The sequence below is a fragment of the Leptodactylus fuscus genome, chromosome 4 (genome assembly GCF_031893055.1).
Source record: "Leptodactylus fuscus isolate aLepFus1 chromosome 4, aLepFus1.hap2, whole genome shotgun sequence".
Taxonomy (NCBI): Eukaryota; Metazoa; Chordata; class Amphibia; order Anura; family Leptodactylidae; genus Leptodactylus; species Leptodactylus fuscus.
This window is the reverse complement of record NC_134268.1, coordinates 202,964,357-203,036,445: the sequence shown is the minus strand read 5'-3', so window position 1 is coordinate 203,036,445 and position 72,089 is coordinate 202,964,357. Positions and strand designations below refer to the sequence as shown.

At 45.2% G+C, this 72,089-nt stretch overlaps 1 protein-coding gene across 1 annotated transcript; it reads right to left on the bottom strand.

Annotated features, from left to right (window-relative positions):
* Positions 1-25,504: 25,504 nt before the first annotated feature.
* LOC142200950 (uncharacterized) lies at positions 25,505-47,472 on the bottom strand. The gene is made up of 5 exons (XM_075271705.1): positions 47,445-47,472; positions 46,606-47,155; positions 33,069-33,607; positions 30,610-30,676; positions 25,505-27,454 (listed from the first exon to the last, which is right to left on the bottom strand). Exons 2-5 carry the CDS (start codon positions 47,147-47,149, stop codon positions 25,935-25,937), a joined length of 2,670 nt encoding a protein of 889 aa, XP_075127806.1. The 5' UTR covers positions 47,150-47,155; positions 47,445-47,472; the 3' UTR covers positions 25,505-25,934.
* Between the last annotated feature and the right edge of the window lie 24,617 nt (positions 47,473-72,089).

The window sequence follows — 72,089 nt, the reverse complement described above, 5'->3', positions numbered from 1 at the left end:
CAAATACCCTCATTTCTTGCTACTGCCATATAGTGCCAGTGTCTGACTGGGAATTCAAAGAATATATTGGGAATACAAATACCCTCATTTCTTGCTACTGCCATATAGTGCCAGTTTCTGACTGGTAATTCAAAGAATATATTGGGGTTACGTGCACCCACAATTTTTACTACTGGTATACAGTGCCATTGTCTGACTGGGAATTCAAAGAATATATTGGGGTTATAAATACCCTCATTTCTTGCTACTGCCATATAGTGCCAGTTTCTGACTGGTAATTCAAAGAATATATTGGGGTTACGTGCACCCACAATTTTTACTACTGGTATACAGTGCCATTGTCTGACTGGGAATTCAAAGAATATATTGGGGTTACGTGCACCCACAATTTTTACTACTGGTATACAGTGCCATTGTCTGACTGGGAATTCAAAGAATATATTGGGAATACAAATACCCTCATTTCTTGCTACTGCCATATAGTGCCAGTGTCTGACTGGGAATTCAAAGAATATATTGGGGTTACGTGCACCCACAATTTTTACTACTGGTATACAGTGCCATTGTCTGACTGGGAATTCAAAGAATATATTGGGAATACAAATACCCTCATTTCTTGCTACTGCCATATAGTGCCATTGTCTGACTGGGAATTCAAAGAATATATTGGGGTTACGTGCACCCACAATTTTTACTACTGGTATACAGTGCCATTGTCTGACTGGGAATTCAAAGAATATATTGGGAATACAAATACCCTCATTTCTTGCTACTGCCATATAGTGCCAGTGTCTGACTGGGAATTCAAAGAATATATTGGGGTTACGTGCACCCACAATTTTTACTACTGGTATACAGTGCCATTGTCTGACTGGGAATTCAAAGAATATATTGGGAATACAAATACCCTCATTTCTTGCTACTGCCATATAGTGCCAGTGTCTGACTGGGAATTCAAAGAATATATTGGGGTTACGTGCACCCACAATTTTTACTACTGGTATACAGTGCCATTGTCTGACTGGGAATTCAAAGAATATATTGGGAATACAAATACCCTCATTTCTTGCTACTGCCATATAGTGCCAGTGTCTGACTGGGAATTCAAAGAATATATTGGGGTTACGTGCACCCACAATTTTTACTACTGGTATACAGTGCCATTGTCTGACTGGGAATTCAAAGAATATATTGGGGTTATAAATACCCTCATTTCTTGCTACTGCCATATAGTGCCAGTTTCTGACTGGTAATTCAAAGAATATATTGGGGTTACGTGCACCCACAATTTTTACTACTGGTATACAGTGCCATTGTCTGACTGGGAATTCAAAGAATATATTGGGAATACAAATACCCTCATTTCTTGCTACTGCCATATAGTGCCAGTGTCTGACTGGGAATTCAAAGAATATATTGGGGTTACGTGCACCCACAATTTTTACTACTGGTATACAGTGCCATTGTCTGACTGGGAATTCAAAGAATATATTGGGGTTATAAATACCCTCATTTCTTGCTACTGCCATATAGTGCCAGTTTCTGACTGGTAATTCAAAGAATGTATTGGGGTTACGTGCACCCACAATTTTTAATACTGGTATACAGTGCCATTGTCTGACTGGGAATTCAAAGAGTATATTGGGAATACAAATACCCTCATTTCTTGCTACTGCCATATAGTGCCAGTGTCTGACTGGGAATTCAAAGAATATATTGGGGTTACGTGCACCCACAATTTTTACTACTGGTATACAGTGCCAATTTCTAACTAGGAATTCAAAATGCGCAAGGCTCCCGGAAAGGGACGTGGACGAGGCCGTGGGCGAGGTCGGGGGAATGGTTCTGGGGAGCAAGGTAGCAGTGAAGCCACAGGATGTCCCGTGCCTACTCCTGTGGGGCAGCAAGCATTGCGCCACTCCACAGTGCCAGGGTTGCTTGCCACATTAACTAAACTGCAGGGTACAAACCTTAGTAGGCCCGAGAACCAGGAACAGGTCTTGCAATGGCTGTCAGAGAACGCTTACAGCACATTGTCCAGCAGCCAGTCAGACTCTGCCTCCTCTCCTCCTATTACCCAACAGTCTTGTCTTCCTTCCTCCCAAAATTCCGAAGCTTTACAGAACAATAACCCAAACTGTCCCTGCTCCCCAGAGCTGTTCTCCGCTCCTTTCATTGTCCCTCAACCTGCCTCTCCACGTCACGATTCCACGAACCTAACAGAGGAGCATCTGTGTCCAGATGCTCAAACACTAGAGTCTCCTCCATCTCCGTTCGATTTGGTGGTGGATGACCAGCAACCCACCCTCATCGACGATGATGTGACGCAGTTGCCGTCAGGGCATCCAGTTGACCGGCGCATTGTGCGGGAGGAGGAGATGAGACAGGAGTTGGAAGAGGAAGTGGTGGATGATGAGGACACTGACCCGACCTGGACAGGGGGGATGTCAAGCGGGGAAAGTAGTGTGGATGTTGAGGCAGGTGCAGCACCAAAAAGGGTAGCTAGAGGCAGAGGCAGAGGTCAGCAGCTTAGGCGAAGCCAGGCCACACCCGGAATCTCCCAAGATGTTCCAGTTCGTACCCAGCCCCGAAAAACTCCCACCTCGAGGGCACGTTTCTCGAAGGTGTGGAGTTTTTTCAAGGAATGCGCCGAGGACAGATATAGTGTTGTCTGCACAATTTGCCTCTCGAAATTGATTAGGGGCTCTGAGAAGAGCAACCTGTCCACCACTTCAATGCGCCGTCATTTGGAATCCAAGCACTGGAATCAGTGGCAGGCAGCAACGGCAGGACAAAGGCCGCCTGCCGTTCACGCCACTGCCACTGCCTCTGCCACTGCCTCTGCCTCTGCCACTGCCACTGCTGACTGTGCTGGCGATGCACTCCAGAGGACGAGCCAGGACACCACTTCATCTGCCTCCGCCACTTTGTTGACTTCTACCTCATCCTCCCCTGGTCCTGTCTTATCTCCTTCTCCTGCACCATCAAAGGCACCATCAGGCGTTTCTTTACAACAACCCACCATCTCTCAGACATTGGAGCGGCGGCAGAAATACACTGCTAACCACCCACACGCGCAAGCCTTGAACGCCAACATCGCTAAACTGCTGGCCCAGGAGATGTTGGCGTTCCGGCTTGTTGAAACTCCCGCCTTCCTGGACCTGATGGCAACTGCGGCACCTCGCTATGCCGTCCCTAGCCGTCACTACTTCTCCCGGTGTGCCGTCCCCGCCTTGCACCAGCACGTGTCACTCAACATCAGGCGGGCCCTTAGTTCCGCGCTTTGCACAAAGGTCCACTTGACCACCGACGCGTGGACAAGTGCATGCGGACAGGGACGCTACATTTCACTGACGGCACACTGGGTGAATGTAGTTGAGGCTGGGACTGCTTCCCAAACTGGCCCGGTGTACCTCGTCTCCCCGCCTAACATTCCTGGCAGGGACACGAGAAGAACACCCCCCTCCTCCTCCTCCTCTACCGCCTCCTCCTCCGCCACCGCCTCCTCCTCCGCTGTTAGATTGACCCCAGCTACGAGTTGGAAACGTTGCAGCACTGGCGTTGGTAGACGTCAGCAGGCTGTGCTGAAGCTGATCAGCTTGGGGGACAGACAGCACACTGCCTCCGAGGTGAGGGATGCCCTCCTCGATGAGACGGCAATATGGTTTGAGCCGCTGCACCTGGGCCCAGGCATGGTCGTTTGTGATAACGGCCGGAACCTGGTAGCAGCTCTGGAGCTTGCCGGACTCCAACATGTTCCATGCCTGGCCCACGTCTTCAACCTAGTGGTGCAACGTTTCCTAAAGAGCTACCCCAATGTTCCAGAGCTACTGGTGAAAGTGCGGCGCATGTGCGCCCACTTTCGCAAGTCGACAGTAGCCGCTGCTAGCTTAAAATCTCTCCAGCAACGCCTGCATGTGCCACAACACCGGCTTTTGTGCGACGTCCCCACACGCTGGAACTCAACGTTTCAGATGTTGAATAGAGTGGTTGAGCAGCAGAGACCTTTGATGGAATACCAGCTACAAAACCCTAGGGTGCCACAAAGTCAGCTGCCTCAGTTTCACATCCATGAGTGGCCATGGATGAGAGACCTTTGTGACATCCTACGGGTCTTTGAGGAGTCCACAAGGAGGGTGAGCTCTGAGGATGCGATGGTGAGCCTTACAATCCCGCTCTTGTGTGTTCTGAGAGAATCCCTGATTGACATCAGGGATAACTCAGATCACACAGAGGAGTTAGGGATAGCATCCGATCCGTCACAGCTGGAGAGTAGGTCCACACATCTGTCCGCTTCACTGCGTTTAATGGAGGAGGAGGAGGAGGAGGAGGAGGAAGAAGAGTTGTCCGATGATGTGATGGTGATACAGGAGGCTTCCAGGCAACTTCGAATCGTCCCATTGTGCAGCGCGGATGGGTAGACATGGAGGATGAGGAGGAAATGGAGATTGAACTTTCCGGTGGGGCCAGAGGAGTCATGCCAACTAACACTGTGGCAGACATGGCTGAGTTCATGTTGGGGTGCTTTACAACCGACAAGCGTATTGTCAAAATCATGGAGGACAACCAGTACTGGATCTTTGCTATCCTTGACCCCCGGTATAAAAACAACATCTCGTCTTTTATTCCGGTAGAGGGGAGGGCCAATCGCATCAATGCTTGCCACAGGCAATTGGTGCAGAATATGATGGAGATGTTTCCAGCATGTGACGTTGGCGGCAGGGAGGGCAGTTCCTCCAGTAGGCAACCAAGTTCTCACCGGTCCACACAAACGAGGGGCACACTGTCTAAGGTCTGGGACACCTTGATGGCACCCCCTCGCCAAAGTGCCGCCACGGAGGGTCCTAGTGTCACCAGGCGTGAGAAGTATAGGCGCATGTTGCGGGAATACCTTTCCGACCACAGCCCTGTCCTCTCCGACCCCTCTGCGCCCTACACGTATTGGGTGTCGAAGTTGGACCTGTGGCTTGAACTTGCCCTATATGCCTTGGAGGTGCTGTCCTGTCCTGCCGCCAGCGTCCTATCTGAGAGGGTGTTCAGTGCAGCCGGTGGCATCATCACTGACAAGCGCACCCGTCTGTCAGCTGAGAGTGCCGACCGGCTCACTTTGATAAAAATGAACCACCACTGGATAGAGCCTTCATTTTTGTGCCCACCTGTGTAAAGCACCCCAACATGAAACTCCATGTCTGTACTCAACCTCTCCAATTCCTCCGCATCCTCATACTCATCCACCATAAGCGTTGCACAATTCTGCTAATACTAGGCTCCCTCCAACATGATTTCCCCCAACTCTGCTGGTTAGAGGCTCCCTCCACCCTGATTTCCACCAACTCTGCTGGTTAGAGGCTCCCTCCACCCTGCTTTCCCACAACTCTGCTGGTTAGAGGCTCCCTCCACCATGAATTTGCCCAAACTGGGCTGTTTAGAGGCTCCCTCCACCATGAATTGGTCCAAACTGGGTTTTTTAGAGGCTCCCTCCACCATGAATTGGTCCAAACTGGGCTGTTTAGAGGCTCCCTCCACCATGAATTTGCCCAAACTGGGCTGTTTAGCGGCTCCCTCCACCATTAATTGGTCCAAACTGGGCTGGTTAGAGGCTCCCTCCACCATGAATTTGCCCAAACTGGGCTGTTTAGAGGCTCCCTCCACCATGAATTTGCCCAAACTGGGCTGGTTAGAGGCTCCCTCCACCATGAATTGGTCCAAACTGGGTTTTTTAGAGGCTCCCTCCACCATGAATTTGCCCAAACTGGGCTGCTTAGAGGCTCCCTCCACCATGAATTGGTCCAAACTGGGCTGTTTAGAGGCTCCCTCCACCATTAATTGGTCCAAACTGGGCTGGTTAGAGGCTCCCTCCACCATGAATTTCCCAAAACTTGGCTATTTAGAGGCTCCCTCCACCATTAATTGGTCCAAACTGGGCTGGTTAGAGGCTCCCTCCACCATGAATTTGCCCAAACTGGGCTGTTTAGAGGCTCCCTCCACCATGAATTGGTCCAAACTGGGTTTTTTAGAGGCTCCCTCCACCATGAATTGGTCCAAACTGGGCTGTTTAGCGGCTCCCTCCACCATTAATTGGTCCAAACTGGGCTGGTTAGAGGCTCCCTCCACCATGAATTTGCCCAAACTGGGCTGTTTAGAGGCTCCCTCCACCATGAATTGGTCCAAACTGGGTTTTTTAGAGGCTCCCTCCACCATGAATTGGTCCAAACTGGGCTGTTTAGAGGCTCCCTCCACCATGAATTTGCCCAAACTGGGCTGTTTAGCGGCTCCCTCCACCATTAATTGGTCCAAACTGGGCTGGTTAGAGGCTCCCTCCACCATGAATTTGCCCAAACTGGGCTGTTTAGAGGCTCCCTCCACCATTAATTGGTCCAAACTGGGCTGGTTAGAGGCTCCCTCCACCATGAATTGGTCCAAACTGGGCTGTTTAGAGGCTCCCTCCACCATGAATTTGCCCAAACTGGGCTGGTTAGAGGCTCCCTCCACCATGAATTGGTCCAAACTGGGGTTTTTAGAGGCTCCCTCCACCATGAATTGGTCCAAACTTGGCTGTTTAGAGGCTCCCTCCACCATGAATTGGTCCAAACTGGGGTGGTTAGAGGCTCCCTCCACCATTAATTGGTCCAAACTGGGCTGGTTAGAGGCTCCCTCCACCATTAATTGGTCCAAACTGGGCTGGTTAGAGGCTCCCTCCACCATTAATTGGTCCAAACTGGGCTGGTTAGAGGCTCCCTCCACCATTAATTGGTCCAAACTGGGCTGGTTAGAGGCTCCCTCCACCATGAATTGGTCCAAACTGGGCTGGTTAGAGGCTCCCTCCACCATGAATTGGTCCAAACTGGGCTGTTTAGAGGCTCCCTCCACCATGAATTTGCCCAAACTGGGCTGGTTAGAGGCTCCCTCCACCATGAATTGGTCCAAACTGGGGTTTTTAGAGGCTCCCTCCACCATGAATTGGTCCAAACTGGGTTTTTTAGAGGCTCCCTCCACCATGAATTGGTCCAAACTGGGCTGTTTAGAGGCTCCCTCCACCATGAATTTGCCCAAACTGGGCTGTTTAGCGGCTCCCTCCACCATTAATTGGTCCAAACTGGGCTGGTTAGAGGCTCCCTCCACCATGAATTTGCCCAAACTGGGCTGTTTAGAGGCTCCCTCCACCATTAATTGGTCCAAACTGGGCTGGTTAGAGGCTCCCTCCACCATGAATTGGTCCAAACTGGGCTGTTTAGAGGCTCCCTCCACCATGAATTTGCCCAAACTGGGCTGGTTAGAGGCTCCCTCCACCATGAATTGGTCCAAACTGGGGTTTTTAGAGGCTCCCTCCACCATGAATTGGTCCAAACTTGGCTGTTTAGAGGCTCCCTCCACCATGAATTGGTCCAAACTGGGGTGGTTAGAGGCTCCCTCCACCATTAATTGGTCCAAACTGGGCTGGTTAGAGGCTCCCTCCACCATTAATTGGTCCAAACTGGGCTGGTTAGAGGCTCCCTCCACCATTAATTGGTCCAAACTGGGCTGGTTAGAGGCTCCCTCCACCATTAATTGGTCCAAACTGGGCTGGTTAGAGGCTCCCTCCACCATTAATTGGTCCAAACTGGGCTGGTTAGAGGCTCCCTCCACCATGAATTGGTCCAAACTGGGCTGTTTAGAGGCTCCCTCCACCATGAATTTGCCCAAACTGGGCTGGTTAGAGGCTCCCTCCACCATGAATTGGTCCAAACTGGGGTTTTTAGAGGCTCCCTCCACCATGAATTGGTCCAAACTTGGCTGTTTAGAGGCTCCCTCCACCATGAATTGGTCCAAACTGGGGTGGTTAGAGGCTCCCTCCACCATTAATTGGTCCAAACTGGGCTGGTTAGAGGCTCCCTCCACCATTAATTGGTCCAAACTGGGCTGGTTAGAGGCTCCCTCCACCATTAATTGGTCCAAACTGGGCTGGTTAGAGGCTCCCTCCACCATTAATTGGTCCAAACTGGGCTGGTTAGAGGCTCCCTCCACCATGAATTTGCCCAAACTGGGCTGGTTAGAGGCTCCCTCCACCATGAATTGGTCCAAACTGGGGTTTTTAGAGGCTCCCTCCACCATGAATTTGCCCAAACTGGGGTGTTTAGAGGCTCCCTCCACCATGAATTTGCCCAAACTCTGCTGGTTAGAGGCTCAATCCACCCTGATTTTCAAAACAAATGTTGGTGCCAACCTCAACTTACTACAAGGGCCAAATTCACTGCTGGTGACAAGCTCTCCTCACTGCAAGTGCCAAATACACATGTTTCAAGGTGTTTTCCTACTGTCAGAGAGGTGGTATTGAGTGTGTAAAGTGTGTAGTTGTTAGGCTGTGATGTTGGGGTAATAGAGGGTCTTTGGTGTGTTAGATGCCCCCAGACATGCTTCCCCTGCTGTCCCAGTGTCATTCCAGAGGTGTTGGCATCATTTCCTGGGGTGTCATAGTGGACTTGGTGACCCTCCAGACACGGATTTGGGTTTCCCCCTTAACGAGTATCTGTTCCCCATAGACTATAATGGGGTTCGAAACCCGTTCGAACACACGAACATTGAGCGGCTGTTCGAATCGAATTTCGAACCTCGAACATTTTAGTGTTCGCTCATCTCTAATTGTAAACTAAGCCCGTCACATCTCCGAAAGGCATGTTTAGATTTAGGATTCCTTCCCACCTTGCAGGAAGGAGGATACCATAATGTCATTACATCTGTTTATTTTCCTAGTTTGCGTTCCAGTAACAAGTTCTTCAGTACCAGTAAAGCACTAAAAGTTACAATCTGTATTCCGGATCAGTTTCCTCTTCTTTGAGGTTCTCAATGGGAATGTGTTCTTCTCCTGTAATGGGAAGAGAATTTCTGTGGAACATTTCCATTCCAAAATCTAGTGTACCGAGTTGTATACTAAGCCCATACACCAGTGGTAGAGATGGGAGATCCGGATGGGGGAGGTTGCCCAGTTGATGGTGCTATGGGAGACCTGCAAACCACTCCTCTTTGGCTAAGATATTCCTTGGTCGCTACTATGACTTCCAGTAATCAGCTATAAACAGTGGCAGAATCTGGCAGCAAGTGTTTAATTCCCTGTACAGCGCCACCACAGGAATAATTAAGCATTACACAGTACCTGTTGAACTTTGTAGACAGTCCAGGTAATGGAGGGTAGAACAAGAGATATAGCCACTCTTCACTTTGGCTATTAGGTAGGGGATTAGAATTTTCTAAACCAGACGATTCCTGTAAATATAATTATGTTAGTTAATTGGTTTCTTATAATAGATAGAAATGATTGTAAATAAATATTGAGCCTTAAAGGGAATATACTAGAGATGAGCAAACCGGTTCATAATGAATCAGAATTATCATGAATTTTCCAAATTTTCCAAGATATTTAGAGTTTGCAAACTGCAAATCGTTATTATGATGTCGATGTGGCTCACATGACTGATGAGGCCCAATCACAGGCCTTAGCAGAGACCTGGTACTAGTGAGGAGGCCAGAAGACTATGGCTGGAAGACACTATGAGAGAGGACCAGACACCTCTTTGGATCCCTGGAAGAGTAAGGAAAGCAGATCATTAGGCCTCAGACCCCAGAGTACAATATTAGCACTTTGTTTCAGGCTGGACAAAGAACCCTGAACAGAGAACCCTGGGAAAATTCACAAAACGAATCTCGCAAGGTTCGCCCATCAATAGAATAGGCCATCAAAAAAATTATATTTTCTTTAAATGACAGTTTTTTTAAAAAAAAATAAACTCTTTTTACATTATTGGTTGTATTATTATTACATTATATATCACAGAGCTCAGCTTCTCTCCTCTATCATCTAACCCTATATATCACAGAGCTCAGCTTCTCTCCTCTGTAATATAACCCTATATATCACAGAGCTCAGCTTCTCTCCTCTATCATATAACCCTATATATCACAGAGCTCAGCTTCTCTCCTCTATCATATAACCCTATATATCACAGAGCTCAGCTTCTCTCCTCTATCATCTAACCCTATATATCACAGAGCTCAGCTTCTCTCCTCTATCATCTAACCCTATATATCACAGAGCTCAGCTTCTCTCCTCTGTAATATAACCCTATATATCACAGAGCTCAGCTTCTCTCCTCTATCATATAACCCTATATATCACAGAGCTCAGCTTCTCTCCTCTATCATATAATTCTATATATCACAGAGCTCAGCTTTTCTCCTCTATCATATAACTCTATATATCACAGAGCTCAGCTTCTCTCCTCTATCATATAACCCTATATATCACAGAGCTCAGCTTCTCTCCTCTATCATATAACCCTATATATCACAGAGCTCAGCTTCTCTCCTCTATCATATAACCCTATATATCACAGAGCTCAGCTTCTCTCCTCTATCATATACTACTCATATCCTACTCTCTATTAGGGCAGTATAGGTTCCCTTTAAATATAATTTCTTGAAGTTTTTTCTATCCAGAATTACTTTAAATCTTCAGCTTCCTTTACATTTCATCGCTGAATATAAAAAGTGCAGAACAACTTCACTAATTCCTTTCTGATTAATCTGCAGAATCAGTTTGTGGAGCTTTTCCTGTTTATGGATGTAAAATATGCAACGTTTCTAAGCGTGGGCTCTGAAGAACGGCTGGAGATTATTTCCTGCTGTGTAACTTTATCTAGTGCTGGAAAGTAATAATCGGCTTTTCCTCTATTGCAATTTAAGAAAAAAACAACTTCTATCGCCAACTCAAAGCCGTGTCTCATCCTTATCCAAAAGATTACGGATTGCATGTTTGTTTCTTATAATTGAGGCCAATTATAAAGAATCTTGATTATTGTAGATTCTATCAGACCAGGCAGCTGGCTACGCTCTAGTAATGTGTGTTATCCTTACTATGACTCACCTGAATCTCAATTTAGTGTAGGAAGACATTAGTTATATTGCCGCATTGATGGGATTATAAGCACCGCTGGATCTATCTCGACCTTAAAGGGAGTCTTTAAGGGGAGTCTGTCAGCAGTAAATTGGGTATAACCCTAATCCCAATACCTTGGAGAGGTGTTTCTATAGTTTCCAAATATACCTCTGCTATTTAGCTTTAGAGTCCCATTTTTATGCAAATTGACAATTAATTCACATGGAAATTAGGGCAAACCTAGCGCTGAAGCTAAAGCCCACACAAGCTAAGGAACGCCCCAGAGGACTTTTCCTCTTTTTGGCTGCAGCATTGTGATAAAGAAGTCCTTTCACCACCACCAATTCAAGTTCTTAGCATCTATAAACAGGTGCCACGTCACTGATTTTTGCAAAGTTGGAATTTTTTCTCTAGCTCCCACCATTCCTGAGCAACAAGAGCAGTTTTCATGCTATTAAAGCTCTGTAATGTCAGAAGGGCGGTGTCAGGCAGGGGGCGTGATTCAGAGCTCCAATCAAAGGCAGCCGTTGTCAGAGCTCAGAATCACATCTTGTCTGCTCCTGCGTGACACCGCCCTCCTGATGGTACAGAGACTATATAGTATATCAGGCACCAAAACTATCAGCAGTGATTGCTCAGGAATGATGGGGGCTAGAGAAAAAATTATAACTGTGACAGAATTAATGGAACGGTACCTATTAACACGTGATAAGAACTGAAGTTGTGCGGAGAGGTTGGTTGAAAGGTCCTTTTTAAATCACACCCCAAAAACAAGGTAATTATAGTCACACTTGGCAGCATTATTACTATGGTAGAACTGTTACTAATGGGCACAGTGGGGGAGCATTATTGGTATGGTCTACACCAGGGGTGCTCACACTTCTTCAGCATGTGAGCTACTTCCTAAACTGATTAAGGCAAAAGATCTACTACCCACTTCTTGTGGGCGGGGCCAGGCCGAGTCTGTGTGCGGGGGTGGGGTGTGTCTGTGGGCGGGGTCGGCACGGAGCGTGAATGCAGGAGACAGCAGCGTTCTGTGGCCGCCCGGGGATCCCCGCTGTCTGCTTTTTCACAGCGCAGGCTGAGAGTTATCTCTGTACACTGGCAGGCTGGGGCGCGGCAGCCCTGCCTGCCAGTGTCCGGATATGACTCTCAGCCTGCGCTGTGAAGAAGCAGCACCCCGGCTCCCTCCATCCCTAAGAGCGGGGAGCGCGTCATCCCCCGGAGCTGCTGCTGCTGCCCGGCCTGCAAGTGTCCGGAGAGCTTGTTCACAGCGCAGGATGAGAGTCGACTCTCAGCCTGCACTGTGAACAAGCAGACATCAGGGACATCGTGGATCCCTAGCTGCATCCCGTGATCGACCCATACATCCTTCGCGATCGACCGGTAGATCGCGATCACCGTATTGGGCACCCCTGGTCTACACTATTTGTTGGGCACAGTTATGTCCAGGGGCATTATGTATGTCACTAAGTACTGCAGGGGGCGTTATCTATGTGGGATTAGTGTTATCAGGGGGGTTCTCTGTATGGCACAATTACAGTATAGGGACAGTGGCACGATGACCATGTTAGGGCCCCAGGATGGAGGCAGAGCTGTCGGAAGTCAAAGCTGGATAGAGAAGATAAGAAATGAGAATGACTCAATCGGAAGAATGTTAGCTCTGAGTCATTGGATGTAATAGGTATGGATTTTTCAGGTGCCCCTGTGGCTACCCATGATGTGTACTGTTATTTTTGGTGTGGAGTGTTTGATATTGAGAAGGAATATTGAGGATTTTTTTTAACCCTTGCAACACCCCTTACCACAGGTTATACTACTGATGTCTTCTCATGTGACAGAGGGGCCCCATAGAGTTAAAGTTAGAACAAGTTACCTCCTATGCGAAGTATTTATAGTATATAACTTACTGATCATTGGGTGTCCCACGGCTGGAGAACCAAGATGTTCTGCATCCCAATTCTGACAAGGGCGCCTGATCATACAGCGTGTGCCACTAGATTAACTGGAATAGGGACGACCAAAGATATACAAGTAAGTCATGCCATACAATTCTTTGTGAAACCACAACTCCCAGCATGGTACATTCATTTCTATGGGAGTTCTGTCTAAATGTACATGCTGGGAGTTGTAGTTTCTCCATAGCTGAAGGTTGCAGAGCCCTGCACTACTCTAGTAGTAATAATAACCTTATGTAGACATATCGATATCCATCTACTCATTTCAACCCCCTATTACGTTTTATCTGTGCGACATTAAGAAAAATAAACTCCTGGCAACAAATATTTAGTGTAAAACAGACGTCCTTGTTGTATTTGGCGGCGGATACGTAACAGATTTGCATGCAGTCCACAGTCTGCTGAGCATATGCCTGGACTCCGAAGCCCGACTGATGTCTTCAATTATCTGCTAAAAATTGTTGGATCCATTGCAAAGACAAAGATGCAGCGAGAAACTCCTTGTGACATGTCGATGATCTCAGACCTTATAAATAATCGTTACAGACAGTCGATGTGAACGTGTCGGCCATTGCCGTAACTTCACCTTCACATTGTCTATTTATGTAGGATTATAGAGAGTCATTGCAGATACTAAACGTTGCAGCATGTTCCCGGCATGTCTTGTATCCGATATGTTATGTGGTCCGGATCACTACATTTATTATTACAGTAAGATGTCGTAGGGTCTGATAAGTCAGGATTGGGCTACTCAGAAGAAAACACAATAAGGTGCATATTTAATTATTACATTTACCTATACTTTGGTAAGGGAGATCTCTCCCCAAATCATTGACTGCTCCCTTGGTAATAATATGGGTAGGGCGGGGGCTCACATTCAATTAGAGGTGATATGGAGAGAGCTACCTTAATAAAGTATAGGTAGGGTAAAGGGGACCTCAGGGTCTCAGGGAGACTATTACTTTAATAGTGGCCTTATAGTGCTCCCCATGGATTATAGACCCCCTCCCCAATATACTGTTACAATGATTACATTATACTTACCTGGCTACTAATGCAGTTCCCAGGACCTTTTCTTGCACATAGGATGTCTGAATCTTCTATTCTGCTCCCTGGTCCCAGCAGCAATGTATCATAAGTTCTGAGTATAGAATAGAAGACGCACATGTCCTATGTGCAAGAACAGGTCCTGAGAGCTGCATTAGTAACCAGGTAAGTGGAAAGGGTCAAATTTGGGTCCTGTGGACACTTACCAAGTGTCAGACAATACTTGTAATACTTACATATTACACATAGAATAGGAGCAGCAGCCAACACCTAGTAGTCATCTGACCAGGCCAGCCCGATACCAAGTGATCCACTGGTCCATAGCCCTGTCATTGGGGGCCTAATCTTATTCACCCTTCTGACCTAGTTAGAGATGGGTGAACTAGTTTGCGACTCACTGGATTTGACCTGAATGTTTCAAATTGTTCAGTTTATAACTAAACCAAAAAAATTGAGAATATCAGAAGAACTGAAATGGCCACCATGGATGCCCATGTTACCACTGAAGCCCAATCACTGGCCTCAGCACACGGCGAAGTGCTGGACACTTCAAGGAGGCCCAAAAGAGATAACAGAAGGTGAAGATGATTATTATTTTTTTGCCACTTCCCCTGGGCCCCCACCTATTATACTCTGAGATCGGAGGAGATCCCAAAGAATACCGTAATAATTTCCCATCCGGTTCTTTTCTAACAAATTTGTTCCGAACTGGGGTTTGTTACATCTGAACACTGAATGAAATAAGTCTTCTTAGGTTCTTCCATCTTCAGACCTAACCCTGATATCTCCATTTTAGTCTAAGTCTATGGCAGTATACCCTCTGTGATGGGGACGACTGTGGGACATTATGCTATGTGGTGGGTACTATAGGACATTATATTATGTAGAGGGGTAACTGTGGGAAATTATGCTAAGTGGAGGGCACTTTGGTTCATTATACTGTTTGAAGGGGCCACAATGGGACATTATACTGTGTAGAGGGTTGCAATAGGGCATTATACTGTAGGGAGTAGAGACGGGCGAACCTTCCAAGATTCTTTTCAGGTTCAGCTCGCTTGAGTCCCTGATTTGTTTTGGCAGTGGCGTAGCTAGGAATGGCGGGACCCGTGGCGAACTTTTGACATGGGCCTCCCCCCCAAACCGACACCAACGTCGAGAACCTCGACCGACCCCCTCCTACGCATTTATGCGCGTTCTATTATCCCCCATAGTGGGCCCTGCACACAGTATTATCCCCAATAGTGGCCCCTGCACACAGTATTATCCCCCATAGTGGCCCCTACACACAGTATTATGCCCCATAGTGGCCCCTGCACACAGTATTATGCCCCATAGTGTCCCCTGCACACAGTATTATCCCCCATAGTGTCCCCTGCACACAGTATTATCCCCCATAGTGGCCCCTGCACACAGTATTATCCCCAATAGTGGCCCCTGCACACAGTATCATGTCCATTAGTGTCCCCTGCAAACAGTATTATCCCCCATAGTGTCCCCTGCACACAGTATTATCCCCCATAGTGTCCCCTGCACACAGTATTATCCCCCATAGTGGCCCCTGCACACAGTATTATCCCCAATAGTGGCCCCTGCACACAGTATCATGTCCATTAGTGTCCCCTGCACACAGTATTATCCCCCATAGTGGCCCCTTCACACAGTATTGTCCCCCATAGTTGCCCCTGCACACAGTATTATCCCCCATAGTGGCCCCTGCACACAGTATTATGTCCATTAGTTTCCCCTGCAAACAGTATTATCCCCCATAGTGTCCCCTGCACACAGTATTGTCCCCCATAGTGGCCCCTGCACACAGTATTATCCCCCATAGTGGCCCCTGCACATAGTATTATGTCCCATAGTGGCCCCTGCACACAGTATTATCCCCCATAGTGGCCCCTGCACATAGTATTATGTCCCATAGTGGCCCCTGCACATAGTATTATCCCCCATAGTAGTGGCGCAGGCCGGGTTCATGTGACGTCAGACAACAAGGAAGGAGGCCTGGCAGGATCGTGGAGAGGTAAGTAACATGTTTTTTATGTTTCTTACCTCTCCCGGGCCGCCAATCATTATACTCGGGGGTCCGAAAAGACCCCCGAGTATAATGATAGCAGCGATAGCGGCTGTCACCCTAATGTCCCGGGCCCTGTGGCAGCTGCCTCTGCTGCTATGGCGGTAGTTACGCCACTGTGTTTTGGGTCGAATAAGTTCGGATTGAACTGGAAGTGAATTTATTATACTTTGGGGTTTGTTTAGGTTACAGGTCAAGGGGAGATGTAAAAAAAATACAACAAACATATGCCTCACTTCATTTGGGCCTCCTTGCGGTGTCTGAGGTACACTCTCTGTTTCCATGATGATGTCATGTGTCTGGGGTCACATGAGCATCATGACATCAGGATGTTCAACATGCCCATGTGGCCACTTTGGCCCAATCACAAGCCACAGCGGCAATCTGGACACATGACATCACCATACCTCCCAACTTTTGAAGATTCGAAAGAGGGACAAAATGTGCGGCGTGCGGAAAATTTAGCCCCGCCCACTTTTGTGTTGACTCCGCCCACTCGTTAATTTTTCATGTGCCCGCACACAGTATAATCCTCCTACAGTCACCCGTAAATTATATGTCCCCCTCTATCTCTTCCCCAGTTTCATGTACACCCTTCATCTGCCCCCAGTTTCATGTCCCCCTTCCATCTCTGCCCCCAGATTCATGTCCCCTCCATCTCTGCCCCCAGATTCATGTCCCTTCCATCTCTGCCCCCAGATTCATGTCTCCACATCTCTGCCCCCAGATTCATGTCCTCTCCATCTCTGCCCCAGATTCATGTCCCCACATCTCTGGCCCAAGTGTCATGCCGTCCTCTCCATCTCTGCCCCCAGTGTCATGCCGTCCTCTCCTTCATCTGCCCTCAGTGTCATGCCGTCCTCTCCATTTCTGCCCCCAGTGTCATGCCGTCCTCTCCATCTCTGCCCCCAGTGTCATGCCGTCCTCTCCATCTCTGCCCCCAGTGTCATGCCGTCCTCTCCCCCAGTTTCACGTTCCACCTCCACATTAAACTTACCTTCTCCTCCGCTCCCTCGCCGCTCTCTGCGCGCCTCTCTCGCTGACACATGCGGCTGAAGTGAGAAGCTGACACAGGTCAGCTCTTCGCTTCGCCGCTGCGCGCCTCTCTCGCTGACACATATGCGGCTGAAGCGAGGAGCTGACCTGTGTCAGGTCCTCGCTTCGCCGCTGCCGCTGGCTACTGGCTTGTAGGCGCGATGTATCACATGACACATCACATGTGTCACATCGCGTCTACAAGCCAGGAGCCGGCGGCAGCGGCGAAGCGAGGAGCTGACACAGGTCAGCTCCTCGCTTCAGCCGCATATGTGTCAGCGAGAGAGGCGCGCAGCGGCGAAGCGAGGAGCTGACCTGTGTCAGCTCCTTGCTTCAGCCGCATATGTGTTCAACTCAGATCTGAGTTGAAATCGGGACATGCCTCCCTCCAACCGGGACCGCGGGACATGTCACCCAAATTGTGACTGTCCTGCGGAAATCGGGACGTTTGGGAGGTATGCATCACCAGTAGAATACCAGACACCACGAGGATCCCCAAAAGAGATGAGGACCTCGCCTGGACCTCCACGTACTATACTCTGGGGTCTGAAGAGAACGCACAGTATCATATTTAACCACAACAGAGTGGCCATTTGAGTTCATCCAAGACAAATCGCAATTGTTCGGTTTTCTTAGAACCCGAAAAATTGGGAATATTTGAGTCAAACTCAACTTGGAATGAATCGGTTGACCCTTCTCTAGTAGGGAGATAAGCTTAATATTTATTACAGCCGGTACTAACCCACCTATAAGGCAGTTTTCTTCTAAGTTTACTTTTACAATTAGCAGGAAAATCAAGGAAAGACAAACATCTTTATGGTATGATCTTACGTCTTACGGTTTTTTCATAGCTTGACTTTACATATGGTTTAAATGGCCGCTTTTGTGATGTTTGACTCAAAACATTCGCTCCGCTTCACAGAAAATACCTGGTTTGAATCTGTAAATTCTCTCTGCTGAGTCTGGCATTCTGAGCAAGTACGTGCGGGAACAATGAGAATCAGATGTGATTATCCACTCCTTTCACTCAACAGGTTGCCTTTGCTTTGATGCAATGCGATTTTCCCCTTTAATAAATCCCGGGCAGCCTGCATCTTCTTGTAATTGCAATTTATTAAAGAAAATAAGCAATATGACAAAGTCATTTACGATAGGACAGCCTGAAGCGCAGGAACAGCAGCCAGATGGTAACTACCAATATCAATTCTCCACTTCATGTTTCCCTATTAATGATTGAAAACACAAAATCCTCCTAAATTACGTTATAATTGTTGACAACCTTGAAGGAAATGACAGGATTCAGAAAATAACCTTTAATGATTTGTATATGCCGAGCTCTTATTGTATGCCGTCATTCGAAGTGCATGGATTTCTATGAATTTAAAGGAGGAGGACACTTATTTTGGAACGTCTTTGCTTGACGTTACAGGACCTCGGTGGAAACTAATTTTTGGTACCATCTGGCTGCCGTCCTATCATAAATGACTTTGTTGCATTGCTTGTTTACTCTAAAGCATAGCCATTACAACAAGGTGCAATGACAATGAGTAATAAGCCCCACGTTTCAGATGGTGAAGGGATATCGGTACAGAAACTAACAGCACCAATATCTCTGGCATATGGGAGCTAGTGGCCTCTAGGGATTCGGGGTGAATATCTCGGTCATACCCTAGATCTTGTGGGGCCTCTAGTTTTCGCCCTAGTAGGTTATCATCCAGTGGTGTAACTAAAGTCTTGTGGCCCCCGGTGCAATCTTCTCTCCAGGGCCCCCTACCTCATCCTTACAGCGAATTCTTGATAGTGATGGTTACGGGTGCTAAGGAGTTTAATCCACCTTAGTGTGGTTCGGGAAATCTGGGGGTCTCCTTGGCTTATGGGCCAGATGGAAGCTGCAATCTCAATACTGATGCCAATGCTTATGGGCCACCTAAGGCTCCTGGGCCCCGATGCGACTGCAGCCTCTGCACCCCTTCAAGTTAAGCCCCTGTATATACCGCTGGTGCCAGATGACATGAAAGGTCCCCTTTAAAGCTGGCTTGTTACTAGAGATCAGTGAACGTCACAAGATTCATCCTGCTGAGTATTCATGTTTCACACTCCTGTTTCGTTTCAGGCAGAAGTTGTTGCTTGTGTCTAAGTATCATTGCATTGGAACATCCCATGATGTGATTGGACCTCAGTGGTCCCTAACAGCCACTGACATCATTCAGGAGGCCGGAAGAGGCCTGAGGGTGCTACAGCCCAGGAGAGGTGAGTAAGTTTGTTTTGTTTACTCACCACCCCTGTGGCTCTGCTTTTTATACTTTGTGTTCTGAGGAGACTCCAGAGTATAAAAGTTGTTTGTGGGTTATGAACCCCAAAGCTTTTTGGAAAATTCATAACAAACTAGTTCACTCATTTCTATTTGCCACCTCACCTGACATGTTTGGTTCATTGAATACTCACATTTTCCATAAAACAGCCATTCTGGAGGAACTTTAAGCTGTGCCATTCCTCTCATAGGGAGCGTTCACACTACCGTCAGTGTCCGACAGCTAGTGTCCACTGCTAATGTCCGTTCAAAATCTTGTTTGGACATTAGCAGCGGGCACTAGCTGTGTCCGTAACATTTTGCATTGATTTAAATGGACATCGGGTGCGTTCCTTTACAGTCAGTGTCTGTCCTTAAGTGTCCGTTCCCAAAGATGTCCGACTTTTCAAGCGGACAGCAAAAACCTACATGTCGGGTTTTGCTGTCCGCTTGAAAAGTCGGCTTTCTAGGACCAGAAAAATAAAGTGAATAGGGCTATATAAGAGAATATTAATGTAAGATGAAGTTGCTCACTTCTCTATGTTCTCTTGCTGCCCTTAGGTTGCCTGGGTACCCACTAAAGGAAATGCCCATCGAATCACTGACTGAGGTAGGCCACTGCTCCAGTCATTGGATTGGCTGGATGGGCATCTCTCAGAACATTTTCCATGGTGTTGGGAGATAAAGTGGAACAATGGGTTATAATGAAAAAATAGGGACAGCGCTCCGTGTACTTCTCCGCATATAGGTACACATTATTATAGAAAGTCATATCACATATGGCAATTAAATACTTGTCCAATACAGATATTGCAATGTTTTGGGTAAAAACCCTTCTTCAGGCTTAATAACTTGTACCTCAATAGAACATGGATGTGATGTAACTAGAGATGAGCGAGTAGTACTCGATCGAGTAGGTATTCAATCGAATACTACGGTATTCGAAATACTCGTACTCGATCGAGTACCACTCGCTGTTCGAATGGAAAAGTTCGATGCAGAACCAGCATTGATTGGCCGAATGCTATACAGTCGGCCAATCAACGCTGGTTCTTCTCCTACCTTTAGAAGTCTTCTCCGTGCAGCTTCCCCGCGGCATCTTCCGTCTCTTCATTCACTCTGCCAGGCATCGGGCCTGGGCAGAGCCGACTGCGGATGTCCGCTTGTAGTGCAGGCATGCGCAGTCGGCTCTGCCCAGGCCCGATGCTGGCAGAGTGAATTCAGAGCCGGAAGACGCCGCGGGGACACTGCACGGAGAAGACTTCTTGGAGGATCCAGCCCGACCCTCACTCGTGGACTTGGTAAGTATAATTTGATCGAACGTTGCCTACCCCTGAAACGAGCATTTTCCCCCATAGACTATAATAGGGTTCGATATTCGATTCGAGTAGTCGAATATTGAGGGACTACTCGAAACGAATATCGAACCTCGAACATTTTACTGTTCGCTCATCTCTAGATATAACCCATCACATATCTAATGTTTCACTGGAGGTGTATCTGGGACAGGGAAAATAGGGATACCAGTCCTAAGACAGTGGGGACTAGGGTTGAGCCGATCTTGACTTTTCAGGATCAATTTTGAAATTCGATTTCCAATCATTTTTCATTTGAACCCAATCTCGATCCCAATTCCGATCCCAATGCAAGTCAATGGGATTTTTTTTACTAATCGGACATCGGATTTTAAAAACAATCCTATTCACTATACAGCATGGAATCTAACAATTGAACGCTTTAATTGTTAGAATCCACGCTGTGTGGTGATTTTTTTTTTAATCACTAAGTAGCCAGAGGATTTTTTTAAATCCTGTGACTACTTAGTCCCCCCTGGTGTCCACTTACCTGCAGAGATGGCTGGTCTGGTGACCGACGCTCTCGTTCTTCTTTGCCTCGCTGCCCCCGTCTCCCAGGTTAGGAGAGTGTGGGTGGGTACAGAGCGGGGAGACGTGAAATTTCCCCTCCCAGTACCCGCCCACACTCTCCTAAGCCACAAGCCCCGCCTTCTTCCTAGCTCTTTAACACTAACCTGGGAGGCGGGGGCAGCAAGGCGAAGAAGAACGTGAACACCGGGCACCGGACCAGCCATCTCTGCAGGTAAGTAGCTACTAGAGATGTTAGCTAGTCTCCCATTAGAATGAATGGACGCAGCCAGCACGCAGGGGTTTAAGGCTGTGTGCCGGCTGTTTCCATTCATTCCTATGGAACTGCAGCGAGCCTTCTCACTGAGTATACACTCCGCTCAGAATGAGCTGAGCGTATACTCAGTGTGAAGGCTAACATTGTTAGCTTTTCCCAAAATGTTTGGCCAGTAGTCTCGATCCCACCTAAAAAGATCATGTTTGGAATTCCGATCGCGATCGTGAAATTTTCTCGTTCGTCGAACGGAATCCGATCTTTTCCGAACACGATTGCACAACCCTAGTGGGGACCTATCGACCACTATTGGCACCATAGTACAGTTCCGTAAAACACGGCAGCCTTACGACATGAGTACATGAGTCTTTTGGATATATCCACATATGGTAGATTTGTGGCAATAGAATTTCATAGGAATCTGAAGCAGAGTTAGGACCCTCTGGTACCCCAGGCCAGTCTGGCCCTGGTCTATCCGAAAAGTATCCCAAGTTGTTTTTATGAAGCAGAGTCTACCAGCAATGATTCCAATTGTAAAGCACAGCTCAGTATGTATCTGCCGCCGAGAAAGAGCGGCCATTGAAAGGCTTTCTATATTTACAGAGCTAAGGAAATAGATGGAAGTAACTTGACATTTTCAAAAAATATAGTTTACTATTTCTGAGCGAAAAATATTGGATGAACGAGTAAGAAGCAAAAGCCAATGGCGGCAAAGACGTCTACACTGATGGAAAGGACAGAGGCATCACTTAGAGGTTAAAACCCTGCTTGTACAAAGTAATAAAACAGAAAGCTTATCATCTCGAGTGCTTACATAGTTCCCACTGAATAAAAAGGGCTGCCGTGCTCTTCCTTTTCATTTCACAGGCACAGCCCTATATATACAGTTGTGCAGCTCACTGTAATCTAGTCTGAGCTGCAGTACCAGTCACAGCCACAGCTGTATGGGGGGCTAAGCCATGGAACAAGCGCAAGGTTTGGGGAATCTTACCCAATATACTTGAACCATCCTCAGGAAAACCTCTTTAGATTGCGAACGGTGGAGACCCCTTGAGGTCACAATACAATTTGATTAGCATATATAATAAATAAGACAACGAATATTAATTTGTACAAATATGATTTAATTACCAATCTCAGATTTATTTCTCCAAAAAAAAGATTACATTGAATGGCACATCAAGCAAATTAATTAAAAATCACATTAAATATAGAGTTCCATATAATGTCATTGTAAATCATACACTGCATATACATTTAGGTGTTATCCACAGCATAACATTAAATATTTAAAAAAAATCATGTAAAAAAATTCCCTTAAAAGTGATCAAAGTGAGGACCAGCTAACTGTATACAATCCGTCACCCTATGGCTTTATGCACATGACGGTATAAAAATTGCACCATATAGCGCTCGGTACAAAAACTGCACCAAGAAATTTTGATATTTTACTTGATATTTTTGATTCTATGCTCTGTTCTTCCCATGTAGTTCTTGTATAAGGTCCAAATTATTCTTGTGACCAGCGCCGCACCTCCCATGAGGCGACTTGAAGCGACCGCTTCAGGCGGCGCTATGCCAGGGCCCCGGGGAGGGTGGCATTTTTGATTACCTAAGCCAGTCCAGGACAAGCTGTCCTGGACTGGCTTAGCACCGAGCGGTGGATTGGGGAGGCCGCTGAAGCAGCGCTGCTCCAGTGGCCTCCCCTCATGCTCAGGCAGAGAGCAGGTCCTCTCCCTGCCTGCTCTCTGCCTGCGAACAAGCGCTAAGACCCACCCCTTTGCTTCGCCCCGCCCCCTTCACTCCGCCACACCCCTCCGCACCGCCCCCTCCTCCCAAGGGAGGGGGGGGCGGCTTTCTGTCGTTCGCCTCGGGCGGCGAAAGGGGCAGGTTCACCCCTGCTTGTGACCCCATGTCATCCTTGCCAGCAATTTATCGTACTCATAGTGTACAAAAATCCACTTTTTTTTTAAGATGGCGGCACATCAAGTGTATACAAAAAACACTCCCCTACATAGATCAGCACATAGAAATACATAAACTGCCACAGATTGTCTCCATACCGCTAGAGACAACCTATAATATGGTCGTGTGCATGAGCCCCCAATCTATAGAATCCACCAAAAAAACTTATTAAAAACAGCATAAAATATAAATACATGTAAGCATTTACAAAAATAGACACGTGAAGGGTGAAACCATTTTGTGCCAGCAAAACAGGCCTGATTCCCCATAATATACTTCCTCTTACAAAAGTTTCTCAAGTCTTTTAGTTACTTCTTAGGTTTCTGATGGATATTCTAACCAGATGGTACATTATAAACTACTAGTATAACACGTCTACACATGGTAAGCACCTCCGTAATAAAAAACAGATATTTTATAAAAGCCAGCTTCATTTTGGTTATTAAATATATATCTTACTACTTATAGATCTGATTTTTGTTTAAAACGTCTTGGAGAACCCTACCCAAGACGTACTGATTTATTGTATTGGTAGTTTTCATGGTATATATTGGGTTCTTAGCTCAGTCATACCGCCATATAGTCCTCTGTTGGACATAATCTCTTAAAAAATAATCCCATTGCTATTTTATTTTACATTATGGGCTACATTATAGACACATTCAATATTCATGAGAAGAATACTGTGAGAATACAGTCATTCCTAGGGACTTTGTATACGGTCCCATAACACAATTTCACCCTATATAGGAGCTCTGAAAGTTTCCTCCCCCCTGTCCTATTCCTCGTATACAAATTACAGGGACTGACTACATAGTGTACAGAAAAGAGGTGGTTGCTAAGAATGTATGTGTATAACAACAGGGGCGGACCTGAATATTCGGAGTCTCCATGGATGCAAAAATGCTGAATAAGTTGCAGCTCCCCACAGATTTGTCCACCGTTACCTTCTCTTAAATCTGGTTATGGACTCCAGCTTCTTATGATATGGTCAGGATTTGAACCAGGGTCTTCTGGTTTTCTTGGTTGATTCTTTACCTCGAGACTATTTGCCTGCTTGTGTTTGGTCTCTGTCTATCTGTTGCATGTGCTTTTGATTGTTTGCTGGAGTTTGGAGGCCCCAGGTGTGTTCATTTGCATTATCCATTCAGGTGTTAGAAATTGTCATCAACCAATCGAGTAGTTCCAGGGTCTGTAAATGACTCACTGCTGCTACCCCTGTCCTGTGATACCCTTTCCTCACGACTCCACTGTTCCTCTCCTCAATCTCCTTTTGTATGTTTATGGTTGTGCTGCACCTGCTAGATCTCCAGCACGTCTCTTCCTAGTTGTTACTTTTTGCAGCTACCCCTATTCTTCGTTAGGGGTGACCGCCTTTAGCATCCCAGCCCCTAGCCTCTTTCAGCTATCACCCCACCTGTCTCTTAGGTCTCCGCGTTTAGAGAGCCAGAAGTTGTCGGGGCCGAGCTTAGCTTGGGTACAGCTGACCAACACCCTCAGGCAGGACCTGGTCAGCCATCATAGCGCCAGGGAAAGTTTTCCTATCCCTGTTCCATAGAGGTGCAAGCAGCATTCAGGATATGGTTGCTCGGGCATTGGCGCAACCGTGACAGATATCAATTCAATCCAATATCATGACATTCTAGAGACAACCTTGGGTGAAACTCACAAGATAACCACAGGGTGGCCACACATGGATACTATAGGGACAGAATATTGTGAAGAATGTTGTTTCTAAAAGCTGGTCATCTGGACATGTCTTGCTATGAGGAAAGGTAAGGAAGGGAACATCGATCTCTGTTTACCATAGGCGGTAGCTCTTACTTTTTGAGTCATCATACACCCTCAACAGTCCCCAACTTTCCCCATACACATGAATGTGTTAAGAATCAGAAGAGGGAAGTAAGTTGCTAGCAGATACCCCTGGTGGGAAAAAAAATAGACTGAGCATGTAAAATACAACATGCCTGATTCTTCTTTCTCCTACTGAGTGCACCTAAAGGAACAATATTCATAGAATTTTATGACTAGCGGCTCACTCCATTATTAGGTAAAATAAATCCGGGTGTAAACTTCCTACCTTGATTTCAAAATGTTGCGTCACCTCCATGACATCTGCTTATCTCAATTCTGGTAAGTACAAACTATGGAAATTAAAGGGGATTTCCTATATGAGCAAGTTATTCTCTATCCACAGTATAGGAGATAACTCGCAGATTGGTGTTCAGGGGATTTTTGGTTGGTACGCACCCACTCTGCTCCATTTATTTCAACGGGAGTCCCAGAGATAGGCAAAGTATGCTGCCCGACCACCACTCCAGTCAGAATGGAGGACAAAGATCCTCTGTTCTCCTGATAATTGGGGGACTAAGTAATTGGACCCTCACTGATCTGCAAGATATCTCCTAGGGGATAGAGGATAACATGCCCATATGAGAAAACCTCTTTACAGTTGACCATACAGTACATGGCAATATTTCTTCCAATATAGTGTCAGTTTTCAAACAACCTATGGCTGCTCTATGATGAAACCCATAGGATAGACAAATTGGTCCCTTTATCGTGAACAATCTGGTTGATTCTACCACGGACACAGTCAAGTGAAACAGATAACATTGTGCCATTTGGAACATGAAATGAAGACCGAAGAGCCACACTAGTCCATTGACTTCCTTCAGGCATCTGTCCACCAATTTGTTGGGCGACCACAGTTGGTTGGACTTGATCACTTATCCGCGTACTTACTGTTACTTTAACAACGTTGCACGAATGGATCAATTTCAGGTTGAAGGACACGCTGACGCCTCCACTTTCTGTAATCTTGAAATATTTGTGGGCAAACTGACCAGTGGAAATGAGTTGAATTATCTTATCACTGGCCAAATCCAGACTGAAGCTCAAGATCTTATTTCTCACTGCCCCTGTTGGTAATCCAGAACTGGATACCGAGGCCGTGATAGCGGTGGAGATTGCTGATGGAATCCAGAGTAGACTTAACATACTGATTCCAGAGTTCTCCCCGAAATATCTAACGTTGCATTGTGCTGGTGATAGAACCTCAAAATTTATTATGTCTCCAGAGTTAACCTTGGCTGCTCCAGATCCCGAGATGGACGTGTCTCTATAGTTGACTCCAGACTTAAAAACTTGCATTAGTTCCGAATTTGTGCCATTTCGATTAATGTAAAACACTAGAGTAAAACCTTCCCGCACGCAGGTTGGACCCATTGAATATAAGGCTTGTTGAAAGACGAATTTGACCACACCAGATTCGGTTAACTTAATACTTCTTCCGTCGTGAGACAGACTGACCATATATGGATCAGATACCGAAATGATCTTAAAGGTGGGCCGATAGTTTGTTTGGTAATGCATTGCTGTAGACATCTGAGCAGTCATGGCCACCGCTCCTGTGTCATGAGACAGCCAAAACAAACTAAGTGGAGTGTTCAGGTCATAGACGTACAAGTCTTTACTCTGGTTACAAAACTGATTGGGGCTTTTTAGAACCACAGACATAGTTTGGCTTGGCTCGACTTCTGCTGCACAACTTATACTTGTGCTCTGGAAGTATTTCCCCTCTGGCTGTTCTATTCGTGAACCACTTATCTCGTAACCTTCTTCGCTGTTGTTAAGTTTTAAAGACAGCTGAAGAAAATTCCTGCAGTTATGTTTTACTGCAAAATTCAGATCCGCCCATAACAAGCCATGTTGTTTGAAGACCACCTGATTTTCTTCCGGAGATAAGATTTCGCAATTCATCTTCTCTTTGATCTTTAAATTGAGTCCTGGGTAGATCTGTGAGTTAGACATCTTAGATATGGGCAGAGAAAGGCTAGCCGCCCACGACTCGGATAATTTGCTTTCACTGGTGACTGTGCAGACTGTATCGCTATCGGCTGTACACGAAAAGGCGACGACCCCTTCTTCACACTCGGAGCAGGCTTGGCACTCCTGAAGTTCCTTATTAAAGAAGTATTGGTCACCACAAATCCCTAAAGCTGCATCCTTCTCCGCAACCCCAAGACATCGGAAGCCACCTGGGGTAGAAAAAAAACATAATATGACATGTTTAATGGCACCATATTTCTTAGGAAGAAATTATTTTAAATTTGATTTTTATTGAGAAAGAAATTTTTCATTACAAAAGGATAATCATATCACAAAACATTGAATACAAGGGGAAGGTAACAATGCCCACAAACATTGGATCAAAGGTAATTGGCATGAAACAACCGTCTTAATGTCCATCACAAATCAGTAGGAAAAGGGAAAACCATGTGAGCAAAGGGTAGGGAGGAGGGGAATAAGGGAATAGGGACGCGGGACAGGGCACAAGGGAAAACCTTTGGTAGAAAAAACAAAAAATAATAACTGTAAGGGCAAAAGTAAAACAACAAAACTATAGCATAAAACATTTCCGCAGATCCTAGAGCAAACCGGCACATGTCCTACAGAGGTCACAAATCATATATAAGCAAGTGAGCGTAATGACTATCGGCCCCGACCCAAGTCAAGGGGTCGCGGCAGGAGGGGAAAAGGCCTGAGTGGGGGAGCCCGTTCTATTCTCCATGAAAGAAAACCACAATGCCCACCTAGAACGAAAACGGGGGAAGGTGTGATTCTTTGAAGCCAGCATCCGCTCCAGGGTGAATGCCAAATCAACATGACGAATTAGTTCTCCTATTGTCAGGCAGGGCGCAGATTTCCACTGTCTCACAATCATTAACCTGGCAGCTAAAATTATTTGTCCCAACACTACTTGCATATCTGAGGGAAAGGAGCCTGTATCCAAAAAACAAAGGGCAAGACTTGGGGAGGGTGGGATAGGAAGACCCGCCAGCATAGAAAGAAATTGAAACACAGCTACCCAGAAAGTCTGGATTGAAGGGCACTCCCACCACATGTGTAGGAGAGTTCCTATGCGACCGCATCCCCGCCAGCACAGTCTCGAATACGAAGGATTCATATGCGCCAACTGATTAAGTGTTCTATACCAACGCAACATAATCTTCTGCTCCGTTTCCCAATGGGTCGCACCCTTAGACACCCGTCTGACAAACCCGCAGGCCTCATGCCACTCCGTCAAAGATATGGTTCTTGCAAGGTCAGCTTCCCACCGAGAAAGTCAGAGGGGTTTGACCTGGCTAGAAGGAGTGGAGAGAAAAGAATAAAAGGCTGAAGTACCGCCTTTAGTAGACTCAGTCCGGTTCCACAGACGTAAAGCAAGTCTGGGGAAAACAAGACTAGAGGCTCCTTGGGTCTGCAGAAGATGTCTGATTTGCAGGTATTTAAAAAAATCTTTATGAGGGAGATCGAATTCCTCCTGTAGCATAGCAAAAGATTTGAAGCAGTCTCCAGCAAATAACTGTTTAATCTTATAGAGACCCTTAGCTATCCACCCCCTAACTGCCAACTGGGGAAGGAATGCAGTCACATATAGAAGAGGTAGTTTCCGTAGGGGGGCCAGGTCTTCCAGAGAGGTACGTGACAAAAAGTATTTCCATGCCCAGATTGAGGTCTGGATGCTCAGTAAGGGAGTTTGTAAGTAAAGGGGATCCAGAGAACCAGGACGAACGAGGCTCATAAGCGGGGATCTCAACATAGCCTCCTCAATCTCTGCCCACCTCCAAGCAGCAGAGTCACTCCAACTAACCCGGAGTTGATCTAAAACCATTGCCACATAATATTTCTTGATATCCGGGACTCCAGCCCCCCCCCCCCCCCCTTCCCGCAAGTCCAAGGCCTAGAGTCAACCTGGAAGCGGATCCTGGACTTTTTACCCTCCCATATAAAACAAGACAATATACGCTGAAGTTTGGTTAAATAAGAATCAGGAAGGGGAATAACTACCGTGCAAAATAAATACAGAATCAGAGGAAGAATCATCATTTTAACAATGGCAATTCTAGCCACCCAGGAAAGTAGCGGTTTGGAGTAGGAGGCCAAAAGAGATGACACCTTAGTTAACAGTGGGGAATAATTAGCAGAAAAGAGACCTGGATGCCATCAGGGAGATACCTAAATATGTGATGCTGTCATTTTTCCACTGGTAGGGAAAGCTACGACAGAGGTCAGCCCGCAGGGGAGGAGATACTGTAATGGCACCATATTTCTTAGGAAGAAATTATGCACCTACAGAGGTACAATTGGTCTCCATAAAAGTTTACTGGTGCCCTAGCCCCATACAACTAAAAGTTTGCAATTTGACTGTGAACAGCAGAAGCCTAAGATTGATACATCCCATACCAGTGGCGTAACTACCGCCATAGCAGCGGAGGCAGCTGCCACAGGGCCGGGACATTAGGGGCCCGGTGACAGCCGCTACCGCTGCTATCATTATACTCGGGGGTCTTTTCTGACCCGAGTATAATGATCGGTGGACCGGGAGAGGTAAGAAACATAAAAAACACTGTACTTACCTCTCCACGATCCTGTCAGGCCTCCTTCCTGACGTCCTTTCTGACGTCATATGTACCCGGCCTGCATCCCGGGTCATGTGACGTCCGACGTCATTGAACAAGGACAGCAGCGGAGAAGGCAGTGGAGAAGACCGCGTAGGAGCCGGGGGACAGGTAAGTAACAGTAGTTTTTTATGTTTTTATTCCCCCGGGTCTCCGATTATTATACTCTGGGGTCTGAAGAGACCCCAGAGTATAATAATTGTTTATGGGTGTCCACAGTGGGACATAATACTGTGTGCAGGGGCCACTATTGGGCATAATACTGTGTGCAGGGGCCACTAATGGGGGATAATACTGTGTGCAGGGGCCACTATGAGGGATAATACTGTGTGCAGGGGCCACTATGGGGTATAATACTGTGTGCAGGGGCCACTATGGGGGATAATACTGTTTGCAGGGGCCACTAAGGGACATAATACTGTGTGCAGGGGCCACTATGGGGGATAATACTGTGTGTAGGGGTCACTATGGGGTATAATACTGTGTGCAGGGGCCACTATGGGGCATAATACTGTGTACAGGGGCCACTATGGGGGATAATAGAACGCGCAGAAATGTGTAGGAGGGGGTCGGTCGAGGTCTTCGACTTCTGTGTCGGTTGGGGGGGGGGGCCACGTCAAAAGTTCGCCACGGGGCCCCGCCATTCCTAGTTACGCCACTGTCCCATACATATATCCAAAAATAAAATTATTTAGAGCATCCATCAATACCTTATTTATTCAAAGCAGTACCTGGGGTGTTTAAGCACTTTATCCTCTCGCCACAGATATTCGGTGAATCCATGCACTCATCTCTGTCCTAAAATATACAATGGAATTGGAACACAATGGAATGAAATTATTTCCAAGCAACTAGTGTGATGTTAATATACAGAATTTTGCTCTGGTCTCTGTTTTTGGCAAAAGATAATGAAGAGGAAAAAAATCTATTTTTGTTACTGAGGCCTTAACCAGTTCTAAAATGCCTTTAAGAAATGTAAATGTAGAATATTCTGTGAAGTTCACGAAAACCAATATTCCAGTATTAAGTAAAGGGGATGTCAGGTTTGAGCCCTGGTCCCATACACAGATCAGCTCAGACATTTAACCCCTTTCCAACACAAGTAGCTTTTGATTTTCGTTTTTGATTCCACGACTTCCAAACCCCATAACTTTTTTATTTTTCCATTCACAGAGCCATATGAGGATTTAATGTTTGCAGGAGAAATTTTAATTCATGATGGAACCATTTATTACTCTGTACAATGTACTGGGAAGCTGGAAAAAATTCAGAATGGAGTGGAATTGCAGAAAAACTGCACTTGTGTGACTTTGTTATAGGATTCATTTTCACAGCATTCATGGTGCAGCCAAAATGGCATGTCACTTATATTCTGTGTTGGTACCATTCTGTGGACACCAAATTTTTATAATTTTATTTACATTTTAACACCTTAACCACTTTAGTACCAGGCCAATTTGTGGTCCAGGACCAGACACATTTTAGGTTTATTTTGTATGTGCGGTTTTGAGGGCTGTAACATTTTTCCGTATGTCTCTGTCAACTAATTTTTGCGTCTTTTTTCGGGGACACATAGGGCTTTAATTTTTATGTTGTTTTTATTTTCAAATGTGTTTTAATTTTTTTATATCCGGGAAAATATAAACAAAATAGGAGGGAAATTGTGTCTGGTTTTCAATTTATTTATTTTTTTTATTTAATAACACAAAATGTCACTGAAAAACTTTATAAAATAGTTTTTCCTCTCCGTTACAGTAATTTTTATTTTGTATGGTGTCGTCGGGGGTGGGGCTATAACCTTTAATAATGGCGTTTTATTAGCGTATTATTATTTTTTTTATTATTATTTTATTTACTTTTTTTAAAAACTTTTTTATTATATTTTTATTTTATTTTTTTTTCAGATGGAGTCCCCATAAGATCATAAGAGACCTTTGGGGACATCTGATCACTTTTTTTTTTTTTTTTGTACTGGAGCCTGATTTCTACTATAACTGGGGCTGGTACATTTAACCCCAGATGCAGGAGGAATACAGACTCCTGCACGCTGTATATACAGCTTACTGAGCTGATCTGGGTCCTGTAGGACCCAGCAGCTCTGGTAAGACTCTGCTCCCGGCAGATCACGTGACCGCCGGGTCAGATGGCAGCTGAATTATGGCGGTGCCCATAGCCGTGTATACACAGCAATCGAGATGGCAGGGGAGGTAATAAATCTTCCCTGCCATCTCTCTGGGAGCTCCGGCTGAAGTTACAGCCGGCTCCCAACTTCAGAAGCTGCACGATCTCCATGCAGCTGCTGTGTTCTGATTGGACGTACCGGTACGTCCTGTCAGAACTAGGCAACCACTTTCCTGACATATATACTCTATGGGCAGTCCGGAAGTGGTTAAAGAATTCCAAATTTTTGCAATTAAAAAATTTCTTGGAGTTGCCATATTCTGAAACTCCTAACTTTTTTTATATTTATGTATATGGGGATGGACCAATGTGTTTTTGTTTGCAGGACCAGGTGTACTTTTTTATACCATTTTGGGGAATGGATTTTGCTTTGATCTCTTTTTGTTTAAATTTTTATGAGAGGGAAATAGCGAAAAAAAAAACTAATTCTTTATTGCTTTTTTTCCTTGCTCTGATGTTCACCCTATGGGAAAAATATTTTTATAAGTTTGAAGAAGAAGTGTTTTTCGACACGGGGTACCTAATGTGTATGTGTTTCATAGTATTTAAGTACTTCTGTATGTTTTCTAGAGAAAGAATTTTTAATTCCCTATTATTTTTATATTTTTTTCACTTTTTAAAATTTTTACTGTATTCATTAGACTACCAAGGTGTCTGATCTCGAATGTAATACAAAATACTGGCATTTGTATTACAGGCTGCATAGACCAGCCTGTAATAAAAATTAACACCAGACGAGACTAGGAGCCTTCAATAGGCTCCTGGCTGTCATGGCAACTTATTGCAAGGCATAGATGTCTCTCCAGGCGCTGACAATCTGAAACAAAATAGCAGCGCCCATACGTATCAATAATAGTGGAGCCTTAAGTCAACTTTCATCAAGATGCCGGAGGGCACTGATCGCGAATATTAGCGTTGGGTCTCTGTTGCTGTAATATATTTACACACCCGACTTCTGCTATTTTTGTTGAGAGGGTTGAGTAAAACATGATCCTATTTTTTTACTTACTTGACAAATCCGATCAACATTTTCAGAACATTCAGATAGTTGGAAGAATCCAGCAGGACACAAGGTACATTTTTCACACCGAGGAGGTGTTTTATGAAAGTTACAGAATTCATCGCTTTCGCAGATGCCACATTCAGGTAGAGATTCTTCAGCATCAATCACTTTGGTATCTAGGTCCACCTTGTGTACAGAATAGGTCTTCTGAAGATGGTTCCGAACTTGATTCTGTAACCCTTGGAGATGTGCTTCAAAATACTGCTGTATGTCCTCCTGTAGACTCTGGAAGGACATCTGCTTTACGGTGTCAAAAAGGATGCTATACTGCACTTTGATCATGTCCATTTGCTCGTACATCCTCCTCTGCTGCTCTATGATTTCTCGCTGCTGGCTGACCAGTAGGTTCTGCTGCTCGGAGAGTTTCTGCTGTAAATCCGTTATGGTCTTTTGCTGGATTTTCAAGGCCTCGACAAACTTCTCCTGGCCTTTGGCAAGCTGCAACTGAAGAATCAAAGCGTCTTCTGATGGAACCTCATTTTCCCCTAAAATATATACAGGATTATGTCAAAATTTCATGGAATTGATCATTGTAATGCTGCAAAAGATGTCACAAAAGACGTGACATATAATTGTACTGAAGATATTGTCTAACACATGTCATATCACATGTCTATCGTACCTTCAAAGGCAGTTTGAATTGGTAAGTAGGAAGAAAATGTAGATGGAGCTGAGCAATAAATAAGACTTATTTGTAATTTGACATCTGCACACAGGTCTCCATCATTTGTGTCCACCAGGGACCCCGAACAACAGAGAACCGGACCGCTAAAACAGTGGTTATTCGTGGACCCCATAGACTGTAAAGGGATCCACTGGGTGTCCATCGGTCTGTTGTTTTTATACTGAAACCAGCGGAGAGAAGAGTCCTCCATGCAGGACTTCTCTCTCTGACAATTTTCAGTGGTTTCTGCGGTGGAGTCTCCAATGGTGCACATGTGAACCACTAAAATTGTGACAAGATAGCCTATGCTTTAGGGATCTTTTGCATGTACCGCTCAGATGCCTTCTTGAATCTGTTCAATTTATCAACCATAACAACGAACAATGGGAAAACCAATGAGGATTCATTTTGGTTACACTTCAGGTGGTTCAGCCAAAAGATTAATTTCGAGGTCGTACAAGTTTCACTCCTACAAGGAAGCCGGAGTGAAACAGTTTTTCTCTGGGGTCTCTTCAGAACTCAGAATACCATAGATGGAGGCCAAGAGACATTACAAAGAAATAGTCAATTCACACAATGGGTTTGAGGGCCCTGCTCACAAGAGCTTACAATCTGTGAGGTAGAGGGGGTGACACAAGAGGTAGACTCCAGATTATTATTGTTACTCTTCTGGTTTGCAGCAATGAATCCCCAAAGTTTTGGGTTGAACCCAAAAGGCTTGGACGATTCAGGTTTTATCTGGTTCGTTCTGAACCAGTTTGATCATCTCTATTCACAAGAATCTCAATCTATGATGAAGGCGAGAACTTCTTTCTTCTAGATTTGTTGTAGTTTTTTTTGGAGAAAAAGTCTTCCTGCTGGACCCACTTATGACTATATGACTCCAGCATTAACCTACCAGGCCCTCTGCTATCTCTGACCTTCTTACATTGCTCCTTTATTAGTTAGACTTTCTTCGTTACACAGCACTTACTTCTCATTGGGTTGCGTTCACATTGGTGTCCAGTTTCCATTGTTTTGCTTTGCTATTGGAATAGAATGATAAAAAACAAAAAAAGGACCAAAGGATCCCATTGTCTTTAATGGAGCCTCCGACACAGATGTGAACTTAGCCTTATCAGGATATAGGGATATGATCTTGCTACTGTATACCTTACCAGTTTTAGACACTGGTTCAAGTAGGAGAATGTACAAAACAGGACAACAAATTAAAAATATGGAAAAAAAAAAAAATATATTTAATCTTGACACAAGATATATATGACCCTCAACTTGCAAAACTGTACGTATCCAAGGTTTCCCATATGGCTAGTATGGGGCCTTGGAGAAAGGGGCCACAACTCTGGTTCACCCAATCCCCGTCTTATGTTGTCAAGAATCTGTTTAAGAAGAAAAACGTTGTTACCAAGAGAATCAATTATTGGCATAAACATAGGGGTTTCAATGGTTGCAGACCAGGCCCAGATGTCTTGGCAGCTCACATTTCACGAAACCAAACTAGGGCTGGTTGAACTTCTTTCATCTCCTTTTTGGTTTCCTTTCATGGTTGTCATTCTGTAAATTTATCACTCCTCCCCCTGGTGTACTGGAGTCAGAAGATTTATGATACACAGACTTCCACTTTCAGAAAGGAGAATATTACCCCTTTAAATAGCAGCTGTTGGGAACAAGTCTTCATGGCACTCTGGACTAATATAGGGAAGGCTAAGAGAAATGTAAAGGCTATTATAGTGTATGAATAGGACATGGCTGACAGTTGTGAAGATACAATACACAGGGGTCCCAGGCTAATCGTTTGCACCAGACTTCACTAGCCTTTAGTTACGCCCCTGGAATCAATAATTGACCTAAGTGTCATTAAAAGGGTATTGAATGAGATCAAACACCAGAATGTCCTGTCTTGGGTGGGAAAATACAAAACCATAGTGGGGGGCCAGTTTGTCCTTCAGCGTGCCCCCCCCCCCCACGTCCCTGCTTGACTATCCTTCACTATGTGGGCGGCCATCTTTCCATGGGTCCAATTTACATGAATAATGATAAAGTAGTGAAAGCGAAAAAGACAAATCATGACATAAAACTATTACCAAAGGCCGGGAGGAGGGAGACCAGGGGGCCAGACATGCAAACCACCATTTACTCTCAAGTTTTTGGAAAGTTCATTTACTAATCTGTACTCCAGTGTATATACAGTGTAATCGTGAGCTCCCTAAAATGTAATCCTAGCATTAAGTGACCATCTAATTGAAAGTTAAATAGATGGGAAACATCTGTATGTACATGTGTGCCCTGCAGCTATTGGGAACATGTGCTCTTAAAAAACACTATGCCTATACTGAACAGACATGTCTCCCATTATATCAGTGGCAGGGCAGACTCGGATGATTATGAACAGTGCTATGATATCATGGATTGCAGACAAATACCCCAAAATACTTGCTAAATCCAAATTTGCCAACACAAGTATGATGTACCATCTGAACGATGTCATGACAGAGCTCTACTTTAACATGTTGTTCATTATTTCAGGATGCATCTTGAGGAGATATATAAGTTTCATGAAACGGGGAAGCCATGTACAACCACATGGCCAATTTTGAAGGTAATACCTTGGAAACCCATCACTGGGGTCCTTCGGGTATCTGCAAAAACTTTGGGCCATTGGCCGCCATTAGTGGGCAGGGTCTTGGTTACATGTGGCTGGCAGCACCCTTAATCTCAGTATTAGGTTACAGCACGTTGACCTTGCTATATCAAGCCTTAAAGACCTACAGTACATGCGGGAATAGGGTTCTGTACTATAGCATGGGTCTAATCCAGTGTCAGACTGAGGTTCCTTGGACCCACCAGATAATAAGATTCTGGGGGCCCTCCCTCTAACAACTAGAGATGGGTAAAGCAAATCATAGTGACCCAAATATCCCAAAGTGTTTGGTTTTTTACAAAACCAACCACATGGAGATTTGCCTTTGGGGAACTAAAATGGCCGCCGCATTATACTCTGAGGTCTTTTCTATACTAGGTGGAAGCCCAGGGCAGAGGGAAAAAAAAAATTCATACTTTCCATTACCTCTTGTGGGCCTCCTTTCTGCGTCCGGTGCTCTCCTGGTGATATCAAGTGGCTGGGTCACTGCTGAGGCCTGTCATTGGGCCACCAACAGTTACATAAGAACAGCAAGTGTCATGGTGGTCAGCAGGCCCATGTCACTGCTAAGGCCCAATTGCAATCCTCAGTAGTGATTCCGGGCATACGACGTCACTGAAGAGGCCAAGAGAGATTGTTCAATACTGCTAGGTGGCCCAAAAGGTGGAAGGGAAGGTGAACATGAATGTTTTTTACATTTTTTACACCTCCCCCGGGCCTCCATCTATGATAGATAGATAGATGATTGATAGATAGATAGATAGATAGATAGATAGATAGATAGGAGATAGATAGATAGATAGATAGATAGATAGATAGATAGATAGATAGACTATGTTTTAAGCCAAGGTGTGGTTCATTCCAAACTTGTTTAGCCCAAAATCTGGGACCAGAGTCACCCGAACCTGAAACAAGACAGATCCATTACTGGAGCTATGTGAAAGCATTCTGCATCGTCCATAGAGTTAGTGGCCTTGTGTAGTCAGCAGATAAATGAGGCTGGAATTATTGAGTCTGTGAATATGAATTATTCTAGATATTATAATGTTATGACTAGAGATGAGCGAACACTAAAATGTTCGAGGTTCGAAATTCGATTCGAACAGCCGCTCACTGTTCGAGTGTTCGAATGGGTTTCGAACCCCATTATAGTCTATGGGGAACATATACTCGTTAAGGGGGAAACCCAAATTCGTGTCTGGAGGGTCACCAAGTCCACTATGACACCCCAGGAAATGATACCAACACCCTGGAATGACACTGGGACAGCAGGGGAAGCATGTCTGGGGGCATAAAAGTCACTTTATTTCATGGAAATCCCTGTCAGTTTGCGATTTTCGCAAGCTAACTTTTCCCCATAGAAATGCATTGGCCAGTGCTGATTGGCCAGAGTACGGAACTCGACCAATCAGTGCTGGCTCTGCTGGAGGAGGCGGAGTCTAAGATCGCTCCACACCAGTCTCCATTCAGATCCGACCTTAGACTCCGCCTCCTCCGGCAGAGCCAGCGCTGATTGGCCGAAGGCTGGCCAATGCATTCCTATGCGAATGCAGAGACTTAGCAGTGCTGAGTCAGTTTTGCTCAACTACACATCTGATGCACACTCGGCACTGCTACATCAGATGTAGCAATCTGATGTAGCAGAGCCGAGGGTGCACTAGAACCCCTGTGCAAACTCAGTTCACGCTAATAGAATGCATTGGCCAGCGCTGATTGGCCAATGCATTCTATTAGCCCGATGAAGTAGAGCTGAATGTGTGTGCTAAGCACACTCATTCAGCACTGCTTCATCACGCCAATACAATGCATTAGCCAGTGCTGATAGGCCAGAGTACGGAATTTGGCCAATCAGCGCTGGCTCTGCTGGAGGAGGCGGAGTCTAAGGTCGGACCTGAATGGAGACTGGTGTGGAGCGATCTTAGACTCCGCCTCCTCCAGCAGAGCCAGCGCTGATTGGTCGAGTTCCGTACTCTGGCCAATCAGCGCTGGCCAATGCATCCCTATGGGAAAAAGTTTATCTCACAAAAATCACAATTACACACCCGATAGAGCCCCAAAAAGTTATTTTTAATAACATTTCCCCCTAAATAAAGGTTATCCCTAGCTATCCCTGCCTGTACAGCTATCCCTGTCTCATAGTCACAAAGTTCACATTCTCATATGACCCGGATTTGAAATCCACTATTCGTCTAAAATGGAGGTCACCTGATTTCGGCAGCCAATGACTTTTTCCAATTTTTTTCAATGCCCCCGGTGTCGTAGTTCCTGTCCCACCTCCCCTGCACTGTTATTGGTGCAAAAAAGGCGCCAGGGAAGGTGGGAGGGGAATCGAATTTTGGCGCACTTTACCACGCGGTGTTCGATTCGATTCGAACATAGCGAACACCCTGATATCCGATCGAACATGTGTTCGATAGAACACTGTTCGCTCATCTCTAGTTATGACTATTACATTATTCCTCTTCTCTAATATGTAGGTCAGTTGCTCCAATGTAATGCAGAGAAAGGTTCATGTCCTGCTTATTCAGGATATCCTGCCTTTGAAGATGCTTTTTGGTTTTCCCCTTGCACATCATTTTTGTAAAAACTGGGTGGACAAGGACAGAGTTTAGGCCACATCCTGGTAAATGTACTATAATGTACAGAAGACATTAGGGTAAACGTGAGCTCAGACTGATACTAGCTAGGGGGCCAGAGGGGCTCATTTATTCTTATTATACCAAATACTGTGCTTTCATCCATAAGCCTGAGATATAACTGTGTTTACTATACCAGGTACTGTGACATCACTGTTTACTATACCAGGTACTGTGACATCACTGTTTACTATACCAGGTACTGTGACATCACTGTTTACTATACCAGGTACTGTGACATCACTCTTTACTATACCATGTACTGTGACATCACTGTGCTTATTATACCAAATGCTGTACCATCACTGGGTTTGTTATAGCAAATACAATGTAATATCACTGTAGTTATTAAGATTGTACTATAAGATAAGTGTTTATTACTAGAGATGAGCAAACACTAAAATGTCCGAGGTTCGAAATCCGATTCGAACAGCCGCACACTGTTCGACTGTTCGAACGGATTTCGAACCCCATTATAGTCTATGGGGGGAAATGCTCATTTCAGGGGTACGCAAAATTCAATAAAATTATACTTACCAAGTCCACGAGTGACGGTCGGGCTGGATTCTCCTTGAAGTCTTCTCCCGACACAGCGCCCCCGTGGCGTCTTCTGGCTGGAATTCACTCTGCCTAGGCATCGAGGCCTAGACAGAGCCGACTGCGCATGCGCGGTCGGCTCTGCCCGGCCCGACGCCTGAGCAGAGCCGACTGCGCATGCGAGGGCATGCCTGCGCATGCGCAGTCGGCTCTGCCTAGGCCTGATGCCTAGGCAGAGTGAATTCAAGCCGGAAGATGCAGCGGGGACGCTGCATGGAGAAGACTTCTAAAGGTAAGAGAAGAACCAGCGTTGATTGGCAGAATGTATAGCATTCTGCCAATCAACGCTGGTTCTGCATCGAACCTTAAACTTCGAACAGCTAGTAGTGTTCGATCGAGTATGAGTATTTTGAATACCGTAGTATTCGATTGAACACTACTCGCTCATCTCTATTTATTACCCCTAGTAATGTGACATCACTGTGTCCAATATACCAAATACTATGACATCACTATATCTATTATTTTTGTACTGTGGCATTACTGTGTGTATTATCCCCATGACGTGATATTATTGGGAGCGTTATTCACATTCTGGGACATCATTGTAACGCTGGGTTCACACCTGTGTTCGGGTCTCCCTTCTGTGGTTTCCGTCTTCTTCATGCAAGAAGACGAAAACCACAGACCGGGTCCGGCCGTGAGCGGCAGTGAGCGTTTTATGCTCTCTGCCACTAAACCGTTTTTTTTTTATCCGGACACCGCCGCTCACCGCCGCTCACGGCCGGACATCTTTCTCACCCATTCATTTGAAAGGGTCAGAAAGAGTCCTGCAGGTTTCCGTCTCCTGCCCCTGTTTTGTGCAGGAAACGGAAACCTGCAGAACGGAGACTGGGCGCAGATGTGAACGAGCCCTAAGGATTATTTCTTGGGTATGATGGCTGCAGCTGAAATTGGTGCTTGAAGGAGCTCTGTGTTCCCTCTGCTGTATCCTCTTTCCTTTGTATATTGATAGTATTTTATTTAGTAGTATTATTATTACTAGTACTACTATGTAAGTGCATTTTTGGGAATTGGCTAATATAGATATATATAGAGAGAGAACCTACATATATATATATATATATATATCCTACTTGTATATTCCTATTTAGTGTCAGCTAGTGAATGTAGCCGTGGATAATTAAACAATCACTCAGTACATCAAATGGAGAAGACCCCGGGGAAAGTAACCTGATCCTGTGAAACATAATGCTGCCTTTCAGCAAATTTTACTTCCACTTGCATAGTGCCGGACACATAATTCAAGATAATGCAGAACAGAGCGAGGTTACATGGCAGCAAATACTAATGAAGTCTCCTACAGAAGTAGCTATAAGAGGGGGGCCAGACTAAATAAACAGGGGAAAGGAGGAAAATCCTTCACTGCAAAGTGTTATCTTTCTGAATGAAAGTGGTCAATGAGACGGTGTTATAGGAGGAGATATTTCATCGCAGGCACATACAAAGACATACAAGTCACATATAGCAATAAGCTGTGTGGTCTACAGGCGGCAGTTTCATCATCCAGAAGGGAAAACTTTAAAAGGGTCACTAGAACCCAGAAATCAACCCGGCGCCCATAGATAGATAGGTTATAGTCACCTGGATCAAGCAGTGTTTCCATTTGTAAATCATGCCTCCATTACCGAGATATCACTGGTTTTGTCAATATGCAAAAAAAAACGTATTAGAGCAATGGCAACGTCCGCATTGCTCCAAGCAGCTCATTCACATCTTAACAAAAACATTGATGTCTCTGCAACAGAAATAGAAATTTACAAGGGGAAAACACTGCTTGATCCAGGTGACCCTAACCTATCTATCTGTAGGGCCGGGTTGATATGCTGGGTTCTGGTTACAGACTCCATTTAAGACCACTCTAAGCATCTGGTATGACATCATTGCACCCTATATAGTGACATCACATGTTATGAGATGTTCAGCCAATCAAAAGCTATCAGTATTGTGAAAAGCAATTCATTGTACAACCACTTTTTCGCCTTTCTGCTGAGTAATGTCATCTACACTAAGAGAGTAACTAAGTATCCCCAGCTGATGGATTTACCCTACTTATATATATTTGGAACCATTGCCAGTCCTTACAATTGAATTACATTGTCTTCCTTTCCATCCATTGTGACACAGACTAAAGCCATCCATACACATAAGGCAGATGTCTATTCTGAAGATGGGAGAATGGGAATGAATGGAACAATTTATGATAGCAGAGGATTAAAGGATAGGGCATGTTGAATACCAACATGCCTGATCCTTCTTTTACCCAATAACAGGTGTCAGTAATTCTTGGACAGATCTTTACAGATTAGATTGTTATACTGGTATATAATGCCAAAACATTGTGTGTCTTCACATGTGGACCACACAGCTTAGTCATTCTTAAAATGCAGATACACCTTCAATATTGGTCAAAGACTTGTTATTCCTCCAGAGCCCCCGTGATGAGCATACACTTGTATTCAATAGGAACAACTAGTAAACCACTGCTAAATACCTCTTATGTCCCAGAACTGATTCATCCTTCCCATACGTATAAGATAGTCCGCCAGTGGTGCTAAAATTGGCAGATTTGGCAATTCTTTTTGTATACTTATATGTGGGCCTTTAGTCTGCACATTAAAGTTGGGGGCTCTGTTGATGCCAAAAGCAATATCTTCACAATACCCCCTCCCCAGTATATAATGTTCATAAAAATAGCTCTCAGACATTTATTAAAGGGATTATCCAAGACCTAATATCAATGACCTATTCTTAGGATATGTTATGAGATCAGTGGGGATCTGACACCTAGGAATAGTATATACAGTATAAGGGTATGTTCACGCATCAGAATTTGCATTCCGTGTGTGAACACTTCCGCATGGCTAGCTACGACGGGATGTTGGTGCAGTGCACCGGCATCCAGTCAAAGCATTCCGATCCGGATTAGGTCTGAAGAATGGGCCTAATCGGCAGGGATCCTCGCACTGTGGATGCCGCAGCTGAGTCAGCCGTGGAATCTGCGGTAAGACAGGGCAGCTCACTTCTTTTTTCCGTTACAAACTAGCGGAAAAAAGAAGGGAGCGGCTCCGATTGAAGTCAATGGGAACCTTTTTGAGAGCTGGATTTTGAGGTGGATTCCGCGTCAAAATCCACTCCAAAAAACTCTATGTGAGTATACCCTAATATTAGGTCTTAACTTCAATCTCTTCTTCCTCTTTTTGCTCCTTTTCCCACCGACCAATAATTATTGGTAAATAGATATGTCGTAGCAGAAATTAAACAAGACTCGTAAAAAAAATTCCTTAAAGTACCCTAAAAATCACCACATTACTGGAATAGGCTGAGCTATTCACAACTATAGCCACATAACAGGTCCCAGATCTGATTTTATCACGTGTCTATTGTACTCAGTGGCGTAACTAGGAATGGCGGGGCCCCATGGCGAACTTTTGACATGGGCCCCCCCTGACCTCGTCCGACCCCCTCCTATGCATTCCTGCGCGTTCTATTATCCCCCATAGTGGGCCCTGCACACAGTATTATTCCCCATAGTGGCCCCTGAAAACAGTATTATCCCCAATAGTGGCCCCTACACACAGTATTATCCCCCATAGTGGCCCCTGCACACAGTATTATCCCCAATAGTGGCCCCTGCACACAGTATTATCCCCCATAGTGGCCCCTGCACACAGTATTATCCCCCATAGTGGCCCCTGCAAACAGTGTTATCCCCAATAGTGGTCCCTGCACACAGTATTATCCCCAATAGTGGCCCCTACACACAATATTATCCCCCATAGTGGCCCCTGCACACAGTATTATCCCCCATAATGCCCCCTGCACACAGTATTATCCCCCAAAGTGTCCCCTGTATACAGTATTATGTCCCACTGTGGACACCCATAAACAAATATTATACTCTGGGGTCTTTTCAGACCCCAGAGTATAATAATCGGAGACCCGGGGGAATAAAAACATAAAAAACTACTGTTACTTACCTGTCCCCCGGCTCCTACGCTGTCGGCCTCCGCTGCCATCCTTCTGCAATGACATTGGACGTCACATGACCTGGGACACAGGCCGGGTTCATGTGACGTCAGAGATGTCAGACAACAAGGAAGGAGGCCTGGCAGGATCGTGGAGAGGTAAGTAACAGTGTTTTTTATGTTTCTTACCTCTCCCGGTCCACTGATCATTATACTCGGGGGTCCGAAAAGACCCCCTGAGTATAATGATAGCAGCGGTAGCCCCTAATGTCCCGGGCCCTGTGGCAGCTGCCTCTGCTGCTATGGCGGTAGTTACGCCACTGATTGTACCATATGGTTTCCAGCCATAAATTATTGTCATTGACTGATATACAGAGCTATACGTTCCATTTTAATAATATCCTCTGAATATTATACCTACTGATGAATTCTAGAAACCTAACGCCAAGACGTTGCTCTAGAATATATGGCCTAAGGAACCTTTTACCTAAACATAAAGGACCAGTCGGTGACCTGTCTTCTGGCAGTAGGTTCCATTAGTCTCCCTTTGTACCTATTAATACAGCTAAAACGTTTAATCACTTCCTCCCTCCGGACCTGTCATCCAGTTTCCTTTTATAAAGTCAACATCAATAATCAGAAGAAAGACTGACAGCTCTGCCGAGAAGATGCCCTGACTAGGCCAAGCTGTCTTACATAACCCTGCAGGCTTGGACTTGCTTAAGAAGGTGCCAGATGATCCACTAGGCCTCAGGCGTGTAAACCCTGACAGTCGTCTAATAGCAGTAGAATACGAGAACCACTGCAAAAATAACCACAACTGTTCTGTAGATATCTCTGTAACTACTATGTAATTACACCAAAGAACTATTTATTACATGTACGATTGACTCATCCGTTTTGGCTCGAAACTTCGGATAAGTCATCGTAAGAAAATGAAATTATTATATTTGTCTTTAAGTAGATTCAGATTATTTCAAAGAAAATATAAATTTCTTATTCTAAACAGGTCCATACCCTGCAGGTTACAAAGGATTTACAGGTTCGGGGAAGCTTCTAAGCTAAGATGTTGTCCAAAAGCTATGTCAGGGTCCATTCATATGGAGGAAAATGGCGAGGAATTTGGTGTGGAATTTCAGCGCTGAAAACTTAACTTCAATGGGTTCCTAGCAGAAAAATGAACCTATTGAAGTCAATGGGAAGCTTTTTATTCAGCGCTGAAATTCCCCACCAAATTCCTCACCATTTTCCTTTGTGTGAATGGACTCTAAGAGCCTAGTGGTAGACATGGACTTAAAGGGGCTCTATCAGCAAAATCATGCTGATAGAGCCCTACATATGCGTGAATAACCTTTAAAAAGGCTATTCAGGCACCGTAAAAGTTATATTAAACTACTCCCCCCCTCCCCGTTTTAAAATAATAACCTAAAAACGAATGTGCTCTACTTACCGAACGTGCACGATGGGCGGGCATTCAGGGTGTGTCTTCATCTTCGTCCACGCCTCTTCTTCCTTCAATGTCCTTCGGTCCCGTCCTCCTCTGGCGCTCGCAAACGGACACTGATATAAAAAAATAGCCTGAGCGCATGCGCAGTAGCCGTAGAAGAATCCGCATGCTACTGCGCATGCACCCAGGCCATTTTTTTTATATCAGTGTCCGTTCGCGAGCACCGGTGGAGGACGGGACCGGAGGACATCGGAGGAAGAAGAGGCGTGGACGAAAATGAAGACACACCCTGAATGCCCGCCCAGTGTGCACGTTCGGGAAGTAGAGCACATTCTTTTTTAGGTTATTATTTTAAAACGGGGGGGGTAGTTTGATATAACATTACCGATGCCTGAATAGCCTTTTTAAAGGCTATTCACGCATATGTGGGGCTCTAGCAGCATGATTTTGCTGATAGAGCCCCTTTAAAGTGAATTTCCACCCCGAGCTTAAAATTGGCCATTTATTAGTAAATCAGAAATGACAAGGCCATCCAAAGTTTGGTGATGATCGTGCATTTACTTACTGAGATATTGGCATTTTTCTGTTCAGGTTTGGTGGCCATTTTTGTAATAACAGGAAGTGCCGCCATATTTTTCACTTTATCACTTTATCAGCATGTTAAATCAATAAGAAAGTGAGTTGTATAAGGTAATTCCAAGTTGGCAACCAATTCCAAGTTGGCAAGATAATTCCAAGTTGGCGACCAATATGACTATAGATAATTCCAAGGTGGCCATCAATATGACTATACTTCCTGTCCTAAGATGGCTTCCGTAACTGGATAGAACTATCTTAATATCTCTGAAGATAAAGCAAAGATCATTACCAAACATTTGTATCTCTAACTTCTGATTTAAAAAATTTTTTTTAACAATTTTACATTTTGGGTGAAAATCCTCCATAAAGGGGTTGACCCCTCAAGAAAGAAAATCAAATAATTCTGAAAAAAACCCATTTTTTTTTAATTGTTCAGCCTCGACAACAGAGTGAAAATCAGATGCAACCACTTTTTATCATTCCGATTCAAAAATGAAGTATCTTTACGAATAGTCTTAAAAATATCCGACAGCTCTCATGCAGACCAATGTGTTTCTATAGTAACAGACCACAATCAGGCTTGTATGTAGTCTGATTTTGGAATAACACTCCCTTATGCCTAACGGGTGTTTCTTGCCTACCTACATACAGGGCGCATGACTACAAGATCTGACTACACAAAGCTTGTTTGTAGTCTGTAACCATACTAGGTGTATACACAAAAAGATAGGATATTTTAATTATAGGATAAAAAACAACTACTTACCCTGGGGGATTGGATACATATCATGTAAAAGATAAGGGGTATAGTTGTCCAAAAAATGACAAATTATGAGCTAAAATAGCAATTCAATTATTTGTCTCTATATGTCTTGTATATCATGACTCTCCATCACAACTTCTTCATGATCTCATGAAATCAAGATAAAGTACCCGAAATATAATTCTTACCTGGTTTGATATCACAGGTGAGTTGAACTCCCAGTGGAGCGCCCCCTAGCTCGGCATTAGAGAACTGAAGATCTGGTACCTCCCCAATAAAGTGAGCTGCCCTGTCTGACAACCGCACCAAACCTTGTTGCCCCTCCGCAGGTGCACATCCTTCCCCAGTACAAGGGACTCTGCTTCGAGATTTCAGACGGATCCTCAGGGGCAGTTTACATTCAATCCCTTTGCAGTCTCTGGTGACATTACTATGTGTTCCTCCCCAAGCATCAGGACTACCAGAAAAGTCAACCCTTGTAGGAGCTGCTGCCGGCTGACTGCTCCTTCCAGGCTGGTAAGGAATATCACTGCTTGCTGTCTGCTGGTAGGAGTGTGAGGTCCTGCTTGCTTTAACTGGGCACCTGGCACCCACACATGGCTTTTGTTGGTCAATTTCCATGGAACTGCTGGGACAGGACTGACCCCCGGGACATCTCTCGGATGGAATTCCATAACATACCGGCAGGAATATCAGGAAGACCGTCCATGTGCACAACCACCAACTCGGCATGGTTATCTGCAGGTATAAAAAAGCATAAAAGTCATCAGAACAACCCATCCACATCATGAGCAACTTTGCAAAAAGTTGAGGAGCATCTTATGGACATAAACTCATCGGACATCTTACCCTCTATATAGAATGCAATCCTTTAAGCTAACAATGTAAAAAACCCTTGAATGTCTATACATAAAAGCCCCTCGAGCATGTGCTTCCAATTGCAATTGACTCCGCTGTACTGTCTTGCTTAAGAATATTTTCTTTCGCAGGGATGAACCTTGTAAGAGATGTTTTATGGTTGGAATACCTTGGGAAGACTTGCGGAGTCAAGTCCTCTGAGCTGCTACCTCCAATTAATGACTTATCATCAGTTCAGAGAACTCGTCTATCCAAAGTAGTGACCTCTGAAAAAAAGCTGGGGAATGTAATGTGCAACATTCCTCGGATTTCATTAGCTTCGAATTTCTCAGGGACCACCCATTAACCCTCCGCATACTAGCCCCAATGGTCCATCGACTTACCTTAAAATTAAATTCCGCTTCTTCTCCTACGTCCAACTATAGATCTTCAATGACATATTATGAAAGCAGGTCCATTATTCAGCGAATTCTTCACCCCCTAATGATACAGGTCCATGCCATGCCCCATGCTGTCACATTGAGACAGGGGTAAAGAAGAAGGTTAAGTGTTTGCGACACAAGTAAATGGAAATCCTAGTTTTAGCCTAATGATGGTCACCAAGGGCAGGAATGCTTTTCATTGTGTAGTTCAGTCAATCCCCCCTTTCAGACTGAAGCTGCTACAACTTTTTTTTTTTTTAACTCCCTCGGAGGTTCAGCTATAGTCAAGATGTTTAAGAGCTATTGGATTTCAAGACCGCTTCCTGCATTTTTGCTGGGACAGATAATTTACTTACCAAAACAAAAACAGAAGACAAGAAAAGGTAAATCTACAACCCCATACTTACTCGTAAATGAAAACATAAGGGGCCAATGTTCAACTTCTGGCTTCGCCTCTAGGCGTCCTGTGTTTCTTTTGGATCATATTAAAGGATCGATGGATAGTTCCATGGCAAGTGATGGAATTTTACAGCACATCTCATTGGGGGGTTGTTGCCAACACTGTAGGGGGACTGTAGGGTTATAGGTTGGACTTGATGGACTGATGTCTTCATCCAACCTCATCTACTATGTAGCTATCTTGTATTTGTTGTAATTCCTTTTATATTGCAATTATAACCAAATCTATTAAAGCAGTAATATATGATCAACCCTGTAATGAACTAGAGAAAGCCACCAGTTACTACTTCTGGTGCCAGTTCCCAGCAGAAGGTCGCAGTCCCTGGTGGTTATTCGGTAACTAGACGTTTCCTCTGCTCCGGTCCCCATTTTCCACTACGGCTCTGATACTTTGGACTGGAGTTCTCCTGAAAAGCTGTAACAGGTTGCCTGAAGATGATGTCACACCCATTGTCTATTTACCTCCTTCCGCCATAACTTTTTCCTTTTTTAACTCCAAAGCACTTGTATGAGGGTTTATTTTTTGCAAGACAAACTGTACTTCCTAACTGCACCATTTAAAGGGATTCTATCATTAGAATCCAGTTTTTAACTAAGCCCACATCGGAATAGCCCTAACAAAGGCTATTCTTCCTCTACCTTTCTTCTCCGTGCCGCTTTTCGGTAGATATCCCGTTTTTCATCGTTATGCTAATGAGTCTCCAGACAACACAGGGGGAATTTTCCCATGCTCAAACAGCCCTGGGGTGTTTGAAAGCTCTCCAGTGCTCCAGTGCCGCCTCCATCTTCTTCTCCACCTCTGCCTCTTCTCCCACATCACCGTTACATATACATCCAAAAGCACCGACTGCGCATGTCCGTTGGCCATTTTCCTGTGGCCGAATAGGAGAGGCCACAGGAAAATGGCCGACGGACATGCACCGTCGGTGCTTTTGGATGAAGACGTAATGGTGACGCGGGAGAAGAGGCAGAGGCGGAGAAGAAGATGGAGGCGACACTGGAGAGTTTTCAAGCAGCACAGGGAATGCCCTCAGAGATGTTTGAGCACGGGGGAACGGCCCCTTGTGCTGTCTGGAGACTCAGTGGCATAACAACGAAAACTGGGATATCTACCAAAAGGCTATTCCAACGTCGGCTTAGTTAAAAACAGTATTCTAATGTTAGAAACTAGAGATGAGCGAACAGTGTTCTATCGAACTCATGTTCGATCGGATATTAGGCTGTTCGGCATGTTCGAATCGAATCGAACACCGCGTGGTAAAGTGCGCCATTACTCGATTCCCCTCCCACCTTCCCTGGCGCCTTTTTTGCTCCAATAACAGCACAGGGTAGGTGGGACAGGAACTACGACACCGGTGACGTTGAAAAAAGTAGGCAAAACCCATTGGCTGCCGAAAACATGTGACCTCTAATTTAAAAGAACAGCGCCGCCCAGCTTCGCGTCATTCTGAGCTTGCAATTCACCGAGGACGGAGGTTTCCGTCCAGTTAGCTAGGGGTTAGATTCTGGGTAGGCAGGGACAGGCTAGGATAGGAAGGAGAAGACAACCAACAGCTCTTATAAGAGCTAAATTCCAGGGAGAAGCTTGTCAGTGTAACGTGGCACTGACGGGCTCAATCGCCGCAACCCAGCTTTCCCAGGATCCTGAATGGAATACACTGTCAGTGTATTCCCGTATACCCGATATATACCCCCGATACCCGTTCCAACGGTGTGCCCCCCCACCTTCACCCCAGAAATACCCTGCAAGTCCCCTAGCAATAGGATTGGGGCTATATACACCCACTATTTTTGCTACTGCCATATAGTGCCATTGTCTCACTGGGAATTCAAAGAATATATTGGGCTTACATATAACTTCAATTCCAGGGAGAAGCTTGTCAGTGTAACGTGGCACTGACGGGCTCAATCGCCGCAACCCAGCTTTCCCAGGATCCTGAATGGAACACACTGACAGTGTATTCCCGTATACCCCATATATACACCCCAAATCCCCGTTCCAATGGTGTGCCCCCCCACCTTCACCTCAGAAATACCCTGCAAGTCCCCTAGCAATAGAATTGGGGCTATATACACCCACAATTTTTGCTACTGGTATATAGTGCCATTGTCTGACTGGGAATTCAAAGAATATATTGGGGTGACGTGCACCCACAATTTTTGCTACTGCTATACAGTGCCATTGTCTCACTGGGAATTCAAAGAATATATGGGGGTTATGTGCACCCACAATTTTTAATACTGCTATACAGTGCCATTGTCTGACTGGGAATTCAAAGAATATATGGGGGTTACGTGCACCCACAATTTTTAATACTGCTATACAGTTCCTTTGTCTCACTGGGAATTCAAAGAATATATGGGGGTTATGTGCACCCACAATTTTTAATACTGGTATACAGTGCCATTGTCTGACTGGGAATTCAAAGAATATATTGGGGTTATGTGCACCCACAATTTTTACTACTGGTATATAGTGCCATTGTCTGACTGGGAATTCAAAGAATATATGGGGGTTATGTGCACCCACAATTTTTAATACTGGTATACAGTGCCATTGTCTGACTGGGAATTCAAAGAATATATGGGGGTTATGTGCACCCACAATTTTTAATACTGGTATACAGTGCCATTGTCTGACTGGGAATTCAAAGAATATATGGGGGTTATGTGCACCCACAATTTTTACTACTGGTATACAGTGCCATTGTCTGACTGGGAATTCAAAGAATATATTGGGGTGACGTGCACCCACAATTTTTGCTACTGCTATACAGTTCCATTGTCTCACTGGGAATTCAAAGAATATATGGGGGTTATGTGCACCCACAATTTTTAATACTGGTATACAGTGCCATTGTCTGACTGGGAATTCAAAGAATATATGGGGGTTATGTGCACCCACAATTTTTAATACTGGTATACAGTGCCATTGTCTGACTGGGAATTCAAAGAATATATTGGGGTTATGTGCACCCACAATTTTTACTACTGGTATATAGTGCCATTGTCTGACTGGGAATTCAAAGAATATATGGGGGTTATGTGCACCCACAATTTTTAATACTGCTATACAGTTCCTTTGTCTCACTGGGAATTCAAAGAATATATGGGGGTTATGTGCACCCACAATTTTTAATACTGGTATACAGTGCCATTGTCTGACTGGGAATTCAAAGAATATATGGGGGTTATGTGCACCCACAATTTTTAATACTGGTATACAGTGCCATTGTCTGACTGGGAATTCAAAGAATATATGGGGGTTACGTGCACCCACAATTTTTGCTACTGCTATACAGTTCCATTGTCTGACTGGGAATTCAAAGAATATATGGGGGTTATGTGCACCCACAATTTTTAATACTGGTATACAGTGCCATTGTCTGACTGGGAATTCAAAGAATATATTGGGGTTATGTGCACCCACAATTTTTACTACTGGTATATAGTGCCATTGTCTGACTGGGAATTCAAAGAATATATGGGGGTTATGTGCACCCACAATTTTTAATACTGGTATACAGTGCCATTGTCTGACTGGGAATTCAAAGAATATATGGGGGTTATGTGCACCCACAATTTTTACTACTGGTATACAGTGCCATTGTCTGACTGGGAATTCAAAGAATATATTGGGGTGACGTGCACCCACAATTTTTGCTACTGCTATACAGTTCCATTGTCTCACTGGGAATTCAAAGAATATATGGGGGTTATGTGCACCCACAATTTTTAATACTGGTATACAGTGCCATTGTCTGACTGGGAATTCAAAGAATATATTGGGGTTATGTGCACCCACAATTTTTACTACTGGTATATAGTGCCATTGTCTGACTGGGAATTCAAAGAATATATGGGGGTTATGTGCACCCACAATTTTTAATACTGCTATACAGTGCCATTGTCTGACTGGGAATTCAAAGAATATATGGGGGTTATGTGCACCCACAATTTTTAATACTGGTATACAGTGCCATTGTCTGACTGGGAATTCAAAGAATATATGGGGGTTATGTGCACCCACAATTTTTACTACTGGTATACAGTGCCATTGTCTGACTGGGAATTCAAAGAATATATTGGGGTGACGTGCACCCACAATTTTTGCTACTGCTATACAGTTCCATTGTCTCACTGGGAATTCAAAGAATATATGGGGGTTATGTGCACCCACAATTTTTAATACTGGTATACAGTGCCATTGTCTGACTGGGAATTCAAAGAATATATTGGGGTTATGTGCACCCACAATTTTTACTACTGGTATATAGTGCCATTGTCTGACTGGGAATTCAAAAAATATATGGGGGTTATGTGCACCCACAATTTTTAATACTGCTATACAGTTCCTTTGTCTCACTGGGAATTCAAAGAATATATGGGGGTTACGTGCACCCACAATTTTTGCTACTGCTATACAGTTCCATTGTCTCACTGGGAATTCAAAGAATATATGGGGGTTATGTGCACCCACAATTTTTAATACTGGTATACAGTGCCATTGTCTGACTGGGAATTCAAAGAATATATGGGGGTTACGTGCACCCACAATTTTTAATACTGCTATACAGTGCCATTGTCTGACTGGGAATTCAAAGAATATATGGGGGTTATGTGCACCCACAATTTTTAATACTGGTATACAGTGCCATTGTCTCACTGGGAATTCCACAAATAATTTGGGGATTCATTCACCCTACATCTCAGGCTCTTGCCATATTCACCCAGGTTGTCAGTGCTGCACCAGCTCGTTCCCAGACAGCTCGGCCCGAAAAACGCGTTACCTATATAGAGGATTTGGACAATGAAGACAACATGTTCTAAATCTAATGTCTGCACCTTCTCCAGAATTAAAATAAAGGCAGCGTTTAACTTTCAAATAGCACTGCACAAAGGAAGAGCTTATCAGCTTGTCTCATGACATGCTACTGAAAAGTTTCATTTGTGTATCTTAATGTAAATATAGTTGTATAAGCTTTTTGGGTTTTAGGCACTGCCAAGTTATTTATTACCACCCGCTCCCTTATAATGATGATGACGCCAAAGTCACTGTGGGTGTTCAGAGCTCACAGCTTTGGGTGACATTTGTCTTGCTCTCTGTCGGTACCAGCTGTCTTTTTGGATACCGTAAAGTTATGTTGACTTTATTAACAGCTATAGAAGCTTTAGCCAGGTTGTGACGGTGTGTAACCCTAACAACACTAAGTGGGATACACATTAATAGTCAGTCTATGTACGCTAAACGTATCACTGAAGTAATTTTTTTTCCCTCTCCCCTAATATAAGAAAGGAACAGACATTAGACCTAGACCGGGGTTCGAGGCTTGAAAAAATCCAGTATTATTTGTTCTTCATGATGTGAAATATGTGTTGAAAAGCAACCCAAGATGAAGTCAGCCATGTGTGCCAGTGTGTTACTTGGCATGCCTTTGCTGGCCCCAACTGTAAGGGTCACTCTCCATTTCCTCCATTTTCCACTCCCCTTCACACCATTTGTGGTGAAGCAATGGGATGCACTGAAGTGCACCCTCTAGCCTCGTGTGGGATAGGGACATCAGATGCCACTCCAACCCCCTCGTCTTCCTCCGCCAGCCAACGGTGCGAAGATGAGAGGAGTGTGCTCTGAATGTTTTCTGCCTAGCAGAGGCTAGTTCTCACTTACGAAAATGGCCCCACTTTGACCTGTATATCAGGCACAATGGTGTAGGTTTCAAAGAAACATGGCACCAACAAGTTGGAAAACGTGGGCCATGCGTGGACCGTGTTTGAGTCTGGCAAGCTCCAGATCTGCTACCAGGTTCCAGCCATTATCACAGGCGCAAAAATGCCAGGCCCCAGGTGTAGCAGGGAAAAAAAAATGCCATCTCAGCCAGGATGGCATCCCTGACCTCGGAGGCACTGTGCTGTCTGTCCCCCAAGCTGATCAGTTTCAGCACGGCCTACTGACATCTCCCCATGCCAGTGTTACAGTGTTTTCCGCTAGTAGCTGGGGTGGAGGTTGCAGCTTCGTAGGGTTTCAGTCTACTCCTGCCATGAATTTTGGCCTGGGAGAGGAGATAGGCCACCCCAGTTTGCACCCGGGGAACAGACTCCACCACATTCACCCTGCCTGTCATTAAAGATAAGCACTGCAGCATCCCTGACCACAGGCGCTTGTCCATGTGTCGGTGGTCAAGTGGACCTTGCAGCAAAGCGCAGAGCTCTGGGCCCGACTGATGTTATGGGACACATGCAGGCGCAAGGCAGAGACAGCACACCAAGAGAAGTAGTAACGGCTAGGCCCAGCATAGGGAGGTGCCCCAGCTGCCATCTGCTGACGGAAGGCCTGGGTCTCCAGAAGCATAAACAAACACCAACATCTCCAGGGCCAGCAGTTTATCGATGAGGCTGTTACAGGCTTGGGCATGGGGGTGGGTTGTATTGTACTTCTGCCTGCAATGAAAAGCTTGGGAAATGTGGAGTGGCTGGGAAGAGGCGCATGATGGTGCAGGCCAAAAGGGCGCATGAGGGTGAACTCCCCAATGTGTCAGAGATAGGTGTGTAGGTGTCCTTGCATCATATACTTGCACCATATTTGGCTTTGGAAGTTAATTTTGTGCCAAAAAGTGGTTAAGACAGCGATCCCTCAGCTACTCCCGTTACACTGTCTATTGAAGTTACCATCTGTGGAAGTGGACCACCATTTCTAAGATCCCAAAGGAAGCAGGCAAGAGATGTGCAGTTCAGAAAAAAAGATGAGAAAATAAGTTTAGGCTGTAGAGCACAGAGGGATCGGAGAGGACAGAGCTGGTGTCGGCCAGGTATTCCCACAACATGCGCCTATACTTGTCCCTCCTGGTGACACTAGGCCCCTGAGTGGCAGTAATTTGTCCAGGGGGGCCATTAACGTGTTCCAGACCTAGGAATAAGTCTTCCAACAGGGTAGAGTTTTGCATGCCTTTGCTTCTACCCACTGTTTTTGCTGCTTAGCTTCCCTCCACATCTACTCTGCTTTCACCCCTAAACATCACCCCAGTTTATGCCTTTGCTTCTACCCAGGTTTTTTGTTGATTTAGCTTCCCTCTACATCTACACTGCTTTAGCCCCTAGACATCACCCCTGTCCATGTGGGGTCGGTGGCCTCGTCATCCACCAACTCCTCTTCCAATTGCGCACTGCCCCCTTACTGCAAACCGCACATGACCACAGCTTGCCTTGATGGCAACTGTGTCTCATGATCCCCACTTAGGTCCAGACAAGTCGGTGGCGGGTCCAAAACCCCAAAATTGGAAGGAAATGGCAGATGCTGCAGTATTTCTAACACCTGTTCCTGGTGCTCGGGCCTGGTCTGTGTTGTACCCTGCACCCTGCTTAACGCATCTGCCATATCCGAAGTTGTGCTGAGCGCATGCTAATGTTTCGTGTCCAGTGCAATGGATGGGATGGGATTTCACATAAGTCTGCCACCCATGGCCACTCATGGTTGAGCAACTGAGGGAGTTGACTTTGACGAACCCGAGGGTTTTGGAGTTGGAACTACATCAAAGGTCTGTGCTGCTCACACACTCTGCTCAACACATGATATGTTTAGTGCCAGCAGTGTGGAGACGTCGCACAACAGCCGTTGTTCCAGCAGGTACAGGCGTTGTAGGAGTGCATAGAGGCTAGCAGCGGCAACTATACACTTTAAAAACTATCCGCACAAGCGCCACACTTTCACCAGTAGCTCAGGAACATTGGGGTACCTTTTTCAAAAGATTAGCAGCAATGAGTTAAAAACGTGGCCCAGGCATGGAATATGTTGCAGGCTGCCAAGCTACAGAGCCAATCCCAGGTTATGGCCATTATCACACATGACAACATGCCTGGGCCCAGGTGCAGTGGCAAAAACCACATTGCCGTCTCATCGAGGATGGCATGACTCACTTTGTAGGCAGTGTGCTGTCTGGCCCCCAAGCTGATGAGCTTCAGCACGGCCCGCTGACGTCTCCCCACACCAGTGTTGCAGCGTTTCCAGCTCGTAGCTGGGGTCAATTTAACAGCGGAGGAGGGTGGTGTTTCAGCCCTCCTCCCAGGAATGTTGTGTGGGGAGACAAGTCAGGCCACCACATTTTGCGACCCGGTCCACGCCTCAACTACATTCAACCACTGTGCCCAAATTGAAAGGTAGCGTCCCTGTCCGCATGCACTTGTCCATTCGTAACTGGTCACATGGAACTTTAGGGCTAAGCGCTGAATTTAGGGACCGCCTCATGTTTGGGGGAAAGTGCTGGTGTGGACGGCACAGTGCGGTGGCGCAGTAGACACTCTGCCCAAAAAGGGCAGAGTGTCCCCCAGCCGGGATTCCAACATCTCCTGGGCCAGATTTCTTGAGATGAGGCCGTTGAAGCCTTGGGCATGTGGGTGGGTTGCGCTGTACTTTAGCATGAAATGAAAGGCTTGGGAGATGGGGAGTTGCTGGGAAGAGGCGCATGATGGCGCGGGCAAAAGGAGAAATGGCAGGAAAAGGTGAGGATAAGGGTGAACTCCCCAAAGTGTCAGAGGCAGATGTGGAGGTGTCCTGGCTCCTGGTCTGGACTGCAGCGCCAGCCCTGTCAACAGTGGAAGAGGCAGTGGCCGCCAGGCCAAACGACGATTATCCTGCGCTTGCTCTCACCCACTGAGCCCAGGGCTTGCCTTCCAAATGATGGCACCCGCAAGAGGTGGTGAGATTCCTCTCCGCAGATCTCCAAACCATCTTGGACTTGCAAATTGCACTAAATTTGTCATGTAACTGACATGTATATGATGAGTCTATCCATTGTCTGTTCATTTTGGTGAAAGTCAGCCTGTCAGCTGACAGACAGCTGTGCTTGTCAGTGATGATGTCACCGGCTGCTTGTACCCCCAGTTTTTGCTGCTTAGCTTGCCTCCACATCCACACTGCTTTTGCCCCTACACATCACCCCTATCCATGCCTGTGCCTCTAGCCATAAGTCTGCCACCCATGGAAACTCATGGTGCAGAAAGTGAGGGAGCTGACTCTGAGGAACCCTTGGGTTTTGTAGCTGGTACTCCATCAAAGGTCTCTGCTGCTCACACACCCTGCTGAACATACGGTATCTAGGGTTAGAGCGTGTGGTGACCTCGCACAACAGTAGGTGCTTCAGGCAGATGTAGGCCTTGCTGGAGTGTATTGCGGCTAGCTCCAGGTACTGTAGACTTGGGAAAGTGGGTGTCCAAGTGCCGCACTTTCACCCTTAGCTCAGCTAATTTGGGGTATGTTTTTAAAAATCATTGCACCACTACATTGAACATGTGGGCCAGGCATGGAACGTGTTGGAGGCTGGCAAGCTCCAGAGCCCTCCAACAAGCTAAAAAACCTGGCCCCAGGGGCAGCGGGGATAAACAAATTGCCATCTCATCCAGGATGGCATCCCTGACCTCAGAGGCAGTGTGCTGTCCGTCTCCCAAGCTGATGAGCTTCAGCCCAGCCTGCTGACGTCTCCCCACACCAGTGTTGCAGCGTTTTCAGCTCGTAGCTGGGGTAAATCTAACAGCGGAGGAGGAGGAGGGTGGTGTTTCAGCCCTCCTCCCAGGAATGTTTTGTGGGGAAACAAGTCAGGAAAATTCTTGAAACGGGAGAGTTTTGCATCTTTGCCCTTGCTGCCTATGGACATCCCTTTGCCTCTAGCCACCATTTTCCCTGCTTTGCTTGCCTCCACATCCACACTGCTTTTGCCCCTAGACATCACCCCAGTCCATGCCTTAGCTTGTACCCCCAGTTTTTCCTGCTTAGCTTGCCTCCACATCCACACTGCTTTTGCCCCTAGACATCACCCCAGTCCATGCCTTAGCTTGTACCCCCAGTTTTTCCTGCTTAGCTTGCCTCCACATCCACACTGCTTTTGCCCCTAGACATCACCCCAGTCCATGCCTTAGCTTGTACCCCCAGTTTTTCCTGCTTAGCTTGCCTCCACATCCACACTGCTTTTGCCCCTAGACATCATCCCTATCCATGCCTCTTCCCCTAGCCATAACTCTGCCACCCCTGGAAACTCATGGTGCAGAAACTTTGGTTGCTGACTTTGAGGAACCCTTGGGTTTTGTAGATGGAACTCCATCAAAGGTCTGTGCAGCTCACACACCCTGCTCAAGATATGGTATTGTAGGGTTTCAGCGTGTGTGAATGACGGACAACAGCCTGTGTTTGGACAGATGTAGGCCTTGCTAGAGTGTTTTTAGGCTAGCAGCGACTCCTGTGCACTTGCAAAAGTGGGCGCACAAGCGCCGCATTTTCAACAGTAGCTTCGGTACATTTGGGTATGTTTTTAAAAAACTTTGCACCACTAGGTTAGACGTGGGCCAAACATGGAACGTGTTGGAGGCTGGCAAGCTCCAGAGCCGCTACCAGGTTCCAGCCATTATCACAGGCGTAAAAATGCCAGGCCCCAGGTGTAGCAGGGAAAAAAAAATGCCATCTCAGCCAGGATGGCATCCCTGACCTCGGAGGCACTGTGCTGTCTGTCCCCCAAGCTGATGAGCTTCAGCACCGCCTGCTGACGTCTCCCCACACCAGTGTTTTAGCGTTTGCCGCTAGTAGCTGTGGTGGAGGTTGCAGCGTCGTAGGGTTTCAGTCTACTCCTGCCATGAATTTTGGCCTGGGAGAGGAGATAGGCCACCCCAGTTTGCACCCGGGGAACAGACTCCACCACATTCACCCTGCCTGTCATTAAAGATAAGCACTGCAGCATCCCTGACCACAGGCGCTTGTCCAAGTGTCGGTGGTCAAGTGGACCTTGCAGCAAAGCGCGGAACTAAGGGCCCACCTGATGTTGAGTGACACGTGCTGGTGCAAGGCGGGGACGCCACACCGGGAGAAGTTGAGACGGCTAGGGACGGCATAGTGAGGTGCCACAGTTGCCATCAGGTCCGGGAAGGCGGGAGTTTCAACAAGCCGGAACGCCAACCTCTCCTGGGCCAGCAGTTTAGCGATGTTGGCGTTCTAGGCTTGCGTGGGTGGGTGGTTAGCAGTGTATTTCTGCCGGCGCTCCAATGTCTGAGAGATGGTGGGTTGTTGTAAAGAAGCGCCTGATGGTGCCTTTGATGGTGCAGGAGAAGGAGATAAGACAGAAACAGGGGAGGATGAGGGAGAAGTCAACAAAGTGGCGGAGGCAGATGAAGTGATGTCCTGGCTCGTCCTCTGGAGTGCATCGCCAGCACTGTGAGCAGAGGCAGTGGCATGAACGGCGGGCGACGTTTGTCCTGCCGTTGCTGCCTGCCACTGATTCCATTGCTTGGATTCCAAATGACGGTGCATTGAAGTGGTGGACAGGTTGCTCTTCTCAGGGCCCCTACTCGATTTCGAGAGGCAAATTGTGTAGACGACACTATATCTGTCCTCGGCGCATTCCTTGAAAAAACTCTACACCTTCAAGAAACGTGCCCTCGATGGGGGAGTTTTTCTGGGCTGGGTACAAAAGGGAACATCTTCGGACATTCCGGGTCTGGCCTGGCTTCGGCAAAGCAGCTGACCTCTGCCTCTGGACATGTCTCTGCCTCTAGCTACCCTTTTTGGTGCTGCACCTGCCTCAACATCCACACTACTTTCCCAGCTTGACATCTGCCTTGTCCAGGTGGGGTCGGTGTCCTCGTCGTCCACCACCTCCTCTTCCAACTCCTGTCTCGCCTCCTCCTCCTGCACAATGCGCATGTCAACTGGCTGCCCTGACAGCAACTGCGTCTCATCGTCGTCGATGAGGGTGGGTTGCTGGTCATCCGCCACCAAATCGACCGGAGATGGAATGGAGGAGACTCTAGTGTTTGAGCATCTGGACACAGATACTCGTCTGTTAGGTCCGTGGAATCGCGAAATGGAGGGGCAGGTTGCGGTACAGTCAAAGGAAGGGAGAACAGCTCTGGGGAGCAGGGACAGTTGGGGTTATTGTTCTGAGAAGATTGGGAATTTTGGGTGGAAGGAGGACAAGACTGTTGGGTAAGAGGAGGTAGAGGCTGACTGGCTGGTGGACAATGTGCTTTAAGCGTTATCCGACAGCCATTGCAAGACCTGTTCCTGGTTCTCGGGCCTACTAATCTTTGTACCATTCAGCCTAGTTAATGTGGAACTTTTGTGCAAAGCGCAGAACTTAGGGCCCGCCTGATGTTAAGGGACACACGCTGGTACAAGGCTCAACTCACCCTAAGTGCCAAAAACACTGCTGGTGCAAGGCTCTACTCATGCCAAGGGCCTCAATCTCTGCTGGTAGCTCAGCTTAAGGTCATGTAACTTTGTTTGGAAGGGCTCATGTTAAGGGCTAGAAAAGTGAATTTTGGAAGGTCTTACCACATCACACACACACACACACACACACACACACACTCAAAATGACAGTTAAGGGTGAGGGCTTTTGGAATTCCCATTGCCTATTCCATTTGTGGTTGTCATGGGGAACGTGATTTAAAGGGGTGGTTGTTACTGTTTGTTGAGCTTAAATTGGGGTTTGTGTCCATCCATTTGGGGAGTAAAGAAGGTTTCCAGGTATTTTCCCACTTTGATAGAGGTTTTTTTGAATGTGGAAAGTGTGTAGTTGTTAGGCAGTGATGTTGGGGTAATAGAGGGTCTTTGGTGTGTTAGATGCCCCCAGACATGCTTCCCCTGCTGTCCCAGTGTCATTCCAGAGGTGTTGGCATCATTTCCTGGGGTGTCATAGTGGACTTGGTGACCCTCCAGACACGGATTTGGGTTTCCCCCTTAACGAGTATCTGTTCCCCATAGACTATAATGGGGTTCGAAACCCGTTCGAACACACGAACATTGAGCGGCTGTTCGAATCGAATTTCGAACCTCGAACATTTTAGTGTTCGCTCATCTCTATTAGAAACCTTTTAATATCCAATACAATGTATTGGGAAACTAGAAAAAATCTGAATGACTTGGAATTTAAAAAAAAACTTCAAGTGTGCTAAAAAAGAGTTAACGCCAGTAATCAGAAAAGAGACTGACTGCTGACATCACTGCCGGATCTCCACTGTGTAAAAAAAATGGTGGCCGCTCTGCCATGTCTGAAAGAACTGACATCCAACGTACTATTACAATAAATATTGGGAAAGGGTTAAAGGGGCACCATCTTGAAATGAATGTATTTCCTGAAGATTGTGGCTCATTCCTCACTCTTGTTGTCATCCATGTAATGGTTTTCAGTTTGACTCCTGATTGACCCTGAATATTGCCTCTGTCTTGCCCTCTGGATTGTTCATCAAGCACCTGTTGTTCTATTCTCGCTCCTAACCCTTGGCTTCATTCCTGTTTGTGTTCCTGTCTTGTCCTCTGGTCTATCACATATGATAAGATAAGATAAGATAATCCTTTAATAGTCCCACAGTGGGGAAATTTCAGCATGTTACAGCAGCATAGTAATACAGATACAGGATAATACACAGTAATATATTACAGAAGGAGACACACATATGCTGAGAAGAGAAGATATACTAGGAGTCCATAGCAGCTAAGGAATGGAAGAGAAAGAGGGAGACTTCATAGTCATAATCATTAGTTTTCTGTGCGGAGTGATCTTCGCTTGGTCTGATGTAGATTATACAGCCTGGTCGCGGTTGGAAGGAAGGACCTCCGATAGCTCCTTCTCACACTTGGGGTGAAGCAGACGGTCACTTACAGTGCTGCTAAGTGCCATCAAAGTCCCATACATGGGGTGGGATTTGTTCTCTGCATGGAGGTCACCACAGACAGTATCCTTCTGTCACCCTTCTGTCACTGGGTCCAAGGGGCTCCCCAGGACAGAGCTGGCCCTCCTGATCAGCCTGTCAAGTCCATTTCTGTCCCTGGTTGATATACTGCTCCCCCAGCAGTCCACACCAAAAAGATGGCTGAAGCAACCACAGAGTTGAAGAAGGCCCTAAGAAGTGGCCCCTGGACTCTGAAGGCCCTCAGCCTCCTGAGCAGGTAGAGTCTGCTGTGGCCCTTTCTGTGCAGCGCCTCCAGGTGATCAGCCCAGTCTAGTTTATTGTTGAGGAGCACGCCCAGGTACTTATAGGTCCTGACTATCTCAATACATGTCCCTTGGATCTCCACCGGGGTCGAAGCACTTCTCCGTTTACTAAAGTCCACCACCATCTCCTTGGTCTTCCCAACATTAATCCTGAGCTGGTTCTGCTGGCACCATTCAATAAAATCCCAGTTTAAGTCTCTGTATTCCCTATCGTCGCCATCAGTGATAAGGCCTACTATAGCAGAGTCATTGGAGTATTTCCTCAGGTATACTATGCCTGAGGAAGAGGCCTAGAGCCTTGAAAGCTTGCAATCTGTCATCATTTTTAGTTGGCCATTAAAAAAGGTATCAACTACTGAAGACTCAAGTTTTTATATTTCATATCCACTGGCTAACACGGTACAAAGATATTTTTTCCTTATACTTAATAAATCTCCTGCAATAAATGGAGCAGTAATGTGCATGTGTGACCACGGTTCTAATTAAACTAATCCAGAACTCCTGTCCTAGAGCTGAAAATTTTTTTAAAAATTGCTGCATCCTAAAGGCCAAAGGTATACTGCACTGACAGCATGACATTATAATGGTGGTCTATGGTGAGTTTACGGTATTATGCGGTCTAATCTTTCCGTTGCTCCATATCCGTTCCGATACATTTCATGGTTTCCACAGTTTGCCTCTTGACATGAATCCACTTACATTTAATACTTGCTATATTATCTTTCCTGAGGTCTGAGAGCTTAAGAGATGTAAACATACTTATAGAAAACAGATGAGTCGTATAAACCAAGATGTGCCGCCACAACGAAACATCACCGTCACTGCTTCACTGGCTCTCCTCCTTAATCTCTTTTCAACCCATTTCTTACCGAGATATTCATAGAGCACAGCATGAGGATATGGCATATATTCACCATAACTACACACGAAGTAGGGAGCTGCTGTAATGTGCTGCTATACATAAGAATTTCATATAGTACGGTATATAGAGCTATAGTCCACCATAGTTATACCATACCAACCAGGGATAGGAATAGACTTGACAGGCTGATTAGAAGGGCCAGTTATGTCCTCTGGAGCCCCCGGGACCCAGTACAGGTGGTGGGATCAATACTTGCTTGGAGGAGGCTGGTCGGAGGAGGTCTGAGACCCCCAACGCTCTGGTAAACTTGGACATAGGCAGGGCTGGTGATGGTCGGCTCTCCCATTCACTTCTACATTCAGTCTTGCTGTATGGGGAAAAGAACCTCCGACTCATGACCATTAATTCGATATCATCTGCTGTTCGGGATATGCATATTAAATATTCAACAGGACTGGTCAACACCAATGTACTGTATATAGTAGTATAGCTTAGAAAAAAGCATATAGCATCTAACCGCAGTCCTATATAAACTCTCACCAACTATCCACCTACTCTGTATTTCGATGGAGATATTTGCTATTAACATATCATTTGCCTACAATTTTCTGCTTCTTATTTTGATGCACAACCTTATTTTATGGTTATTTGCTTTTGAAAAATAAACGGATATTCGTGACAAATTGAACAAGTCTCCGAGGAGCATGACATAATATAACAGAGACTCGTATGACCGCCTCCGACAGCTGCAGAACACATGTACCTCTGGGAAGTGTCCACATTGGTGAGGATTGTCATAGATTAACTCAGATTTTACCTAGCTTAAGAGGAATCAATGGATCCCCAACTGAGCAATGATTCTGTATTTTTAGCCACTCATTTTGCGGGATTTTTTTTTTTTTTTCTGGGGGGGGGTGATTTTTATAAACCACAGATGTCTGAAACCTACTTTGTAAATGTAATGGTCTAAATCATGCCATACCCCAGGGAAGAACTGGGCGCAACCAAGCAGCACATTTTTGCCAAGAGTAACCCCTTTCTCATGACAGTTAGGAAAGAGGTACTCTACTGGCACAAGGACGTAGGTGCTTCTCAATGGTAAACCTATCTATAAAACATAGTGTATAACACTGTCAGGGCTCTTAGGAACCTATCTATAAAACATAGTGTAGAACACTGTCAGGGCTCCTAGGAACCTATTTATAAAACATAGTGTATAACACTGTCAGGGCTCCTAGGAACCTATCTATAAAACATAGTGTAGAACACTGTCAGGGCTCCTGGGAACCTATCTATAAAACATAGTGTATAACACTGCAGGGCTCCTAGGAACCTATCTATAAAACATAGTGTAGAACATTGTTAGGGCTCCTAGGAACCTATCTATAAAACATAGTGTATAACACTGTCAGGGCTCCTAGGAACCTATCTATAAAACATAGTGTAGGACACTGTCAGGGCTCCTAGGAACCTATCTATAAAACATAGTGTAGAACACTGTCAGGGCTCCTGGGAACCTATCTATAAAACATAGTGTATAACACTGCCAGGGCTCCTAGGAACCTATCTATAAAACATAGTGTAGAACACTGTCAGGGCTCCTAGGAACCTATCTATAAAACATAGTGTATAACACTGTCAGGGCTCCTAGGAACCTATCTATAAAACATAGTGTATAACACTGTCAGGGCTCCTAGGAACCTATCTATAAAACATAGTGTAGAACACTGTCAGGACTCCTAGGAACCTATCTATAACAAATAGTGTATAACACTGTCAGGGTCCCTAGGAACTTATCTATAAAACATAGTATAGAATACTGTCAGGGCTCCTAGGAACCTATCTATAAAACATAGTGTAGAACACTGTCAGGACCCCTAGGAGCCTATCTATAAAACATAGTGTAGAACACTGTCAGAGATCATAGGAACCTATCTATAAAACATAGTGTAGAACACTGTCAGGACCCCTAGGAGCCTATCTATAAAACATAGTGTAGAACACTGTCAGGGATCATAGGAACCTATCTATAAAACATAGTGTAGAACACTGTCAGGACCCCTAGGAACCTATCTATAAAACATAGTGTAGAACACTGTCAGGGCTCCTAGGAACCTATCTATAAAACATAGTGTAGGACACTGTCAGGGCTCCTAGGAACCTATCTATAAAACATAGTGTAGAACACTGTCAGGGCTCCTGGGAACCTATCTATAAAACATAGTGTATAACACTGTCAGGGCTCCTAGGAACCTATCTATAAAACATAGTGTAGAACACTGTCAGGACTCCTAGGAACCTATCTATAACAAATAGTGTATAACACTGTCAGGGTCCCTAGGAACTTATCTATAAAACATAGTATAGTATACTGTCAGGGCTCCTAGGAACCTATCTATAAAACATAGTGTAGAACACTGTCAGGACTCCTAGGAACCTATCTATAAAACATAGTGTATAACACTGTCAGGGCTCCTAGGAACCTATCTATAAAACATAGTGTAGAACACTGTCAGGACTCCTAGGAACCTATCTATAACAAATAGTGTATAACACTGTCAGGGTCCCTAGGAACTTATCTATAAAACATAGTATAGTATACTGTCAGGGCTCCTAGGAACCTATCTATAAAACATAGTGTAGAACACTGTCAGGACTCCTAGGAACCTATCTATAAAACATAGTGTAGAACACTGTCAGGGATCATAGGAACCTATCTATAAAACATAGTGTAGAACACTGTCAGGACCCCTAGGAGCCTATCTATAAAACATAGTGTAGAACACTGTCAGGGCTCCTAGAAACCTATCTATAAAACATAGTGTAGAACACTGTCAGGGCTCCTAGGAACCTATCTATAAAACATAGTGTAGAACACTGTCAGGACCCCTAGGAGCCTATCTATAAAACATAGTGTAGAACACTGTCAGGGCTCCTAGTAACCTATCTATAAAGCATAGTGTAGAACGCTGTCAGGGATCCTAGTAACCTATCTATAACACTTAGTGTAGGTAGAATATAGTCAGAGCTCCTAGGAACATTTTTGCCCAGGTACCTTCTTATGGAGAATGTTGCCTTATGTAACCAAGTGACAGGGGAATGGTTAGGGAATGGACACACTGCAGGGTGCATGCACTGGTCCTTTACAAGCTGACCAGGTAGGACATATGTGCACTATGGGACCATGCAGAGGCTGGAGGCAAGATACAGTAAAGGCTGCCAAGAGGAGAAGAGGGGCCGACCAAGTAGGGATGCCGGACAATAGTGGGAATTGTGATGTTCTCAGGGATCAAGCCCGACACAGGGAAAATCCATCATGTATAGTCATGGCCATCAAATAAGTACATTTATCATGTCTTGAACACCAGTTTTCTGGTTTGCAAAGCAAGACCATTTTTGGTACATACCAGGGGATGCAGAGAAAGAATTTTGCGTTTTTGTCTTCTGTGACCTGCCTGCCGCTTTTACATAATTCACTATAATGGAAGGGTTTAGAGGCAAATGTGTGAAGTCTGGGTATGGCTTGGCCCGTACAACTGCACAGGACGCCATGTAGCTTTTGCTATAACGGATATAGCTTGTAGTATGTCTTATACAATCTGATGGTATTACCATCATAGAGTTACAGATTTACAGGCTCAGCTTCAGGGAGATTTCGGTAAAATTCATAAGCGCATTCCCTAAGCAGGTGTCTCAGTTCTGAATTAACAGGTCAACCATTCACATTCATGAGGCCTTGCGATGAATAGTGGCCGGGCTGGAGTAGTGATGAAAGGTAATATAATTGCTGGTACAACACAAAGAGAAGGAGATGAGTAAATGAAAGACTGTTAAAATAAGCTGAGACTTTGACATCTACCTCATCATTACTACAAAGAGGGAAGAAATTGTGCAGAACAACGTGGGATGGCAAGACATCAAAACATTGTATCAAAAAGTCACTTTCAGTCTGTTCATTTACTTTACCTTATTCTACCTTATAGTAAAGAATGCTAGAAAAATCTTAAGGTTTTAGAACTAAGGATGGTCTTAATTTGGGTATTTCCAATGTAAATGGAGTCCACATTGTTGGGTAATTGGATACTATGATCCTAACGTTGAGGTTCTACAGACCCTACTGAGTGCCTAGACTTGGCCTAAGGATGCGTGGCCAACCTCCATGGATAACGTAAGTTATTATTTTTACAGTTTTTGGATATCTCTTGGATATTACGTTACCATATTCTCATGTTATAATGGCTGTATGATGTTGGCATGAAAAGTACAAAACTAGAGGGTAATGGAGGAAATCTCAATCCAACTCAAGCCAAAATCTATCGTGTGAACATCCCCTTTTTTTTCCAATAGCTTTTGCCTCCATTGAAATCAATGTCGGCTGGTTTCAGGAGGATTTTATAGCCGATTTTGAGGTGACGTAGGCTCATCTTCAACACCTAACTATGTGAACGTACGCTAAGGAAAGGAACATCATGTATTCTCTAAAAGCGTTAGAAACCTGTACACAAAGAGAATACCCCAAAAATAAAAAGGTATCAAATTAAGCCACAAAAATCATGAAAAGAACCAGTTAATAATGAACTGGTTTCGTTATAAATTTTCCCAAAATTTTCTACTGGACCCAATAATTTTGAGATGTGTCTCACTCGGATCCAGCAAAATGGTGGCCTACTGGCTACCATATTGCTGTCTGTTTTACGCACCTTCCCTGAGCTCCGTCTTTGGCATTCCCATCCTCATCCCAACCTGCCCATCTTTTTCTTTGGCTCCCTTGTTACGATTCAGTCCTCTGATTGGGTCTTAGTGGTCACTTGGGGGGTGTCAACATCCTCAGACTTTGAAAGTATAGCGCCATCACATAATCTGTAGCCCTTGACGCCCTCTCACGACTGCTGAGGCCCAATCATAGACCTGAGAACAAAAAAAAATGGCGGATGGCTTAGGAAGAGGACTGGATTCCCTAAGGATACCAAGACAGAGACCAGCAATTTTTTTTTCACTACAGATTTGAAACAAATTTTCCTTACTGACTTTGAGAATATTTGCAAGGTTCGTCCATTGGATGTAGCTCATAAATTTGTAACATTCGTTCTACTTGCTTCTGATTTCTTCCGGCTTGTTATTAATTGCAATATACAGAAAGTAAGCGCAGAAATCGCCATGGCGTAATTCTGATACCCGAAGAGTTTTTACTGCTGAAACAGCCAAACCTTTAATTAAAAACCACTTTGAAGTAAGTCCCGGCTGTATTTTTCCAGGTCACAGAATTGTGAGTATTGTGTCATGTTATTTTCCTACTGCTACATCATCGGCATTGTCCAGACACGTCCTACGGGCACTTTCAATAAGCTATAGAACATTTCTTGCTGTGATCTGATGGTTAGCAGGGACTCCATAATTACTGCACAATGTATTCATTAAATACAACCGCCTCTTTCCCGTAGATTTCCAAGACTTTCTCTGTTCTACATCCTTCCAACTCAACTGGAAAAATCACAGTTCTCTTCCATGGCCACTTAAATCCATTTTATTGCCATATGTGTTTTTTTTCCTACTTCTAGGCAACTAAAATAAAACAAAGGTGGAAAAAATAAATGCAAAGAAGGAAAATATATCGCATAGAAGTCAAGTTTATATACAATTAACCCCTTATGGCTAAGGCCTTACGTAGCGAAACGTAGCTAATAAGCGCTGCAGAGAAAAATGGAACCTAAGTGCATTGCCATTGAGGCTGAGGCTACATTGTGACAACCAAGGTGCACATGAAAAACGGGATAGTTCTTATTTTTGGTCATTTTGACAGCCACACTGCCCCCACATAAAAAAAACGGATCGGTGGATTGGGTCAAAGTCCTTTAACAAAACGTACAAAATGGCTGACAAATGGCCATCAAAAATGGAAAAAGGACATGGAAGGGATGAAAAATATCCATCAGATATCTGTTTTTGACTGACGCCAAATGGATTGGACATCATATTCACCTGTCCCCAAAGCTCTGGTGTCCATTCAGCCGTGTGCCAAGCTTCCACCGATGGAACTCCTGCATCTCACGTGGCTGGAAAGGAAGTGGTGACATCACTCACATATGTCACTGGGTCACTTCCTGCACCCACCGAGGCCTCTGCAGTCGTGTGGGGAGCAGAACTTCCGGCAGCGAAGGCACCGCACATGCCCAATTGAAGAGGTGGCAGATACAAAAGTGGGCATAACATATATATTCCCCATTGGTAGTGGTAGTGGTCTCAGTCTAACGCTCTGTGCCACAAACCGGATTCATCTCAAATTTTCCAAAAATTTCCGTTTTGACCCAAACTCAAAATTTTTGAGGTTCATCACCCACAAATGACTATTATACTTTGGGTTCTGAAGACCCCATAATAAGAAAAGGCCCAGGAAAAGTGCAGAAATATAATAAACACATACTTAACTTATATACTTGAGTATAAGTCGAATTTTTCAGCCCAGTTTTTGTGCTGAAAAAGTCCCCCTCAGCTTATACTCAAGTCCGCAAAAAAAATACAAATTTTTATTTTTTTTTAAGGAGGGGGGTCTATGACCAGCCACAATATAAATGTATAGAATATCCCATAAAATAGTGCAAAAAAAATAAAATAAATAAAAGTTGTAAATCACTCCTTTCCCTAGAATACATACAAAAGTAGAAAATTACTGTGAAACACAAACACATTAGGTATCCCTGTGTCTAAAAGTGCCCAGTCTACTGAATATAGGGGATCTGCAGTGCTCCTGTTCCGTCGGGAAGGGGTTAATAGGAGCACTGCAGATCCCCTATAGTCAGCCAGGCTGAATTCCAAGTGGGGGGAAACCTCAGTCCTCAAGCTCAGGGAAGGGGCAGACAGACAACCAAAACACCCCCTCCCCTTCCCCATCACCCAGCATCTACTGCAGCCAAAAACTCCAACCATTTTAATTTTTGAAATTTTCCAGTAGCTGCTGCATTTCCCCCCCTCGGCTTATACTCGAGTCAATAAGTTTTCCCAGTTTTTTGTGGTAAAATTAGGGGCCTCGGCTTAATACTTGAGTATATACAGTATGTCTTTGTAGTATTGGAGGAAATCCACGCAATCATGGGGAGAACATACAAACTCCTTGCAGATGTTGTTCCTGGCGACATTCGAACCCAGGACTCCAGCGCTGCAAGGCTGCAGTGTTACCCACTGAGCGCCAACTTCTTATACTCTGGGGTCTGAAGAGACCCTAATGTATAATAATAGAAATTCTGGATTGGGCCGACATCTTCTTAGCAAATTACAGAAAGAGATGGAAAAATGTGGAAATATTTTAATTATTTCCTACAGAAATTCACAGACAATACAATGGAATCTGTGGAGCTCTTTGGATTCGCTGATGTAAAATTGTCTCACCCATAGCCGAGGACATAACAGGACTAAGAAAACATCACCTGCCGCTTTACAATCCGGTCATGTAGCTCGAAATGTTTGGGATTCCATCTATAATCTCTATTGTGTTGGTGACCTCAATCTTTTTGAGGTTCAGCTAACATATAGAAGCTTTGTCTATGGGCAGAGTCAATGGCCAGCACATGTAACATGTAGAGTAAAACCTATTCTCAGGCTTTAGGGCCGGAGAGTTATCACCAAGGGCCACATCAGGATTATGGTTGCCTTCAAAGGGCCGAGTTTGGTGTCAAACCCCCATTCCCTGTACTGGCACCTACACGGCCAAGTGTTCCCAAGTGAGATACCTTGAGGCCTGATGTAAAACTACTGCAAACTGCACACCAACCTGGCCTCCATTCTTACTCCTAGGGCTGGTGTTGACCCCCCCGACCTTAAGGTCTATAGGAGACATGCTCTGCGCAGGGAGGTGAATGTAATGTTGGATCAGTGGCATTATCTATAGAGGAATTATCTTGTAACCCTGTCTGTGATGTAAATAAGATGAATACTGTATAAAAAGCCGCTACCTAAGTGGCAATTGTGAGTCTATTATTAGGTTCAGTGGGTGTAGTGAAAATTTAAGTATTTGGGTTTTTTTTAAATATCGATAGTGACAAATTCATAGATATTAAAATTTTTAAAAATCATCAAAAAACTTATAAGTTTGGTAAAATTCTCAATGTCTAGTGACACATTCCCTTTACCCTCACCCTGCCCCTGCTCTTATATTGTTCGCCTCTTGCAGAGATGTTGCACCATCTCGTGGACTATAGAGAAGATGTATGGGGTAACAATCCTCCTTCGTAAACGCCATCAAAGACGCAGCGCGCTTAGGCAAGGCACGAAGGCTGTTATCATTCTGTGCCAGACAACACCTTATCTCTGCTCACTATTCAGACCTGGCCTAGAAACGGCTCCCTTCATTTTCACAAGCCTTTTATCTCCTCCAAATACTAATCATGTAAATGAGGATGGAAGCGGCTGAGGATGGAGAGAAGTGCTGGATGCCGCACCTGCTTCCTAGATTCCTGTTCTACGCTCCGCCTTGTCTTCTCTTGCAACATTTCTGGTTACAGACTGTGCTGTCTCCTTGCATTAGTATGTCTCGGGTACGCCATGTAAGTCGTGATAGGCCGGGTCACGTGTGACTTTTGCCTCCTCTAAGCCGGAGTGTTTGAGCGTTGCAGCCCTAAGACTTGACAAGCAGATTAATAGCTGAGCTGAGACAGAAAACCTAATGTGGAGTTACAGTGTATGTATATATGGAGCGGAGGTCAGAGGGGGTCACGGCGAGGTAGGATTATAATGACAGCATGGATGGAAGCATACCGCAGTTTATCGGCTTAGGCTAGGTTCACACTAGCGTCAGCTGTCCGTTGTTCTGGTCTGTTGGAATCAGTGGCCTCTAGGGATTCCGGGTGAATATCTCGGTCATACCCTAGATCCCTACTAGTGTTCCCCCTAGTAGGTTATCATCCAGTGGCGTATAAAGTCTTGTGGGCCCCGTTGCAATCCCGGGCCCCCTACCTCATTGCTACAGGGGGCAAACAATGGATACCCAACAGAGCCCATTATGGTCAATGGAGTCCCTTGGGATCCATTGTTGTCAGTCTTGCTTTTTTGTTTAATCTGTTCTTCTGGTCCTACAAAGGCAGAAAGGCAGAACGATCCTGTGAATGAGA

What these genes read in the sequence shown, in the direction of transcription:
- LOC142200950 (XM_075271705.1), bottom strand. Translation starts at nt 47,149, where the DNA reads ATGCCGAGTTGGTGGTTGTGCACATGGACGGTCTTCCTGATATTCCTG. An exon ending in ATGTTGATCGGATTTGTCAA is followed by an intron (nt 30,677 to 33,068) that starts GTAAGTAAAAAA and finishes TGTATATTTTAG; the next exon opens with GACAGAGATGAGTGCATGGA. An exon ending in AAAGTGCTTAAACACCCCAG is followed by an intron (nt 27,455 to 30,609) that starts GTACTGCTTTGA and finishes TTTCTACCCCAG; the next exon opens with GTGGCTTCCGATGTCTTGGG.